At 43.1% G+C, this 72,089-nt stretch overlaps 1 protein-coding gene across 3 annotated transcripts; it reads right to left on the bottom strand.

Annotated features, from left to right (window-relative positions):
• Nucleotides 1-34,659: 34,659 nt before the first annotated feature.
• vwc2 (von Willebrand factor C domain containing 2) lies at nucleotides 34,660-65,772 on the bottom strand. Of its 3 annotated transcripts, none has more exons than XM_078931871.1 (5): nucleotides 65,391-65,772; nucleotides 52,940-53,673; nucleotides 51,617-51,746; nucleotides 35,370-35,495; nucleotides 34,660-34,992 (listed from the first exon to the last, which is right to left on the bottom strand). In XM_078931871.1, exons 2-5 carry the CDS (start codon nucleotides 53,591-53,593, stop codon nucleotides 34,859-34,861), a joined length of 1,044 nt encoding a protein of 347 aa, XP_078787997.1. In that variant the 5' UTR covers nucleotides 53,594-53,673; nucleotides 65,391-65,772; the 3' UTR covers nucleotides 34,660-34,858. The 3 variants fall into 3 exon arrangements, with proteins under 3 accessions (XP_078787997.1, XP_078787998.1, XP_020565481.1); XM_078931872.1 differs by lacking the exon at nucleotides 65,391-65,772 and adding an exon at nucleotides 54,888-65,279; XM_020709822.3 differs by having other exon boundaries at nucleotides 34,660-35,495; nucleotides 65,391-65,755.
• Nucleotides 65,773-72,089: the final 6,317 nt, after the last annotated feature.

Raw genomic sequence — 72,089 nt, 5'->3', positions numbered from 1 at the left:
TTTTATGCTGGTTATAATGTTGGAAAAGAAAACCCATTATTTCTCATTTCAAGGTTTATTCTTCTTCTCGCCCTTCATGATGGACACAATGTGAAGGTTTGAAATCACACAAAGACACACACAGCTAAGACAGCAAATGTTTAAGAGGACGATGCAGAACTTCACCACCCTGAGTTAGAAAACCGCTCATGTATATCAGGGAAATTATGATAATGGGGCATCTCATTATTCTCCAACTCGCTCTGAATCAGTCACTGACATCACATCATTACAGACGTGCTCATATAAACAGATTGAATGGCATAAATAGGAAGCCGACACCTCTAAAACTTTCCCATCTGCACAGTTTGATGCCTCTCTGTCTTTGCATGTCAGACAGGAAGCTCAGGGCTCCTGGAGCGATTGCCAGGGGTCACTGTTGATCACCAAGTGAGACGAAGGCACTGCTCGACTTACAACCCCTGGTTTCAAAGACGTCTGTAAAAAGAGCCAATCACAAATACTTTTTCAGAACAATAAATGGCAGGTTATTTGAAATAGATAAAACTTGAATGACTAATCCCTAAATTCACAGCAAATAAAACAACATAATTGGCTTAAATATCTAAAAATGAGGATGAGCACTTCATCTGAGATGATCAACAACATCAGGGATGTCTGACTGTTGGACCAGACAGTTAATCTATCCAAGTGCTTGTCTTTTTTTCTGTTTTGAGGAAAAAATATAGGAGGCCAGCCTAATCAGCAGAGGAAACAGATCTGGGGGGGTGTCATTCACCAGGAAAATGGATCTGGGTTGTGAAAAACCACCGTTACCACGAGCTGCTCTGGATTCAGCCATCTGGAGATGCCTGCTCCAAAAGTCGGTAAAGTTCGCTAAACTGGGGGCCAACTAGGAAACAGGTTTACGCCTCCCTAACAGACAGGCAACACTCCCAGAAAGAAGCATTGTTTGAACTTTTGCTTCCAACATATTCAAGGTTTTCGCTTAAATAAAAGCTTTGTGACTCATTGTGATTACATTAGGTAAATAACATTTTCAGTCAGTTTTTCACCCTACATTTTTTCTTATTTTTTAATATAATTTCCAAATTTAGGCGTGTTTTTACGAGTTGACCTCAACTTAAATTTTACCAACTCATGGTAAATAAATGTTTCGCTTCCTTCTCAGTTCTGACAGTTTCATGCTCATAAATGTTCCTGCTAACTGTACGAGTGATTAAAAGTGGAATAGCCTGGAATCGACTCATGCATGCTGTACACAGACTTAGGTCAGTCAGTAGATGCCAGGCAGCACACAGAGTTAGTCACTGCTGCTCTTCTACATCTATAGTTCTCCAGCAGTATGAAGAACCTTTTAGGTTTTTTCAAGTGCAACCAGCTCCACCCAAACCCTACATCACTAAGTGCAAAGCGTGGAAGGAGTAGAATGACAAAAGACCAGAACTGAAGTCTACTGCTTCTGCGATGGATCACAGTTCTCCATCCTGATCTTTGATGGACAGGTGAAGACACATGAGATTATGGTCATGACCCAATTTGAAACTGGAAGTCCATCATTCTCTGATACATCTTTGACAATGAGCCTTATTTCTGTCTGAGAAGGATATTTAAAGATTGTTTTTGTTGATTTTAGAAATGTACAATGCCACTTTGATTAAACATATGAATAATAATTACTTGTTTTTTGCTCATTTGAGAGTAAGTGCAGTAAATTTCACAGAATTTAGCTTTGACAAGCCACCGAGTAACTAAATGACTAAATGTCACCTCCTGGTGGTTATTAAACCACTACACAACTGTGCAGCACAACAACTGAAATAATTGAAATTCATCAGGAACTCTTAATGATCTAAAGGCCTCTCTGTGTGCTTATGTGAAAATGAGGTCAACAAAAAAACTTCCCAAACGTTAAATGTGCTTTTTCATTCAGATGCAGGTCCAGAGTCCTCTGTTCTGTTTGACCAGGCAAGAAGTTACAAGAAGTTTTATGCCTTCAACCCCCGACGGGCCAATCCAACCCCTGCTCACAGTCTTAAAAGTACAAAGTTAACAGAGATTTTGGAAAAGATTTGGACCAATAGTTTGAACAGGAGGACCAATGTGTATCTCTGGGAAATGTTCCTGCCCATGCAGCGTGGGCTTTTCTGCTACAAATGAAGATTTATGACACCAATTAACGCTCAGTTACTGGCCTTCAGGAACTCAAAGGGGAAATTTAAATTCCAAATGAAACAAAAGATCAGATCATCAGCTGAACTCTCAGAAATGACATAAATCTAAAAAAACAGGTGAAAGAGGGGAAGTAAAGTAAATCAATTTTTTTAGCTGCTTTAAATGGTTGTCAAATAAGCAGAACATGGTCAATGATATTTACTTAACCCTTTTCTACCTTGATTAAAGCCAAAAGCACTTTACATGGGGGGGGGGGGGGGGGTTCTGCCATGGTAGTAAACCCTACAGGTAACTTCCTTATGCACCCTGTAATACAAGCATGATTGTAAATCAGGCACCTCAAGAGGAAGTTACTGACTCCAAAATGTTTCTTTTTTGTAATTTGATGTAGTTTTCTATTTTTGACAAATTATTGACTAACAAGCCGAATTTCAGGACTTGCGGCAGAATGCTATACAATTTTTTTTTATACTGTATTTATCCCACGAAGGAAAATTCATCTCCACATTTGACCCAACCCCTGGGGGAGCAGTGAGCTGCAGACGAGCTGTGCCAGTGTTAGGGGTCTTGTCCAGGGACCCCCACTGGGTGATGTTAATTGCTTGCCATATGATACGGTAATTTCCCCCAGTACCATTGTTCACTCCTCTCTGGGAATCAAACTCTGGTTTCCTGCATTGCAGCCTGTCACCTTACCAACCGAGCTACCCAACCGCAAATAAATGTACTTAACACTACAAGATGACAATTTTCTGATCAATGCAGCACAAAACCAAACATTTGCTTTGATTGTGGTAAAGCTGGATGTCTCATGAAGGGGTTTTCATTAAAACCCATGTTAGGCTGAGTTTGCTTTGACCTCTCTATGAAGAATCAGTGGCGTTCAGATAGTGATGAACTGCTGTCCACAGAATCCACTCAACAGGATGAGACCCTTAAAAAAAGGAAAACACAAAACAAAAATGTATACTTGTATAGCACCACAGTCACAGCCCTGATCCCCAACACATCCACGCCCTGACGCCGGCCCTGCTGTCAAACACCGGCGCCAACCTACAACCACCAGGAGCAATGTGGGATTTTTGCCCAAGGACACTTCAACACATGGGCAGGCAGGGAGGGATTCAACCTGAAATCTTCCGATGTTGACTACTCTACCTCTGCACCACTTGATGAGAAATCTCATGTAACCCTTGGTCTATCCTAGGCACTTTAACATTGGGAGTGGGGTCATCTAGACCCACTAGACAGTGCTCTGAACCTTTTTTCTTCAATGATTTGTGATCTTCACTGGTGTCCATGGATTACATGAAATCTTTCCACCTTTATCCACCTTTGTCATGGTAGGGAGAACACCTCAATGGAGGGGGGGGGGGGGGTCATCTAAGATAGCACAAGGGTTAAGCTTAAGAAAAAGAAAAAAAAGGCAAGACCATGGAAAATTACAAAGCAGCCAACAATCTGTGTTGTTTTTTTTATAATTTACATTTTATTATTTATGAATTCTCCTAATTTCTGTATAATTGTCTCTAAAAATGATGGTGAAGAATACTTATAATTCAAAGCTAATGTTTAAGAAATTTAATATTTTGGGGGGATTCTGGTGGTAAATTATATATAAAAGCCAATTAAGATGTAAACAGTCAGAGTGATAATCAAGAGCAGACTACATCCTTTAACTCGACATGGAATTAGCTGTGTGCAGACCAAAGACCCAGAAGAGTTTCAGTTATGGCCAAATCCAAGAGACAAGAGTCTTTGATATGAGAACCAGTCCAAGCAGTGAGACAAGTAACATGGAGGACTGGGAAGCTTTTCAAAGAGTGTCTGTGAGGACAAGATTCTGGTTTGTTTGTGGAAATGAACTCCTTTTTTTCTGCTCTACTATACAAATGTATTCTTCAAACAATGTGATTTCCTGGATTCTTTGTTTTCCTTCTGTCTCTCACAGTTGAGGCTTTTCCCGTCCTTCATGTGGAATTTAAAAATCTTCTATTTTCAAACACATTTTAGTTGTCGGCGTTTCCTGATGCAGAGCCGCTCGGTTCTAGCTCAGCCGCTCGTGCTGCAGCCATCATGACTCTGATGGGAGCAGCAAATGACTGATGAAACTCATTAGAAACTGAACCTCAGACCTCAGAGTATTGTGCCTCAGCTCCATCATAGATTTGAAGAGATTTAATTACTATAATTGATTCTTTTTGCCTTTGCTTTTGTGTTTTATATTCATGATGTGTCGTCACTCTGGTGCTCTGAACTGGTAAAAACATTCGCCTTTCTTCTGAATGTAGACCTTTGTAAATGGACAAATGTCAGACAAACCTTCCGTGGGTTTCATTCCGATACAGATAGACAAAAGAAAATGTTGCTAATTTATTTTTTGTTTATCTAAAAAGCAAAATTTTCTGACAAATGTGTAAATCATAAAAGGTTAGTTTTCTTCTTCTAGATAAATCATTTAGCATAAAAGGCACAGAAATCAATACAGTAAAGTTGATGTCTGCGTCTCAGGGCTGCACCCGGGATCCTCCTGCAGTTCTGGGCCTTGTCCTCCTTGGCCTCTTTGGCGCCCACACAAATGTCAGAGGAGTTTTGAGGTCTCTATGGGGAACCCAGTGGTTTCCACTGAGATGAGGGCTCATGACAGTTGAGGTTGTCCTTTAAGCTCCAGCAAAGGGAAACACGCCCGGCTGCAGAGTGGCGCCCCCAACAACCTGCACGTCCTCTGTCAGTTTCTTCTCTGCAGTCGGCCCGGAGCAGACTGGACTTCCTCCTCTGAGTGAGCTTAACGTTGCCCCGTTGTGGAGCTCGTTGTCTGAAGACCTTTTGCTTACCTGATGAAGTTATTCAGGCTGCAGTGGCATTTCCACAGTTCAGTGAGTATTTACAAATGTTTTTTTTTTTACCTGAGCTGCTTTGTTTGGCAGTGACTACATATCCAGAAGAGCAGGTCAAAAGGAAGTTTTACAGAGCACAAATGCTTCTCACTTAATCCTGCTGAAAGCTGTTTCAGGATTCGTACAAAAACATTTATAAATTCACTGCCATTGTACTAAATGGCCGCTAGATGGCAATATTGTCAGATTCTGACTGAACTGGCCTCTGCGTGTGCTGCTTATAAAAAAGCAGCTTAATTTGAAGAATTCTAATGATAATTTGCCAGTTTTGCAACAGGAAGCGTTAATAACGGGTTGAATTCAACTGCAGCCAAAACAGCGGTTGTGACAGGTAGAATGGATGCTTCCAATGTAACATGTGTTCTCAAAGTTGAAAGAAAACTCAGAAAATGTATGCAAATTGCGTAAAGGCAAAGGGTTTTTTACAAAAGGACGAATCTTGAAGCCTGAAAAAAAACTGTCTTATACTCAGTGGAACAAATAACAAAAACAGAAATACTGTTTGCCTCTGAATTTTATAGTCATCTAAAATGTTTAGATATTCATTAGTATGCGTCATAAATGTTCACGTGAGTTCGCAACAGCCACATTTAAACAGAGAAAGGATGCTGAAAGGTGGCACTTTTCTTGTAAGGACATTTGTGTTTATGTGTCAAAGGCAATGATGGTGATGCATGCTGATAGATGATCTCCACTCTGGCTGTCATTAGCTAATGTAAACACCCAAAAGCTGTTGAAAAGGATGAGTAAAAATAGCCTAATTAGAGTTATTCTGATAGCTGAGCTGTGAACATGCCCAACTCCCACACAATGTTACCCCACAGAAGAGGAGTACAAATGAGACAGATGAGTTCTGATGGAGACTTCATTAGAATTCATTCAGATAAAAAACCCAGTCAGTTTGATCAGGGAAATCTCTCATGGGAAGAGAAACGGTCCTAAAGTTTTTAATTCTAATGAAAAGCCCTCTATGGGCACCAGACCGGATCGTTTATTACATTTAGTGTCACTTTGCTGTTCCTGTACCCAAAGCGTGCTCATTGAATCGATGCATCACAGCTAAAGGTGTCTTTTCTTAGAGGTTTTGGACATTTTTTTCTAAGAAATCTGCATTTTTTTGGAGCCATAAGTACCAGAACAGCCCTTGTTACTGTGTCTTGTACTATTAGTCAACTGTCTGCCATTCTCTAGACTCTGTTCGGTTTTAGATGCTGCTTGGCCCAGGGTAATAGTGCAGCAATCACTAATTGCTAGCGTTCTCTGAGAAAAACAATGGCTTTGGAGTCTGAGGTTTGATGCGGCTGCAAAGGAGCATGAAAATCAAAGCATTTGTCTTCTGTCTTTTCTGTCTGGAGACTCTGTGAGCTGAGGCTTCCCTGAGCTGACCATCATTTTTATTAACCAGACAGCAGGGGCAAGGGTAACTGCAGGTATCCCTTCAGAAAAGAGCCTTTCAGTGTTTCTGTGTGATGATGATGGTCTCACCTGCAGTTGAAGGTAGACAGTCAGTAAAGAATTCCTATGGCTGACGCTAAATGAGCTCAAAAGTGCAGAATATTGTATAAAAGTGGCTTTTAATTTTTAGGTTTGAAATCATCAAAAAACAATGGTGGCTCAACAGATTTCTAAATCATAGTTATTTCCATCTCAGTGTTTCTTCCAGAGAATGCCTGTTGATTATTTGTTTCCTGTATGTGAAATTTTAACATCATTTCTATGACGTGAATGCCTGATACTTAAATGTTATGACATTAATCCGAAAGATGGATATTAATAAAATGTTATTAACTTTATCATTTGAGATGTTTTGGATGAAAAGTTAATGACTTTTATTCATAGAAACAGGTGAGACATGGACCCCCTTAATGTAAAGGGAGAGGGATCTTCAAAAAGCATCCTCTGATGGGATCACACGTTTACTTCAAATGTTCGACTTTATTTATGGCACAAAGTCTGTTATAGGTCATAGGTCATTTTCACTCCACTGTAAAAATCAGGGAGTTGGTCACTGCTCATTGGTCCTGTGCATAGACAGAGGGCACACTGCATGGACTTATCCTCTATTCTTTGCAGCACCTTCAACCATTTGGAAAAATCCGGGCCAAACTCAGATGAAGCTAGCATGAAGGAGTGGGTTAGCCGTGTCCTAGAAGAATGGCTCCAGGGTTTATGGTGGAGCTGCTTCCCTGGCCCTCAGTTGCTGAAGCTCTTGGCTTGTCACACTCACTTAGCTCAATGAAGTCATGAATATGCCTGTGTACATTTTTCATGAGGACAGAGTGAAAAATCAGCTCCTTATAATGCTTTTAATATGGAAGTCTTCACACGTCCTTCCCCTGTAAAGTACCCTGTGGACTGTCATGATGCTGCATGACGTTTAACGGCAACATTCTTCTGGGGGGAGTCAGCATAATGCAAACTCACTCTCTTAGACTCCTGTAGATCAACCTTAAGGTAACAGTACCTGCATTTTGTCATAGGAGAAGGAAGTGGCAAAGAAACGATGGCACAAAAGTCAGTGACTTAAGCAGATGACTCAGACACTTATTACTGAGTTCACTTACCTGGAAGCCTCAGAAATGGACCAATTTACTCTGAAATGGAAACATCATGTGAGAAGACGAATGCAAATGAAAACAGTGAATAATCATCAAATAAATCCACCGCATATCATTTGTGCCTCCTAAGGTTATGAGGATGAGGTTGGACTGTTCAACACAGAAAAGAAATATTGAAGCGAGTAAAAAAAGCTCCAAGTATTTGAAATCTGTAAAAACCATCCAAACCCGTGTAACACCTACCAGGAAATGGTTATGAATGACTGACTTCTCTGTTTCACAGGATCATTGTTCAGAAGTTAGAATGGAACAGCAATTAGTAAAAAGAAGATAAGAATGTTAAAGAGAGGCCATTTAAGACATTGATTGATTGATTGATTGATTGGTTGGTTGGATGATTGATTGATTGGGTTTCTTCAAAGCCATTTCAGCAGTAAAAAAAAATGAAAAAGACAATAAAAATGAAAAAGACACATATATATCAAATATGGCGGAGCCAACCAAGGGACCCTGAACAGGTGCCAAGTCTGTTGCACGGCCTCACACACATGCAAACCTGGAGGACAATTTAGAGATGCAAGTTAACCTATGAAGCATGTTTTTAGACTGTGGGAGGAAACTGGAGAAAAATCAGATATTGATATCTCTTCGTCACCGACCAAATTTGGAAGGACAGTGGGAGATTCTTTTTTTTTTTCTTTGTCCTGTCAGAACGGTTCTGGGAGGATCAAATTTTCTGGAGGTTGTCCTGGACGTGACGAGCGCACTCAAGGATGCGGTAGTCGCACGACACCTGGAAGCGGTGAGAAAGACCCTTATTGTTTATTTGTACATCTTTTTAAGTCATGGTACCATGTGAAGATTAGGACTTTATTATTATTTTTTGATTGATTGTTTTGAATGGGCTTATACTAATATTTATGTCTACATCAGATCAGGAGCGGACTGTAAAAGATTGACTCTGGGACATTTCTAGTTGGTTTTTGGAGAAAACTGGAATTTTCCGGGGAAATTGAGTTGCTTTGTATGTTGTTTTCTTCTTTGTTTGCTGGCCAAAAGTCTATCATAGAGAATTTTCATTTCCACCAGTTTGTCCTCTTCTCTGCCTTTGTCCTTTCTTTCTTCGTCTTTTTCATCGCAAGAGTCATCCTACACACCACCATCCTATGCTGTCTAGAAACACTCCGACTATCACTACTTTGTAGTCTCTGATCTCCTTCAGATTACACTGTCTACACCAGATGTGGTCTATCTGTGCTTCTATCTCCACTCATCCTATGTTCCTGTCTCTTCTCAAAGAACGTATTCACTAGAGCCATTTCCATATTTTTTGCTAAATTAACCACCAACTGTCCTTCTATGGTCCTCTCCTGGATACCAAACCTGACCATCACCTCCTCATCACCACATTTTTCCTACCAACATGCTTTCCTCCTCTCCTTCTTCAAATATGCATCAAGGCGTTAAACATAATAATTGTCAAATAGAGTTTAAAATAAGTGCTTTGAAGGGAGTGGGAAGAAGCAACTTTGTAAAATACGATCCCCAATTTTATTTTACTTGACTATTTTTTTTACATAGTTTCCATAACCGGATTCTTAACATCTGTTAAAAGTTGTTCTCACTTTTTGTGGTCCAAGTGCAGAGTATTTATCAAGTAACAGAGATAAAGTGCTTATTGATTATCATCAGTAGATATTACACCCTGGGTCTTGTCTGGTGTGGTAGATCTACCGCTTGGGTCTTGTCTGGTGTGGTAGATCTACCGCTTGGGTCTTGTCTGGTGTGGTAGATCTACACCTTGTGTCTTCTCTGGTGAGGTAGATCTACATCCTGGGTCTTGTCCAGTGAGGTAGATCTTTACCTTGGGTCTTGTCTGGTGTGGTGGATCTACACCCTGGGTCTTGTCTGGTGTGGTAGATCTACACCTTGGGTCTTGTCTGGTGTGGTAGATCTACACCTTGGGTCTTGTCTGGTGAGATAGATCTACACCTTGGGTCTTGTCTGGTGAGATAGATCTACACCTTGGGTCTTGTCTGGTGTGGTGGATCTACACCCTGTGTCTTGTCTGGTGAGGTAGATCTACACCTTGGGTCTTGTCCAGTGAAGTACATCTTTACCTTGGGTCTTGTCTGGTGTGGTAGATCTAAACCTTGGGTCTTGTCTGGTGAGATAGATCTACACCTTGGGTCTTGTCCGGTGAGATAGATCTACACCTTGGGTCTTGTCTGGTGTGGTAGATCTACACCTTGTGTCTTGTCTGGTGTGGTGGATCTACACCCTGTGTCTTGTCTGGTGAGGTAGATCTATACCTTGGGTCTTGTCTGGTGTGGTAGATCTACACCCTGGGTCTTGTCTGGTGTGGTAGATCTACACTTTGTGTCTTGTCTGGTGTGGTAGATCTACACCCTGGGTTTTGTCTGGTGTGGTAGATTTACCGCTTGTGTCTTGTCTGGTGTGGTAGATCTACACCCTGGGTCTTGTCTGGTGAGATAGATCTACACCTTGGGTCTTGTCTGGTGAGATAGATCTACACCTTGGGTCTTGTCTGGTGAGATAGATCTACACCTTGGGTCTTGTCTGGTAAGATAGATCTACACCTTGGGTCTTGTCTGGTGTGGTGGATCTACACCTTGGGTCTTGTCTGGTGAGATAGATCTACACCTTGGGTCTTGTCTGGTGAGATAGATCTACACCTTGGGTCTTGTCTGGTGTGGTAGATCTACACCTTGTGTCTTGTCTGGTGAGAGGTGAGATAGATCTACACCTTGGGTCTTGTCTGGTGAGATAGATCTACACCTTGGGTCTTGTCTGGTGTGGTAGATCTACACCTTGTGTCTTGTCTGGTGTGGTGGATCTACACCCTGTGTCTTGTCTGGTGAGGTAGATCTACACCTTGGGTCTTGTCTGGTGAGGTAGATCTATACCTTGGGTCTTGTCTGGTGTGGTGGATCTACACCTTGGGTCTTGTCTGGTGTGGTAGATTTATACCTTGGGTCTTGTCTGGTGTGGTGGATCTATACCTGGGGTCTTGTCTGGTGTGGTAGATCTACACCCTGGGTTTTGTCTGGTGTGGTAGATTTACCACTTGTGTCTTGTCTGGTGTGGTAGATCTACACCCTGCGTCTTGTCTGGTGTGGTAGATCTACCGCTTGGGTCTTGTCTGGTGTGGTAGATCTACACCTTGTGTCTTGGCTGGTGTGGTAGATCTACACCTTGTGTCTTGTCTGGTGAGGTAGATCTACACCTTGGGTCTTGTCTGGTGTGGTAGATATACACCTTGTGTCTTGTCTGGTGTGGTGGATCTATATCCTGGGTCTTGTCTGGTGTGGTAGATCTACACTTTGGGTCTTGTCTGGTGTGGTAGATCTACACCTTGGGTCTTGTCTGGTGAGATAGATCTACACCTTGGGTCTTGTCTGGTGTGATAGATCTACACCTTGGGTCTTGTCTGGTGTGGTAGATCTACACCTTGTGTCTTGTCTGGTGTGGTAGATCTACACCTTGTGTCTTGTCTGGTGTGGTAGATCTACACCTTGTGTCTTGTCTGGTGTGGTGGATCTATATCCTGGGTCTTGTCTGGTGTGGTAGATCTACACCTTGGGTCTTGTCTGGTGTGATAGATCTACACCTTGGGTCTTGTCTGGTGAGAGGTGAGATAGATCTACACCTTGGGTCTTGTCTGGTGTGGTAGATCTACACCTTGGGTCTTGTCTGGTGAGGTAGATCTATACCTTGGGTCTTGTCTGGTGTGGTGGATCTACACCTTGGGTCTTGTCTGGTGTGGTGGATCTATACCTGGGGTCTTGTCTGGTGTGGTAGATCTACACCCTGGGTTTTGTCTGGTGTGGTAGATTTACCACTTGTGTCTTGTCTGGTGAGGTAGATCTACACCTTGGGTCTTGTCTGGTGTGGTAGATCTACACCTTGTGTCTTGTCTGGTGTGGTGGATCTACACCCTGTGTCTTGTCCAGTGAGGTAGATCTTTACCTTGGGTCTTGTCTGGTGTGGTAGATCTACACCTTGTGTCTTGTCTGGTGAGGTAGATCTACACCTTGTGTCTTGTCTGGTGAGGTGGATCTACACCTTGTGTCTTGTCTGGTGTGGTTGTCTGGTGTGGTAGATCTACACCTTGTGTCTTGTCTGGTGAGGTAGATCTACACCTTGGGTCTTGTCCAGTGAGGTAGATCTTTACCTTGGGTCTTGTCTGGTGTGGTAGATCTACACCTTGTGTCTTGTCTGGTGAGGTAGATCTACACCTTGTGTCTTGTCTGGTGAGGTGGATCTACACCTTGTGTCTTGTCTGGTGTGGTGGATCTATATCCTGGATCTTGTCTGGTGTGGTAGATCTACACTTTGGGTCTTGTCTGGTGTGGTAGATTTACACCTTGGGTCTTGTCTGGTGAGATAGATCTATACCTTGGGTCTTGTCTGGTGTGGTGGATCTACACCTTGGGTCTTGTCTGGTGTGGTAGATTTATACCTTGGGTCTTGTCTGGTGTGGTGGATCTATACCTGGGGTCTTGTCTGGTGTGGTAGATCTACACCCTGGGTTTTGTCTGGTGTGGTAGATTTACCACTTGTGTCTTGTCTGGTGTGGTGGATCTACATCCTGGTTCCTGTCTGGTGTGGTAGATCTACACCTTGGGTTTTGTCTGGTGTGGTAGATCTACACCTTGGGTTTTGTCTGGTGTGGTAGATTTACCACTTGTGTCTTGTCTGGCGTGGTAGATCTACACCCTGTGTCTTGTCTGGTGAGGTAGATCTATACCTTGGGTCTTGTCTGGTGTGGTAGATCTACACCCTGGGTCTAGTCTGGTGTGGTAGATCTACACCTTGTGTCTTGTCTGGTGAGGTAGATCTACACCTTGGGTCTTGTCCAGTGAGGTAGATCTTTACCTTGGGTCTTGTCTGGTGTGGTGGATCTACACCTTGGGTCTTGTCTGGTGAGATAGATCTACACCTTGGGTCTTGTCTGGTGAGATAGATCTACACCTTGGGTCTTGTCTGGTGTGGTAGATCTACACCTTGTGTCTTGTCTGGTGTGGTGGATATACACCTTGTGTCTTGTCTGGTGAGGTAGATCTACACCTTGGGTCTTGTCTGGTGTGGTAGATCTACACCTTGTGTCTTGTCTGGTGTGGTGGATCTATATCCTGGGTCTTGTCTGGTGTGGTAGATCTACACTTTGGGTCTTGTCTGGTGTGGTAGATCTACACCTTGGGTCTTGTCTGGTGAGATAGATCTACACCTTGGGTCTTGTCTGGTGTGGTGGATCTACACCTTGGGTCTTGTCTGGTGTGGTAGATTTATACCTTGGGTCTTGTCTGGTGTGGTGGATCTATACCTGGTGTCTTGTCTGGTGTGGTAGATCTACACCCTGAGTTTTGTCTGGTGTGGTAGATTTACCACTTGTGTCTTGTCTGGTGTGGTAGATCTACACCCTGGGTCTTGTCTGGTGTGGTAGATCTACCGCTTGGGTCTTGTCTGGTGTGGTAGATCTACACCTTGTGTCTTGTCTGGTGTGGTAGATCTACACCTTGTATCTTGTCTGGTGAGGTAGATCTACACCTTGGGTCTTGTCTGGTGAGGTAGATCTATACCTTGGGTCTTGTCTGGTGTGGTGGATCTACACCTTGGGTCTTGTCTGGTGTGGTGGATCTATACCTGGGGTCTTGTCTGGTGTGGTAGATCTACACCCTGGGTTTTGTCTGGTGTGGTAGATTTACCACTTGTGTCTTGTCTGGTGTGGTAGATATACACCCTGGGTCTTGTCTGGTGTGGTAGATCTACCGCTTGGGTCTTGTCTGGTGTGGTAGATCTACCGCTTGCGTCTTGTCTGGTGTGGTAGATCTACCGCTTGCGTCTTGTCTGTTGTGGTAGATCTACCGCTTGGGTCTTGTCTGGTGTGGTAGATCTACACCTTGTGTCTTGTCTGGTGAGGTAGATCTACACCCTGGGTCTTGTCCAGTGAGGTAGATCTTTACCTTGGGTCTTGTCTGGTGTGGTGGATCTACACCCTGGGTCTTGTCTGGTGTGGTAGATCTACACCTTGTGTCTTGTCTGGTGTGGTAGATCTACACCTTGGGTCTTGTCTGGTGTGGTGGATCTACACCTTGGGTCTTGTCTGGTGTGGTAGATTTATACCTTGGGTCTTGTCTGGTGTGGTGGATCTATACCTGGGGTCTTGTCTGGTGTGGTAGATCTACACCCTGGGTTTTGTCTGGTGTGGTAGATTTACCACTTGTGTCTTGTCTGGTGTGGTAGATCTACACCCTGGGTCTTGTCTGGTGTGGTAGATCTACCGCTTGGGTCTTGTCTGGTGTGGTAGATCTACACCTTGTGTCTTGTCTGGTGTGGTAGATCTACACCTTGTATCTTGTCTGGTGAGGTAGATCTACACCTTGGGTCTTGTCTGGTGAGGTAGATCTATACCTTGGGTCTTGTCTGGTGTGGTGGATCTACACCTTGGGTCTTGTCTGGTGTGGTGGATCTATACCTGGGGTCTTGTCTGGTGTGGTAGATCTACACCCTGGGTTTTGTCTGGTGTGGTAGATTTACCACTTGTGTCTTGTCTGGTGTGGTAGATCTACCGCTTGCGTCTTGTCTGGTGTGGTAGATCAACCGCTTAGGTCTTGTCTGGTGTGGTAGATCTACACCTTGTGTCTTGTCTGGTGAGGTAGATCTACACCCTGGGTATTGTCTGGTGAGATAGAGCTACACCTTGGGTCTTGTCTGGTGTGGTAGATCTAAACCTTGTGTCTTGTCTGGTTTGGTAGATCTACACCTTGTCTCTTGTCTGGTGAGGTAGATCTACACCTTGGGTCTTGTCTGGTGTGGTAGATCTACACCTTGTGTCTTGTCTGGTGTGGTGGATCTACATCATGGGTCTTGTCTGGTGTGGTAGATCTACCGCTTGGGTCTTGTCTGGTGTGGTAGATCTACACCTTGGGTCTTGTCTGGTGAGATAGATCTACACCTTGGGTCTTGTCTGGTGAGATAGATCTACACCTTGGGTCTTGTCTGGTGTGGTAGATCTACACCTTGGGTCTTGTCTGGTGTGGTAGATCTACACCTTGGGTCTTGTCTGGTGAGATAGATCTACACCTTGGGTCTTGTCTGGTGTGGTGGATCTACACCCTGTGTCTTGTCTGGTGTGGTAGATCTACACTTTGGGTCTTGTCTGGTGTGGTAGATCTACACCTTGGGTCTTGTCTGGTGTGGTAGATCTGAGCCTCTATTGCTCTGGTGCTCAGAGCTTGTTCCTGAGCTGCCAGGATTAGAGCTTCAGTGCTGTCCTGTAGGCCAGCCCTCTCTAGCCATTGGTAGGACTTCTTGATCTCAGCCACTTCAGTTATGGTCCGGTGGTACATCCCATTTAGGGGTTTGCCCTCTATTGTACGTAGAGTGAAGTAATAATCCAAAACACCTGTAAGTGACGCAGATTTCCGTTATTCAAGTTTCGTCAAAGTTTATATATATAACGTTGTCATTTGACACAATCCTATAAAAAATAGAAATGATAGACTATGTATTCTAAGCTTTAGTTTCCATCATAATGTAAAAACTAGAAAACAGCCCTTTAATAAATTTTATAAATCCAAAAGTGTGTCAAAACACTTTATTTTGAACATGTTTATGTGTATATCCAACTAAGCACTAAAAACCACAACTGTGACAGGAAAAGAATTGAAAGTAAATCAGACAAACAAAAGCTGAGCCAATAATTGAATTTTAGACCCAAGCAGTGTAGACTGCCTTTTTATTTTGAATGGGCTGGACATGAAAACCTTCACAGGCTTTAGTGATGCTTTTATGATGAATGCAGGCAGACTAGCACATTCTCAAGAAAGAGACCATGAGTATAAAACAGAGTCCTTTTATTCATCTCCCATAAATGTTAGATAGTGTTTCGCAAAATACAATCTCTAATTTAGAACAGTTTTGTTTTCTATTTTAAAGGAATATAGGATGGCACTCTAATTTCTGATTTGAATGTGTACCTAATGGCACAGATTTTCAATTATTCCAAGTGTTGCATTAGGCGATGCCACACTGAAAGTAATGGACTTCTTCTGTTGCTGAGAAAGATAGACTTGTCCCATAGGACCTCAGTTTCCATTATTAAATCTCCCACACAGACTATTTCCATTTGCTCTGACCAAGGTGAAATTACCTGCTCTTGACACTTAAAGCATGGCAGCTCTTTTCTGGACCTATTACTTCTCAACCAAAGACAGCTTTTTCAGTGCATATTGCTTGAACCACAAAACCCTAAATCTGTTTTATACTCAAAATATCCCAAGAGGTTGTAAAAAAGAGAAATAATGACTAAAGGGCTACATGTTTGCTTGGCCACTCCCATAAAAATCCAGAGCTGGGTGATAAATTACCATGCAAGTGACACCATCAAAAAGAACAAAACAGCTGCTAGACGGATGTAGTGTTACAAATATAAGCTCTTGGTATTCTACTCACCTGCTTGAATGACTACAGACCAGAAGCACTCACTCCAATCAGAGAGTGAAGGGTGAAGGGTGTTCACCTGAACAACAGACTGGACTGGTCCAACAACACGGATGCTCTGTACAGGAGGGGCCAGAGTCGCCTTCACCTGCTGAGGAGACTGAGGTCGTTCGGCGTGTGCAGACAGCTGCTGAGGACCTTTTATGACACTGTGGGGGCCTCAGTGGTCCTTTATGGAATTGTGTGCTGGGCGGGGGGGCAGTGCAGGCAGAGACAGGAGGAGGTTTAACAAACTGGTTAAGAAGGCCGGCTCTGTCCTGAGCTGCACACTTGAGTCCATGGAGGAGGTGGCGGACAGGAGGATGTTGGCTAAGCTAACATCCATCATGGATAACCCCTCCCACCCCCGGCACCAAACTGTAGAGGCGCTGACCAGCTCCTTCAGCACAAGACTGTTGCACCCTCAGTGTAAGAAGGAGCGCTACCGCAGGTCATTCCTCCCCACAGCCATCAGACTGTATAACACTGTGTTACAGTGACACTCCACGGTCCCAGCGTTTTTTCATTCACTCATTTATTTATTTACTTTTGTTGTAGTTGTTGTTTTTCAGTTTTCAATTGTTTTTGTTCCTGAACAGTTGTCTGTTTTTGGTGTGAACTTCATTACTCATTTCTGTATTTGAAAAAAAAAAAAAAATCTTTTTACAGTTGAACACATGTTTTGCAGACCACATGTTTTTTACACTTTTGCAGCTGTATTTATTTAATATTTAATATTTATTTATTTATTTATTTACTTAATAAGAATCTCGTTTTTGATAATAATTTTCATAATAATTTTAATAATTTAATATGAATGTCATTTGCGATGTCCTTTTTTGATGTTATATTATATAGATTATTTCTGAATGTCGTTTTTGCTGCCACAGATAAATGAAATTTCCCCATTGTGGGATTAATAAAGTCATCTATCTATCTATCCATCCATCTATCCATCTATCCATCTATCCATCCATCCATCCATCCATCCATCTAATCATTATGAAGTGCTTTGAGAGAGTGATGCTGACCCACATCCAGAGCAGCATCCCAGACACACTAGACCCCCTGCAGTACGCATACCGGCCCAACAGGTCCACCTCGGACGCCATTGCTGCAGCACTGCACACCTCCCTCTCACACCTGGAGAATAAAGACTCCTACATTAATGCTCTTTATCGACTACAGTTCTGCATTCAACACGGTTGTTCCCCACAAGCTCACCCACAAACTGTTCTCCCTTGGAATTCCCCACTATCATCTGTGACTGGCTCCTGGACTGTCTGTCTGGCAGGCCTCAGTCTGACAGAATAGGGAACAGGACTTCAGCCAGCATCATTTCAAACGTTGGCACACCACAGGGCTGTGTTCTCAGCCCCATCCTCTACACCCTGTTCACCCATGACTGTGTGGCCTCTCATAAGGACAACATCATCCTAAAGTTCGCTGATGACACCGCCCTGATAGGACGCATCACTGGAGGGGACGAAGCAGCCTACAGGAGGGAGGGGGCCAGTCTGGTGACCCTCAACACAGAAAAGACAAAGGAGATGATAGTGGACATGAGGAAGGAGAGGTGGAACCCCCATCAGCCGCTGCTTATCCGGGGTCTGGAAGGGGAGAGGGTGAGCAGCTTCAAATATCTGGGGGTCCACCTCAGCCAGGACCTCACCTGGACACTCAACATCTCACAGCTGGTGAAGAAAGCTAATCACTTCCTGAGGAGGCTGAGGAAGTTCTGCATGTCGCCGAAAATCCTCAGCAATTTCTACAGCTGCATGGTTGAGTCCATCCTGACCAGCTGCATCACAGTGTGGGACGGCAGCTCTACCGCCATAGAACGCAAACGCCTGCAGAGAGTAGTGAAGACTGCGTCAAAGATCACCAGGACCCCACCCACCGCAACAAGGTCTGTTCACTCTCCTCCCCACAGGACAGAAGTACAGGAGTGTTTAGTGCAGGACCACCAGACTCAGGAAGTCTTTCTTTCCCTCTGCCATCAGACTCCTTAACAGCTGACAGGAGTCTGGAACAACAAACTGCACCTTTGCACATCCTCATTGTTCGCTATTGTTTATTATCACTGTTGCACATTTAGAATTTGCACGACATCTTGTGTTTTTATGTGTATGTTTGTGTGAACTTTCAGTTTCGCGTATACTTTTTGGTATTCGGAGCAGACAGCAAAGTAATAATTTCATTGTGCAGGGAAACCCGTTTCTTACTGTGCATATGACAATAAACCCTTTGAATCTTGAATCTTAGATGAGACAAAGGCTGTCTTCCTCCTGATAGCTTAACCCACAGCAAAGCTATGTCTACTCTGACAGAAACTTATGCAGATGTGTGTGGCTCGGCAGGGCTCTGCTAAATTCAACTTACCTTGGAGAGTGTTCAGCACGCAGGTCACATTAAGGCAAGCTGTTTGCTGTGGATAAAATTGTAGAGCTGTCCTCAAAGATGCTCTAAAGCATCATATTTCACCCGGCTGGCCTCTGACTGCCTTTGATTGCAGGTTCAGATTGATCCTGCAGTTGTGCACATGCCTGTAGATAAAGAGGTTGGTCTGCTGGCTGATAGATTCCAAGACACAAACAAATGTGTTATTTGATTTTCATATACATACGATCTGAATGAGCGGGAAACACATCTGTCAACATCTTTACAGATGCTGAATTAGAAGAAAATTCAACCCTACAATTGTGAGGGTTATTACTTTGCAGCCAGTGAGACATAGAAGGAAATGTGAAAATCTTACTAATGGCAAAGGAGCAGAGTTGGTGACATAATACCAAATCTATAAAAGACAATTTCAGGCATTAGACTCTGGAGAGTCAGAGGCTCTATCATAAGGTGGATCACTCACATTGATCAGTGTCGTAATCATCATCATCAGCTACATGTGGCGCCGCGGATGAGTCGCAAAATGATCAAGAGATCCAAAGCTGAACTTAACGGGTCTAAAGAAATGTGCTCATTTGAGAAGATGTAAATAGAACCCTCAAAGCACTTTAGCAACATTTAGCAGCTGCAGACTGAAATGAGTTTCAATTGTTGTTTGTTTCTCAGCGACAATGCACATGATAAGCATCACTGCAATGATCCAGAATGAGCAAAGCAGATATTTTTTATCTGTTTTCCCCGGACCGATGCTAACATTTGTTTACCTAAAAAGTATCAAAGATCTACTAATTAACCGATAACAACCCCATTTTTATGCCGAAACTCTTGATACACATTGAAATCACAATCCATCCAATTTTCAAACCTTCCTATTCCTGTCCAAAGTCACAGGAATGCTGGAAAACAGAGGTACAGAATGGAGTGGTACATCCTGGACCAGTCCATTAGAGGGCCAGATAACAAGAGATGACAAAGCAGCTACAAGGAACCTGTGTTTTTTTTCATATTAAAATAATCGTGGTTAAAAGCTCAGTTTTTCCACAGAAAGGGGAAAAAAACCTGAAAATGTGTTTTAATCACCAGAAGTGTCACTGGCGTCAACTGAATAACACACAGTCGTTGAAATACCATAACTCATCGTCCGTTTATGAGATCTACCCACATGCTACACATCACTAACACAAAGTAATGCATATCAGCACAAAGCTGCTTTTCTCCGCTTCAGAATCCGTTGGAATTCCGTTAATTGGATAAACAGTTGGAGAATTAAAGAACCCAAAAGAATGTAAACACTGGAACCAAAGCTCCGGGTGTTAAAGGGTTAAACATTCTTTTTTCCAGCTCCTCCAGTTTGAAGATGAATGTTTAACAAGAAACAAAATCCTACATAATTGTACTCTTCCACAGATGTCCACAAAGGGAGGTCATTTAAGGATCACAGAGCAATAGCTGCAGCAGCAATATTGTATATCACTGGCATGAAAAAAGGCAAATACTTCTTTAGCTTTGTCACAGTCTTGTGCATAATTCTGTCCTCTGCCACGACTTCATCTCACAAAGCCTTCAATGGATCTGATTAGGCTGCAGACATGCAGAGACCCACACATGAGCTTGTGTTTATGCATGACAAATTGCAAAAGTAAACCTTTGCTTTGAAAACTCTGATTGAATTTGACATTGAGGAGGTTCGATCTAAAGCTTCAATAAAACTGCATTTTCTCTGAGATTCAAGGTGGAACAAGTGTAAAAGACAGTCATAGCACACCCTGACATATTACATTCTGCTTTCACTTTGAGACTGCATCAGGAAAACACACCGATATATTCACAAGAAAGTAAAAGCAGTCGAGTTGTCAGGACGGAGGTTCCACAAATCTCTGTCACTTTGTTTAAAAGGAGCCTTGGAGGCCCTGACAACATTTTCTTTTGTGCTTCATGGATTATTTTAAATATTTTGGGACAAAGAAACCTCCCAAATGGATCAAAAATGAAACTTGTGTTAAAAAGGGGCAGCTAAATTTAAATAACACCTTACAACACAGAGACAATTTGGTTTACAGGAAGAAGAGATTCAGCAGCATAAAGAACAATCCAAGGAAAGGAAAATAAAATCAAATGAAAAAGTTACAAATGAAAACTAAAATAAAAGTACATCTATGTGGATGTTGTTGACTTGAATGCCATTTAGCACGTGACAGTGTGGTTGTGCTGTGATATTAAGTCTGACAGAAATTTGTCTTAAAGGCTGTTTGTGTTTTAACCCTTGTGCTATCTTAGATTACCCCCCCTTCCATTGAGGTGTTCTCCCTACCATGACAAAGGTGGATAAAGGTGGAAAGATTTCATGTAATCCATGGAAGATCACAAATCATTGAAGAAAAAAGGTTCAGAGCACTGTCTAGTGGGTCTAGATGACCCCACTCCCAATGGTAAAGTGCCTAGGATAGAACAAGGGCTACAAGCGTGTTCATCTGCATCATCAGCTCTTTAAAAATATTTTCTCACCAAAAGTAAGATGAGGATTTGGTAAATAAACATTAAGCCGGATCCAAACAGTTTTTCGTCAGACCAGATTTACGTCTTAAATACTGTTTGTTATCAGTTATGTCCTTTGGTGTAAAAATTAATTTAGGTTTTTCAGTCCTCGTCTGAATCTGAGATTTGCTTTAACTAACAGGGACAGGTGTCAGACTAAGAACTGTTGGATGGTAAACTAAGGCAATAAATTAATCGTTTAACCCGTTTCCATTGAACTCAAAAGCATAACCTTTACGGAGATAAATTATTTAGCAGGGTATCAGAGAAAAAAAAACTTGTGACATTTGTGCACCGAAGCGTTGCTGTTTAGACCAGCTGCAAGCAGTCTTTTGGGATTTTCTCCAACATGATCTCACACACTCTCCAGGCTTAATGCAAAAAGAGAATGTCAATATTTGGAACTACTTTCATCAAAATAAAAAAAACATTAACATCTAGGACAAACCTAATTTTTCAACTGAATATCACGAAAAAATGACAACAAAAATAAAGATTATGTACATGTACCATAGGCCATTCACAGTTAGAAAAACACTTTTTCATTAAAAAAAAAAGCTTTACGTTTTTGATTTATTCACCATTTTTAAATCTTTGAGTGGTCTGGGCCCGCCTTACCTCGCTGAGCTTCTCTCTCCCTACATCCCGGCATCTCAGCTCAGCTGATCGGATGATGCCTGAGGTATTGCGGTCTAAACGGAGGAGTAAGGGGAACAAGCCTTTTCTATCTGTGCTGTGAAGCTCTGGAACGCTCAGCTGCTAAATCAGACAAGCGTCTTCACCTTTTTAGAAGTCAACTCAAGCCTCGTTTTTATAGCCAAGCATTTGATTACATAGGAAATTTTGCTGTTATTTTATATTTAAGTTTTATTGGGTTTGATGTATTTTACCTTCAGGTTTATACGTATTTTTTTGTTTTTATTCACTTTTTATTAAATTTGGTTTTAGCCATTTTTTTTCTTTTTTTTTACTTGTCCTGTCCAACAGCTGGGCAGGCAGATGAGAGCTGAAGGCCTCTTGTGTTGGACATATTTTACTTTAACAATAGGGGTTATTAATCGTCTGACAAACCAGAATAAACCTCTTTTGGAATCGAGGCCAAAACTTTATTAATAGTAATTATTTTTGAAATTCTTTTGTGTTGGACCGGACAGAAAAGGAAAGGAGGGAAGAAGAGAGAGGGATGTTAGAGGGGGGGGGTGATGATAGGAGGGGGGAGGGGGGTAAAACCATGAAGCAGCATAAAGCAACAAGCTACTGGATGTTTGTCATTACGGTAAGGTACAGATAGAATACAAATCTCAAAGGGGCGGGGCCTGTCCACACACACACTCAAATGTTATCAATTTGTGAGTGCAAAGGTGAGCTAACACCTGTGCTCAGGTGAATGTTTATGTTCTTCTTAAATGGATGATGGAATGTGGAAACAAGGAGGGGAAGCAACCAGCCACCCCCACACCTAGACCCCCGCCGCAGCAGCCGCGGCAGCCAGAAGCCCCCAACGGCACGCAGCAGCAGGCGGAGAACAACCGCCCCCCGGGTGCCCACGCCCGCCAACCAGGCCAGGGCCAGCAGGGCCGCCACGAGGCCCCCAGGGCCAGAGAGCAGGGAGGCATGGGGGGAAAGAGAGCGCCGCCCCAGCCCAACCAGGAGAGCAGCCCCCCCGCAGCGCCAGGAGGGCCCAACGCCGGGCCCCCCCGAGAGGGGTGCCCACAGCCCCAGACGAGCACCCCATCACCACCCAGGGGGTCCGGGCATCCCCCCGCCCCAACCCCAGGTACGAGCCAGGACCCCCCAAGGGAGACCCGCTCCGCGCTCCAGTCAGCCACCCATCAGGGCCACAGATGGTCCAGAAAGGTGCAAGACGGGGGCCAGCCCCCCCCGCCATTTCTACCATGTCTAGCATTAATGTACAGCACATTGTTCCAGTTTCAATTGTGTTAAGGTGCTTTACAAAGAAAGATGATAAGGATGATTAATGGCTTGCCACATTTTCCTGTTATTTTTTATTTTTTTTTTTTTTTTTAACTTGTCCTGTCCAACAGCTAGGCAGGCAGATGAGAGCTGAGGGCCTCTTGTGTTGGACATATTTTACTTTAACAAGAGGGGTTATTAATCTTCAGACAAACCAAAGGTGTGACTGAATAAACCCCTTTTGTAATTGAGGCCAAACTTTATTCATTTCAGTCAGACAACTCTTGCAGTAAGAAATATTTATTTGACATTTTTCCACATTCTTTAAGTTGGCATTCACATATTTTCGTTTGGCATAAGGCTCCGTTCAATTCCATAAAACTTCCATAAAATTCCATAAAATTTCCATAAAACTTTCGGGTAACAAAACCCCCCTTTACGGAGCCCACAGGTGGAAGCCGGGGAGGAGGGTGGGGCGAAGAATGAGCGCTGAAAGTAAGAAAGAATGAACAACTGCGCACCTGGCTTAAATAGGACGCTGAGCAGGTGAGTTAATTAACTGAACCGCCCTAGGGTATTTACCTGAAAAACACTGCTGCGAGTATCTGCCCGAAATACGATAAATCGTCATTTCAGTCAGACAACTCTTGCAGTAAGAAATATTTATTTGACATTTTTCCACATTCTTTAAGTTGGCATTCACATATTTTCGTTTGGCATAAGGCTCCGTTCAATTCCATAAAACTTCCATAAAATTCCATATAATTTCCATAAAACTTTCGGGTAACAAAACCCCCAACACTAAAATCATCCAGAAGAAGAGAAAATGTGAATGTATAATCAGTGTGTAATAAAATGGGGTGTGTTTTCGGCAACATTCCATTTTCATTTCATTTCCCAGTATGACTGCTATGTGTGACCCGGCACCATTGACCGTTTGGGCCGCCCCCGTTCGAGTACAGCGCCACGAAGGGAACATGCTATCTAGTGGATCTGCTATGTGTGACCCGGCACCATTGACCGTTGGGCCGCCCCGTTCGAGTACAGCGCCACGAAGGGGACATGCTATCTAGTGGATCTGCTATGTGTGACCCGGCACCATTGACCGTTGGGCCGCCCCGGTCGAGTACAGCGCCACGAAGGGGACATGCTATCTAGTGGATCTGCTATGTGTGACCCGGCACCATTGACCGTAGGGTCGCTCCCGTTCGTGGAAACCACTAGAGGAACATACTATCTGAAAGAGAGAGGGAAAGAAATAAAAGGGGAGCCAACATAAAATTACTTATACCTGATCTTAGAACGTAAGCTCACTTCCGCAAAACGCTGTGCAGAACTATAATTTAAACCGCCAAACAACCCGTATGATACACTAACTTAACATCCAATCCAAAGCTTCCGGTGGCGTATGACATGCTTAACAGCTTTTATTCAAACTTCTATTAAACTAAGAACAAGTTTGATGGCCATAAACTCTTCCATTTTCGCAACTATATATACACGCGCTTAAGTAACATCCATTATTTCGAAGCTCCCAACGACAGTACCACGAACGAGCTTAATAGCCATAATTTTCTCCATTTGGCATGCCAATTATAAGCGCTCAAGGAACAGCCATATAATTGAGGTTCCATCCCAATATTAAGAACGAGTTCAACGCCCATATTTACTATGCTTCATTGGCATACTACAAACAAATGAGCTTAAGAACCAGATTCGAGCTCCGCGCATACTATGATACAACTTAGAGCAACCTAAATTTTGAGGCTTCCACCTGGCTATAATTTTCTTTTAACATCTATAATCAAAGAATTTACATTCATTCTGCGGTTGACATTGATTAATTAATTCAGTCAGAAGTGTCATTGGAATGCAGAGGAGCTCCAACGCCCCGTCACTTTCAGTGCAGCAATAGGTACGTCGAGCAGTCATCGTTGCAGCGCCAGATCAAGGAATGCATGGGTGACATCATTTCCTGGAAACGGAGAAGCTGATCGGGGCGTAGGGGTTCGAAGGCTCAGGATGCGATGCATAGATAAAAACAAAGCAGTATTAGTCCTGACAAGAATATATAAATAACCCAGAAACTGATCAGTTTCAAAATGATTGAGATAAATTAAATAACAGTGCTTTTAAAAAACAAATCTGAGAAAGTGAAATTTAGTAGATAGTTAAGGTAAAGACCCATTGCGGATTTATCGCACCCTAGAAACCACCATAATTACAAATTCCAACAATGAAATGATAGTGAAATATATGACCTGCACGAAATCTTAACACCAATTTTTTATATACTCCAATGATGAGAAAAGTAACCTTTGACAGTTTCAGAGGGACGCACCTTCAGGAGGCCATCGAGGAGTAGGAGTAGTAGATGGGAAGAGTAGCCAAGGAGATTTGTAGATGAGGAAGGTCAACATCCCACGTAGCAAAGGATTACAGCTCGGCTGGATTTGATGCCTTGTATTTGATATTAGTGGTTCTCAAATTTTTTAATTAGCCAAGGGCGACTGGATACTGCAAAAGAGAACTTGAGAGCCATGAGGGATCATAGGTTTTGATAGTATTTTTGCTAGACTGAACCTTAAGCATTTAGAGGCGGAGTATAACAAGCCTCTAAATGGGGATGCATCTAGCAGAGTGTCATCTGCTTAAGCAAGGCAGATAGAAGACTGACTTGTGGACACAAGATTTAACTCTTGAACTAAGCTTGAGAGCGCAAGTGATATATTTCCTACGGTCAGGGTAGAAGTTGCTCAAGGTGTTATTTAAACATTAACCAAGTCAACCGATGACACAATACTATCATTCAATATTGAAACAGCCTTAATATAATCTCCAAGGATGAAATAACCGGACGACCCCTTAAAAACCATCAGAGCTGTAGATTCTGGCGGCCGGACAAACACAAACCACTCTTCTTAAATCCTTTTTCCCCCAAACCAGAAGGCGCAGACTCAGGAGAACAAGTGGAGGGAGCCTGAAGACACAACATGTATCACAAAACCACTCCAGGCATAGAGAGGGAAAGATCAAACGCAAAACACGAAAATCCAGAACAGGAACACGAGGCCCAGGATCGAACTACCCAGAACAAGAACACAAGATGAATGGATGACCATAGGACCAAAGCTACATGTAACCCACATGTTTTCCTGGCACTGTCCCTTTAAAGCACACGCGATTTTGGGAACTCTCGCGAGACTTCCGAACGTGACGACACACTCAACTTCCGTGTTTCATTCAGTTATAAATAAGTGGCGGGGATGGTTGACAGGATGCATACATTCGGGAGTTTCAGCAATATCCTTGCTACACAACGCCCTGCATCAGACAGCCATCTAACTCGTCTTCCAACTTTCGTTTTTTTCTCACGCTGCAACTGGTGAGTGACAGTTTTTTTTTGTATGTGTGCGAGTCAGCAGGCGCGGGCGCCAGCTGATCTCACAGCTGATCCCGGTTTGAGATCATGTAAACAAAACAAATTGTTTGGAAAACTATATGAACTGTTTATTTTAAAATCAATTGTGAGTACTCTAAACAAACCGAACTAATAATCATGCGCATGTTAATTATTATGAATTGATGATTATGAATTATGTTGTAGTGATTGCATTGTTTCTGATCAGAGGATCAGATCAGAAAATCACAGGAAAAATGCATATTTGGAAAGCTTTTGTCATGAACTTATTTTTAAAGCATAATTCCATGTTTTAAATAAGTATTTGGTCCTGTTCATACAGGCCAGGTTTTTTTTCCATCGGGAGGAATCCTCTTCCCATCTGCTGATGGCAAGTTAACAGAGCCCACCTGGACCAAAAGCCAACTGTCCCTACTAACGCGGTAGGATACAATCACATGAACCCTCATCAATAACTTTACCGGCATTGCTCAAGCACCAATCATTGGAGCTAACTCAGCTGACTCCAAAGACTATTTCTGAATCACCCAAAAAGGGTGAACTTGTTGGACACTGGACAAAAAGAAAAAAATATATATATATATGGTTATTTCGCATTGTACATATTGTCTGTCAATTATTTTGTTGCTTGTTCACTGTAAATATATCAACTTCAAATCAGCTGAAGGAGTCCTGTGTGATTTTGAATCTCCACATTTCCTCCCTGAGACGAATCTGCCCAGTCTAATGTATCCTTAATCAAAAGTGTTACATACAGCAATGTCAGGTGGCCCAATCATTGACGAATCATATCCAACCAAAATTTGAACAAACGACATGCTGCACAAAAGCTAGAGATGACATAATGGGGAGAGACAAGCATCAATGAACCACCCAAATCTATAGAAGAAAAATAAATCCGGACGGGTGGAGAACCATACATTATAGATAACGTGGAAACCCAATTTTGAAAATAAAGTTTTTCCACAGAGATTCAAAAGACCAGGGATACAGAGGAAAGTTGGCCACCAAGAAATCATCAATAACATGCAAAATGAAGGGCACCCATCGCCTACAAATATCCAGTACAGGGCGATAAAGTCGATTTTATGAGGACTGCCACGACAACGGAAAGGTAAACCGACAAACACCTCGAGCGCCAACTGAAGGCCAAGAGACGCCACTGAGAGGCATAGAGGCAGAACAGTGAGACCATCAGTGACAGTCATCCTCAGCCTTATATCGCGTTCGGAGGAAATTCGTGGAGACAGCATGGGGAGCTGAAGAAAATATATACCAATCCTGAAGGCGCATGGGGAACCAGGCCACTGATGCCCAGAAGATTAACTGTGAGGCGCTAGCAGGTCCAGATCAAGTCACGTCAACCTGAACACTTCCTAGGGGCCACCCTCAGTGGCGGCTTTGAAAACGATGCCCCGGAAGAATCCATCACATAGCCCCCACAAACCTCCAACCAAACTAGAGAGAGAATAACAAATTAACTGTCCAGCCGAGAAAACAAGGCCGCGACGAGACTGACACACTCACTAATGCGGCCGACGCAAGTCCCTGAAGCCAGGGCATGACCCACTGGGGTACACAGAGCGGGGAAAAACAGGCGGAGCAGAACCAGATGCAGAATGTGCGGGGGCAATGAACGAGGATCGCTGAGTGAATAAAATGAGCCATAGACGCTGCATAAGAGAGACCAATCATAGGGGAAAATGTCCACAGAGCAGGGACGGGTCCAAGAAACACTGATTCACATTCTGACTAACCAGCAGCTACAACAACGAAGAAAACAAACAGAAGAACCGCCATAATAATAAAGCCAGCATCAAATTAAAGATAATCAAGATTTACACCCAGCTCCCAAAGAACAAAACAGCAACAGGAAACAATGCTAGAAGCCACGAAAATTCAGCCAGCATGAGAAACCTGTCCAAACGAGGACTGCCAGCCTTCACAACCACAGAAAGGACCCCACAACCCTGAAAAAAAAAACAAAACAACAACAACCGGACGACGCAGAACTACGCAGCAGAAAAGGAATCAGAAGTGCATCATGAAGGACCCGGAGACAAAACTACAATTCCCAGGGTCCTTAGGGGCGTGACGTCACCGAAGTAAACAGGAAGTGAGACGCAGCCATAGAAAACTACACGGGAAAAGTACCGCATGAAGCTCACCGTGGATAATTGGGGTGACCACGGCAGACCAGAAGACCCGGACTACTCCTGATCGGGGGGCACGGGCATCCCGAACATCGCGGAAAGCCCACCCCCTGCAGATGCACGCGACCGCGGCGAAACGAACGCGCTGTGCGCCGTCAGCCGCCCGCGGATCGGAGGAGAAATTAAGGAGAGCAGACGCGGCGAAACGAAAACCCCACATCAGAAAGATGGGGATCATCCATCCGAAGGACGGGGGAACACAGTAAGACGCCGAAAGAGCAGGAGACCCGCGGGCTCGGAGACCGGCGAAGAATGAGCGCTGAAAGTAAGAAAGAATGAACAACTGCCACCTGGCTTAAATAGGACGCTGAGCAGGTGAGTTAATTAACTGAACCGCCCTAGGGTATTTACCTGAAAAACACTACTGCGAGTATCTGCCCGAAATACGATAAATCGTCATTTCAACCATGTTTGAAAATCTTTGGTGTTGGACTGGACGGAAAATGAAAGAGGGGAAGAAGAGAGAGGGATGTTAGAGAGGGGGGGGGGTGATCGTGAGAGGGGGGGGGGGGGGTAAGACCATGAAGCAGCATAGAGCAGACAGGTTTACTGGTTGTTTATCATTACGGTACGGTTCAAATGTAGTACAAAAGGGCGGGGCCTGTTCACACACACTCAAATATTATCAACACACCTGCTAGCTGGAAGAAATGTCCACATGTCAACATGTACACAAAACAGATAGTGTTCACGAACGCATACCTATGCCTTTAAACCAACTAGTGTGAAATCTTTCATTCATTCAATCGTGCAAACTATAAGTGCAAAGGTGAGCTAACACCTGTGCTCAGGTGAGTGTTTATGTTCTTCTAAAATGGATGGTGGAATGTGAAAAGAAGGAGGAGGAGCGCCCAGCCACCCCCACAACCAGACCCCCGCTGCAGCAGCAGCGGCAGCCGGAATTCCCCCAACGCCACACGGGAACAGGCAGGGAACAACCGCCCCCCGGGCGACCAAGACCGCCACCCAGGCCAGGGCCAGCAGGACCGCCGTGAGGCCCCCAGAGCCAGAGAGCAGGGAGGCGCGGAGGGAAAGAGAGCGCCGCCCCAGCCCAGCCAGGAAAGCAGCCCCCCCGCCGCGCCGGAAGAGCCCAACGCAGGGCCCCACCGGAGAAGGACACCCACAGCCCCAGACGAGCACCCCACAACCACCCAGGAGTTCCGGGCATCCCCCCGCCCCAACCCCAGGTACGAGCCAGGACCCCCCTAGGGAGACCCGCTCCGCACTCCAGGCAGCCACCCACCCGGCCCACGGTTGGTCCAGGGAGGAGCAAGGCAGGGGCCCGCCGCCCCCGCCCAGGAGGGGGGAACCCCGGGGAAAAAAGGGTGGCCCACAAGGGGTGTTATAAATATGGCCCGACCAGGCTCGGCCATGTTGGAAGTTTGGCGGGGCCCAGCGCTCAGGGGCAAGGACCAGGACCCACCCCCCAGGGACACGAACACCCCCGGCTCAGGTGTAATATGAACCCCCCCACCGTGCGGAGAGAGCACCGCCGGGCCCAGGGATCCGGCACCCAAGGGACACGGCCACCATCGCCAAGGGGCCCGCACCCCCCACCAGGGAAGGGGTAGGGGACAGATGGACCCAGGTCCCCCCCTTCCTTGCAAAATGTGTGTGCGTGTATGTGTGTTTGAGAGGGTGTGTGTGTGCATGTGTGTGTGTTTATGTTGGAATGTATATATTGAAGGGGGAGGGGTGTGTGTACTAAGGAGGGTGCAGTTAAAATTGGCGAGTAGGGCACTAGGGGGACATCTCCTGATTACTCACAGTGATGTCCCCTCACCCTCCCCACCAAGGGGCCCTAAATGTCTAAGGTGCGGTTAAAATTGGCGGGTAGGGTGCCAGGAGGACATCTGCTGCTTGCTTGCAGTGATGTCCAAGCACCCCCCTTACCAAGGACCCTTCATGTCTAAGGTGCAAATAAAACCGAAAGAGGGGGGGCCCACTCCATACGGCAACCATAGGAGGGGGGCCACTGCCAAGTAACCCCCCCCCAGGGCGCATCGCAGGCTAGACCCCCCACCCCCTCACCCTAATATGAGGTTAAATGAGGAAGGGGGTAAGTTGGGGACAGCTGGTAAACTGTCCCCCGGTGGTCAAACAGCTGTCCCCCAGCCCCCCCCCCCCCAGCAAAGAGGCCAGGGCCACCCAGCCCAGGGGCCCCACCCCCGGAGGCGCCGACACCCCAGGCCCGGCACCACCCACCCCACACAGAGAGAGAGGAGCCAGAGAGCGCCGTCCCCCCCGGAGCAAGCCCAGGCCCCCACCCCCAGACGCCGGCCCTAGAGGAGCTCTGGTCAGGCCTTGACCGAGGACCGGGACCGGGACCGAGGAGGCCAACCGGCCGAGGCAACCACTGATTGCCTCAGCGGAGACCCCGACCCGTTAGCCCCCCCGACCCGTACCAATAATGCCCCCCCCCCCTGAACGCCCCCCCACAGGACAGGGCCGACAAGCCCCCCACCCCACCCCACCCCAGACCCCGCAGCCGAAGCGGATGACACCCAGAGCGACCGGGGGCCCCGAGAGGGTTGTCCCGTCCCAGAGCCAGGGAAGGGCCGATCCCAGCCCCATGTGCAGATGGGCCATCTGCCCCCCCCCCCCCCCCCCCCGAGCAGGGCCCCCCGCCAACCCCCCCCAGCGCAGGCAAAGGGACCACCCCCCCAAGCCAAGCCAGACCACCACCCCACCCCCCCACCACGCACCCCCACACCCAAGCCCAGAGGACCACGCAGCGCCCCAGCCCGCTCCACCCAGGCACCGGACCCGACCAACGGAGCCCCCACCGCCCCCGCCAGGCACCGGAGGCCCCGGTGTTTCATGTTTTTACACACATTAGAAAACTGAGCATGAGAGGTTAAATAAAAAAGTATTAGCGTCAATCTTTGGATTGAAAGTACAGTAGCAGGTAAATTCTCCAGTTCTACCAATGCATAATGGAGGGAAACATCTCGCCAGAGATGAGGTTGTGGAAGCTGGGAACAGTTTCTGAATGGTGAAAATAGAAATCAACTGTTTCTTACCACAGCTCTTTTGGGTGGCCACACCCAGAAGGCCAGCACTGAATTTTGGAAGGAAGAAAAAGAAAAGTATATAACCCTTATTGAAACCGGCATTGAAAAAAGATTGCAGGTGGCCAGAACACCAACACAGAACCAAGAGATAAACCAGTGACTAGGGTCTGGACTGGATCTTAGTCATAATTAGTTGTAATTCTTATCAGCTGCAAAGTCTTTGTTTCTAATCAACGAATGATCCACTGATCTAAGAGCATTTTTAGATGATCATTGTACCTTTGAAAATGATAATACAGTATCTAGACAAATGAAAATTAGCGCAAGTGGAGAAACAGCAGACCCCCCCGAGGGTGTGGGCCCACGGGGAAGTGATCCAACGTCATCACTTCAGGGTGGACCCCACTGAGACCCGAGGAAAAAGCACCGGACAACGGGTGCTTACTTGTGAGCCTCAAGCCAGGCATTGATTCAGAGTGAGGTTTTCTTCTCATAAGGGGGAAAAGTTTTGTGATTTTCTTAGTTTATACAAGGCGAGTAATTCTACCAACACTACTTCTTTTAGTTTCTGATGACAGCAGAAGGATTCCAATGTTGCAATAATTGCATACTCTTAGGATTTCTCAGTGCTACAAACGAAAGGCAGAGGGGGCGTTTTCTTAACCAAAGCGGAAAATAAATGCATATAAAGTAGTTTGATGTCAAATATGACGCTGCTTTCAGCTAGGCTCGTTTGTCATCCAGATTACAGCAAACAACCCGAAAAAGCTGTGCTGTGTGCTTCGAGATTTAAAAGCAACTCAATATTCACATTTCACTGATACCCAAACAAAGACAGTTTTTAAGTATTATAGTAATATTCTCAATTCCAGCATCAATTTCCAAAAAGCTGGGACAGTAGTTACAGCCGGATTGCATCATATATTGCTTAAAAACGTTGTGTATGTTGGGAACAGAGACCAGATAATTTGGTTTTAAAACTGAAATAATTTGGGAAAAAGCATTAGAGCTTAGAACATTAGAACATTAGCATTAGAACTGTTTAGCAAACTGTGGCATTCAATTTAGTATTTGAGATCAAATCATCTTTCATAATTCCACATATTTTTCTTCAGATGACAACAGCTAAACTACAATTCTTGCAGCTTTCTAAAAACAGATTAAGTAAATCATCTTTTACAAAGGAAAAGACCTTTTCTGATCGGCTTCTTTAACAGCTCATCTCATCTGGATCTCTTCATGCCTTCATATAAGCTTTGTTCAAATTTCAAACACTTTTTCCATCCTCTGTGAATGTGATTCCTTTAAAAAAACAGAGATGTTTTATCAAATAAATCTCTGCCATCGCCTTGTGAAATGTTGCTTCTTTGGCTTCTCGAATTAGTTAAAATGAAGTCCTTCTCTAAAAGCCCTAAGAGAAGTCACTGAAACATCTTCATCATTTCCCAATTCAGAGGATGCTTTAATTGTAACTGACTGAATTGGCTGATTGCTTCAGATGAATTATGTATTTCATCATCTTTCCAGCATGAACACATCTCTTCTCAGTGCAGCGGTGTGCATTGTCCAGAACAGGGCAGCAGCCTAATTGCGCAGTTCCAGCACTGAGGGAGACCCGGGTTTCTGTAACAGATGTGTCCAATTAACGTCTCATCTTTGATGGAGTTTACATGCATGTCTCTCTGGGACTTCAAGCCTTGTTTTAATCATAGCTTCCCTCTTTCCTGTTATGCACACATGCAGTTTTGAAGAACTGCTGTAATATGAACTGATTTACAGCTGAGTAATGATCAAGGCACATTACCATTCTAACCAGGGCAAACTAGGTAGTCTGCTCAGAAAATGAGGCATAAAGGGACACAAACCTCTGTAACTCAACAGAAACAAGAATTTGCAGCGATTCCCTTAAATGAAAGTCAAACGTATGTTTACAGCAAACAGAGCTGCCGACCTTTCTGTGTGATCTCAAGTCCTTCTTCTCATGTGAGAGTGATCTCTGGCTGTGAGAACCTCACCATAGCAGGAAAAGAGGAGTTAAGGCAAGCAGGAGTCTTAATAGATGTGTGCTGTGGCTCCCCCCCGATCTGACAGAAGCCTGTCACGTAGCATGTGTGCGCATTTAGGCTTATTTACCTCCATCCTGCTGGCTGTCTGACGAGCACGTCTCACTGCTGGAGATGCAACATCGCTGTCTGGCAACCTCTTGATCAAAGAGTTGTGAAGCGTGGCAGGCACAATTCATGTGTGTGTGTAGGGGGGGGGGGGGGGGGGGGGGGACAGAACGTTGGCCCGCTAATGCAAATGATAACCGGAGAAAGCAGAAACAACAACCTTGCATCCGTTTATCGCAGCTAGCCTACGGATCTTCATAACCTCAACTTAAATTATTCATGCTTGTTTGGGTCTCCTGGTCGATGGGCCACACAGCACTGCATGCATTAGAACTCATGCTCTGACTGAAAATAAAGACTTGAAAAGTTATGAGCAGCCCTGGTGACCCTTTTGTGTCCAAATTCTTTATCCCTTGTGCTATCTTAGATGACCCCCCCCCCCCCCCTTCCATTGACGTGTTCTCCCTACCATGACAAAGGTGGATAAAGGTGGAAAGATTTCATGTAATCCATGGACACCAGTGAAGATCACAAATCATTGAAGAAAAAAGGTTCAGAGCACTGTCTAGTGGGTCTAGATGACCCACCTCCCAATGTTAAAGTGCCTAGGATAGAACAAGGGTTACTCTAATAAGCAGTGGTATTCCAGACAGAAATCCTGACCGTTTCAACATTTCTAACTTTTTTGGTGCAGATTAAAACTAAAAATTGCAACAGATAGCAGCTCATGACATTAAAAATATGAACTTGTAAAATATCATTAATATATATGTGAGTATACTAATAAATATTTACAAATTTAATCTGAAATTTCAAAAAGGATAAATATGTTTGCAGATTGAATTTGATCCGATTCATCACAATTGCAGGTAACCTACGACACTTTCAGAGAATCGTCTAAGAACAAAATATGTGAAAGTGGGAAAATGTTTATTAAGTCTGTAAATGCAAAACACCAGCAACATGAAGACATTGAGCTAGAAAAAGGTTTGGTTTGGACATTTACAGAGCACAGATTGGATTTGTTTTATAACTTCAACACACTGTATTGAAAGAAATACAAAAAAGCACAATAAAGAAGAGGAAAAAACAGAGACATTTTCAGGAAACAGTCAAGTTTTCTCAAAGTTCCAACTGTCCTTGTTTTCCACTGATTCACAGCTGATGTGTCCATCCCAGAGATATACTTTGGTGCTGAGTGGAGGAGCAGATTTGTCCCCGCTTGGAGACCTGGAGGCTTTCACTGCTAAAAACAGGAGTGTGTGTGTCAGAGATCCTTACATTCTGTTGCTTTGTTTGACCTATGGTCTAGAACAATACATGGTAAAATACATATGCTATAAAAAAATATGTTCTCACTAGCTCAGCATACCCCTAACCTTTTCAAATATTCTTAAATAATTGAATACAAATTTAAATAGATATTCTGTGAAGATTAGAAACGTTCAAAAAGATTTTTTTGTTTTCTAACACAGAAGTGACCACAGTTCAAAAAGCTTGAGTGCTCCTGTCCCATCCTGACGCCCCGTGGATGGGGCAAATGCTGACATTGAACATGTGTGGGTGCTGGTCTTGCTCCCCCTGGCTGTGCTGTGTTCTAGCTTGGCTGGCAGTCATTCTTACTGCAGGTAGCCTGACGTTCAATCTGCCACGTCCCCTCCTCGTAGGTGCAGTAACAGATCGTGCACTCGTCAATCTTCACCTCTCTGCCGGCGGGTATCACTTCTGTGTCTGCGTAGCAGTTTGGTCCTGCAGGTGGCGGATCAGAACATCACTTTAAGACAGACAAAAGCTTTGCAATACACTGAAACATGACATTTTTTGGGTGTCCCTGTGAACTTCCTCTTCTTTCCTCTTTGTTGTCAATGAAAAGTCATGAAAGGGCCTGAAAATGCTAAGTGCCTTTGATTTGGTATATTATAAAGGGGTTTAATAAAATCAACAAAATTATGAGGAGGACCAACTTTGCATGAGGCAACAGTTTTTAAAATGTCTTAAAGGTCTTACGCTTTTTTATCTGTCAGATCTTTTAGTCAAATATGAACCCTTGTGGATTCATAGATCCTCTGGCACTGTTCTTCTAACCATTCCAGCTGTAAAAACCAAACCCCACGGAGAGGCATCTTTTCAGTACTCTGGCCATCGTCAGTGAAACAGCCTGCCAGAGGACCTGAGGGCCGCAGAAAGCATAGCTGCTTTTAAGAAAAGGCACAAGATGCATATTTTTAACCTGGCTTTTAGCTAATTTTACTACTTTTATTATTTTATTTATTTATTTTATTGTGTATTTATCTATTTTATCTTATTTTATTAATTTACGCTAGATTTTTAATAATTGTTTTTAATATTCCTTATTTTCAAGGTTTTATTGTCTATTGCTTTTATTAGTATGTTTACTTTGTCATTCTCATTTTAATTTGTATTTCCCGCCTGTGGCGAGGCTGGTCCCCGCCTGTGATGCTGCATTTCGCTGCTATGCAGCTATTCTCAGAAAGGGTGGTCCCAAATACTAGCGATGCCAACAACCAACATTTCGTGCTCAGCCTATGTCCTACTGTCTATCCCTGTTACGGCTGTGGCCGTATTTGATTTTGTTTTGTTTGTTTGTTTTTGTGTTTTGTGTAGTATTTCTGTATCAGAGTGGGACTTGTGTTTTTTGTGGATCTTTGTCTGTTTTTGTCTGATTATTTTCAGGTGTGGTGGAAAGGGTGTGGCCTCCCATTGGACCAGCTGGTGGAGGCAGCCTTTAAAGCCACCATTTGGACATCCAGTCAGGGGGAGGGGAGCCTTGCTGCAACAGTCTCCACTGCAGCTTGGCACTCTTCTCCATTTTTGTTTATGTCTTCTCCACTTGTTTTAGTTTGTGTTGCACTTCGTAGTTCTTTGTAGTTTTGTCTGTGCCCACTCTGTTTAGTCCTTTGGTTTATGATTTTGTTTAAGGGGTGAACCGCCATTTTGTTTAGTACATGTTTTCTCCTGGTTTTGTTAGGTTAGGGAGGTTAGCGTTCTGTCTTTGATTTCCCTTTTCTTTCTTTGCAGGTAAGATTACATGTTTCAGTTAGTTGGGGTTTTGTTTGTTATTTTGGCCTGGGTTCACCCTGAAGCCTTTTAGCTTCACTTTTAGTTCTTGTTGGTTGTTTATTTGTAAATAAATTTGACATATTTGTATGGAGACATTTGATTGGTGTTTTGTTACAGTTAAATTATTAGCCAAAACTTTACTTTTTTTATGTTATGCTGCCTCTGTGCCCCTAGACACAATGGGGGCGTAACAATCCCCATCAGTAAGGGGGTGGGAGGTGGGAAAGGGGTGGGGTGTTGTGTCTAGGCCTGGGGAGGGGGCTCTATTTTAATATTTGTTTATATATTGTTTATTTATTTATTTTTTTTTAAATATAAAGCACCTTGTGTTATATTTTTATAGAAAAAGTACAGTATATATAAAGTTTGATTTGCTTTGTTTTGCTTTGATTTGATTTGATTTGATTTCATTTGAGGCTGTTTTTGGTCCTGCAGTCATTTTGAAAGAAAAAATAATTTCATTTTAGTTTTTTATCGTGCAGCAGCAGATACTGTAAGGTGCCTGGAAATGTGGGATAAGGACAGACCAAGCAATTCGATGTCATCTTTTGTGCTGTTCACAAAATGCCAGTTATACATTTCAGACAGTCACAGAATTCATATCAGTTTACAACTCAGACCTGGGGGGTCCAGTGGTAGTGTATTTGGTGAACTTGAGTGGGAGTAACTGATGTGGACAGGTCCCCAAAATATTGTTTCACCACTTCAGTACAAAGCCAGATTTCTACATTGCATCATTTTATCATTCTTCTTATCATGGTGTGTCTGTGTGTGTGTGTGTGTGGGGGGGGGGGGGGGGGTGGCATTGTGTGGGTTTTAAAAAAAATATACGTATTGTCCTTCTAATTTTCCAATGTTATTATGTTTCTATGTAAAACACTTTGGGTAGAATGGGTTGTTTAAATGCTATAGAAATAAAGTATAAATTGATTTGATTCAATTTGTAGTTCTCTTTCTTGGCATGAAACTTTCCTGCTGCTCACAAATGTTCACTTCTGCTCTTAGTCAGCTTTATTCCTCTGTAGTTCCAACAGCTCTGCATATCTCCCTCATTCCTTTGCACCTGGTCTCCTGGACACACAGCATGTCTACCGTCCTCCTCTTCATTATGTCCACCAACTCTTTCCTGTCATTTCCATGTCACATTCAAAGTCTCATCTGTCAGTCAGAACTTTCTTCTTCTATCCCTTCTTACCAACGTGCCTTCCTCCTAACCCTTTTTGCCTCAATCGTTTTCTAAAAATTACAAAAAAGCCCAGATCCACTGTGTTCTCTTTGCTTCTGAGTATTGAGGTTCACCATCTTCTTAGGTCAATCCACCTGTATGTTAGGACAGACTGCTCTGAGGACATAAATGTCCAAAATCTAAACAGGTAAGAAAGATGTGTGACACTTCAGTGTTGCCAAATAAATAATATAATATTTTATGAATACATGTGATGGCATTAATCCTCCAAAATGGTATATGGTATAGTGCTTTCCCTTCCTTCGAGACCCAAGGCGCTTTACAGTCACAAAATCGTATAAATAGTAGATTAGACATTTCTCGACATGTACCCAAAAAGTTTCTTGATTGATGCAAGAACACACAAACCCTTAAAGATTGAGGATTGGTACTAGATTTTCCTAGACTATATTTTCTCCCCTATTCCTGCCATCAACATTACTTCATGTGTGCTTTTGCTGCTTTGCCAACAACACAGCAAACTTACAAAAATGGAACAGGAGTTCAAAGTTTGAGGTAAAACTACTAAAAGAAGAAAAGCGCACTGGTGAGAATGAAAACAAGCCCCTGAAGAACAGCAGCTTTATCTCTGGCTGGGAAGTTAAAGAAGTTTGACCCCATATTTAAAAGGCACTTCTGGTACTGCTGCACCATTCATCAGTTTCAGAGAACTAAAAACTTTAAGCAGTTGTATGTGAACAGAGTAATCAGTTTGTGTAAAGGCCCGTACACACCGAGACGTATATCGGCGCACGTTTTTTGCCAGCGTTTTTCAACACGGTTTTTGTGTTCACACCCAGGCGATTTTCGCTGACGATGAGCCGAGCGAAAATGCAATTTCATTCCCTGACATTAGATGGCGCTTAATGGAAAACAGAAATACTCCTGTACACAAGGTGGCGCTGCGCAACTTTACGCTTCTTAAAGTCGCTTTTCAGTCAGAAGAAGAGAGCAAGTATTTACACGCTTGTCAGAATCAAACAAAGAAAACATGAATATTTCCAGCACCAGTAGCTCCAGTTCCAGCGATGAAGAAATTATTGTTCTGTTGAATGATGAAGGACGCCGGAGAAGACGTTGATTTTGGGTACATCCCATAGTTACGAGAAGAGAAGAACATGGGGAGTTTTATCGACTGGTACAAGAGCTGAAAATGTATCATGAGCATTTTTGGGGATATTTTAGAATGTCCGTCATTATTTCTTCGCGGCAGTGTAGATGCAACTTGGCGTCTATCTTCTTCGCTGGTATGGGTGCTCAGCAAGGCAGTTTTGTGTTTGAGCGCCCCCAAGTTGTGTTTTACTGTTACTTCAGAAGCTCCAGACACGTGTGCATGTGCACGTGTTTTTTAAAAAGTGACGCTTTTACGAGTGGCGTTTTTTCGCGTCGGTGTGCACACTCACATTGGTGCCCTTTGTTTAGTCACGAGGCGTTAAACGCCGGCAAATATCGCGCACGAAATTCGTCCCGGTGTGAACGGGCCTTAATTGAAAAGGTATTTATAGCTGAATTTTTTATGATTGCTTGACTCAAAATAGGTGAACTTTAAAATGACGGTAAATTTTTTCTCATGTTATGGTCTTCAAACACTGGTGTCCACATGCAGGTCTGTTATTAAATGGATAAAACTTTCACTCATGCTACTTTTGAATTGAGGGCTGATCAGTTTTGTTTTTCTGAGAATTACTACCGGTGAGGAAATTCAGCTCGATTTGATATTTTGAAACATGTAAGAGAATACAAACACTGGTGACATGAAAATCCGTTTTTTGTTCTAATGAAGACGAGCCAAGCTGAAAGTAGGACAGGACTTCAGTTATTGTTTTACGTCCAGATGCCACATCGGTTGCTATGGCCACATCACCACATGGATCTCAGAGAAGTTAGTTGTCCATGCATGACATCCCAGTAAGCATGAACACAGTTAAAGACGGGAGGAAGCACAAGAGACCAAACATACTGCCCTTCATTTCCTTTCTCTCGGTGGAAAATGGGCTCTCACATCTGGGCTTTCATTGATTCTTTCCCAAAATAGTGTCCTGGTTGGGGGAAAATATGAGGCACAAAACTGGATAGAGAAAGTGAAGCTCTGTGAGCTGACATCCGTGCAGCTTTTTAGAGTTACTTTGAAATTGGCTGGTCTGACCACATCTAACATTTGAGTTTCCACTTAGATCACAAATAAAATTGAAAATTGAATCACTGCATTCCTCATAATTTCTTGCATTTGTTATTAGCCATTGAATATTAAATGCCCTGTGTCTGCACAAGAGATTTTTGGATACATGCCCTTCAGATTGCTAAGCGGCCATTCATGCTTTATGCAGACAAGCGTCTTTACCCTGAAACTCTGAGCTCCCAGCAGGAAGCAGATCCATCCTGGGATTATAGTGATTACACTGAATACTTAAGAACCAGCTATCCCTTCCTGGGACTCAGACCTCTTTTCACAGTGTTTTCTTTCAGTCTTAGTGTTAGTTTAAGTGTACTGTGTGCAAATGCTAAGTATTGAATCACATATTAGTTCACAATTTTTGGATCGGCTCCACAACACGGAAACTCTTGTCCTGCTGTCCAAGTGTGAACTGTTGAACTATACCGAAAAAATGAAGGGCTCTTCCACAATGTACTGATAAAACACACAGGACTGCTTCTTTGCATTTTGCAAGAAATACCCGCTTTCTGTTAGTTGTTCAGCTTGGTAAGTTACTAAAGGACAAGATCATTTAAAACACAACCAGGTTGCTTTTGTGTTTCTTGTTCAATTCCTGCAAATCCAATGCATGAATGTCCTCCTTGTATCAGTCCCCATGTGTAATGGGGAGATTTGGTCCAGTGAATGTAGCTTTGTCCTCCACCAGTGGGTAAAAAGCGCTAAACCGTTCATTATCGCTCAAGCTGCAAAATTTAAACACTGGGAATTGCTTCCACAACAACAGGTATAGCATAACAATTGCTATTTCCCTTAGACTAACAAGGTCTTGAGCCACTCTGTTGTATAATTAAGATGCAGATAAATGGGGAGTCTTTCAGCTGCAGTCAAAGCATTTCATTGGATGGCAGCACCCAGAAGGAGAGCGGTGACACATCAATCAATGTGAAGAGTTTGCCGAGGGGGGCCAAAATGTCAACCCTTACACATTCATAAGTCTTCAGATGAGCACGCGCACAGCCTATCTGAATAACAACTCATCCTCTGCACAGGCTGCTGTCACTCCTGATTAATCATCATTAGCAGCATTTGGAACAAAAAGACCCCAATAAAACATGCACATGTTCAATACACGGCAGGTGAGAAAATAACAAGAACCTGGTCATTTGCAGCAGAAAACTTCCTCCAGCAGTTAAAACAGTCATCCAGTCAGTAGTATCAGTCATTTGTGTTAATGGATTAGGAGTCTCAGTGTTTACTCCTTACTGTCACCCTATAATTCAGGTTTCATCTCACACCTAGCTCTTTTGTCGGAGCTCAATTAATCTAACAAATCCCATCTCTACATCGTGCTCTGTTGTTCTGCTGCAGGAGAAGAGCTTCATGAGCACTTCGCTGCAACAGCCGAGGATGGAAATACAAATGGATTGTGCGTGTGCATGAACAGTTAGATCCCAACTGTCACTGCAGCATGTTGGAGGTTGACATGCAAGCGTGTGAGAGCAACAGCCATTAGCACCTGTGGAGTTCAGCTCTGTAACACTGATAATGGACATGGAAAAAAAGGACACATCCTGATCACGGCTGGCCTTAAATTTCAAACTCCCTACAGTATAGGGTAATGGACAGAGAAAATAGCAAAAATTGCTCATCCTAATGCACTTATGCCGTACTTTGCATTATAAATGCTGAATGAAAATGACAGAGCTGTCTAAGGACAGGAAATAGGAAAGCTTAGCCAGATTTAACAACAAAATTAATAATTTCTCTCAGGGATGCTCAGTGAGATGGGTCCTGACTTCTGAATATGAGCCGTCACCAATGCTGCACATGGAAAGTCTCACAGAATGTTTGTTTGTGTATGTTATTAGCTACTGTGCTACAAGCTGAAGTCCACACATAACCAACGTCCTTCACAGGGACAGAGCCACAAACCTTAGTCATCCATCACAGCTCAGGTGACACACAGCACTGAAAGACCTTCCTTTCCTCACTTCTCTAAACTAGAGATGCAGAGCTCAGACAGAAAACCCGTTGGTTGCTGGGAGAAGGAAAAGATGTTTAAAGTCATATTAAAGCCGAACATTATGCTGAGCAAATTGAGAAAATGACTTCTAACAAGCAGACTAAAGGCTGAAAACAGCTCTGCAGCAACATAATGGTTAAGACATAATGTGAATATTATTATCATGATTACAACCTCTCTTTTTGTAATCAAAACTCTGACACAGAGTTACAGAAAATTTCCTTTAGATCAAACATTTCGGGACTAAAAAAAATATATTAATGTCTTTATTAGCAGCAGACCTTATTTTAACAGACAAAATAATGCATATGTATTAAGAGAGTAAAACTGGATGTCAAATCCGCCTTAAAAGGTGACTTGTTCTGTGTTCATAAATCATCTGACAAAAATTTAGATTAGAATCTGGAATCTTTTGCTGCAGAAATATTTTTATTCTACCTCAAAAAGTTTGAATGAGTCACATCTGCATCAGGTAAAAAGTCATGTCGAGAAGTCATCCTTTGAGGGTAATTTTATGTACATTAATCCTTTTTTCGAGCCAGGGATGCAGCATCCTTGATGTCAAGACAAAAACTCACATTTAATTTTATCAAAGAACATTCATGTTTTTTAGTTTGTTGTTTGTCATAACATACAAAAGGAGAATATTATCAAATGGATACATTTGCGGCATTAATGCAGCGTTTCGTCATCTTCAGGGTTTAAGACTAACTTGAATTTCTAGTGATACTAAAATAAAAGTTTCTGTGTATAAACAAGCAGATATGAAAGTCTTGTGTTTGTGCAGCCATTCCATTCTGTGCATTCTGTGTGCTATTATATCATCATGGCGCACATAATGCCAGTATTTTTGGAGCGAGGAAGTCGACTCTGCTTGCAGGAAGCAACCTCCCAGCTGCGTGCACACATGCACATTCAGACAGACCCAGCATGTGGGAAAGGCAGTGACACAGAGAGGCTCCATTCTCTTTAGTGATGAGCGCTATATCAAAGTTGAACCAAATAGTCATGACTTTTCAAACTGTGAATCAGCACTTGACAATCAAAACTCTTAAGAGCCAGTCTTCAAGTACAGGAGCATCCTTCCTGACTGTTACGGCAGTTTTGTTCAGAATTCTCTGATTTCTTGCTGTTTTAGAATCTGATTGATAATATTGTTTTATAGTTTGACAAAATTTCCATCAAGAAAACACTTGGCCCGATGCTAAGTCAATTGAACTACTAATTTAGCATGATCATTGCCAATGATAGGAAGGGTGAGAAATAAAGTTTTATTGATGCACATATTGACTGATACGACCCAGAAGTCCCCATCTGAGCTGATAAAATGTGGCCAAACATCTCTTAATGTGGGAAACATGCTTAATGTTGGTCCATCAAACCGATTTCTCTTCAGTTCAGGTGTTCTAATATATTCCTTTAAAAATAAAACCTGCCACTTCTTGAAAGGCCTCCATGAATCATGCCTCCCGTGATTTAAATGAGCTTCTAATGCTCTTGGCAACCAGGGTATCATGTATCCTGCAGCTCCATTTGAAGTGATTCTGGCTCCGGTTCAGACTATTTATCACCCCCCCCCTCTCCCAGATTAGTGTTGACCCTAATGTCTGAGTCTTGAAGAGCACCATTTGTTTCCTCATGCGTTGCCAAGGTGATACCCAGGCTAGAGAGTATAGGAGAAGCTGAGCTGAGCTGCAGCAGAGCTGCCAAAGGGACCAACTCCTTTAGCATCGACTTCACTAAAGGCAGACAGTACGGAAAAGAACCCGCAACCTTCCCACACTCATGAGCATTGCTTGTAAAGGTGGTGATGGTGGGGTGGTGCTGGGGGTGAGGGGTCAGACAACCCCTATATCAGTATATGTCAGGGCGGCTGTGATGCAACCCACCTCTGATCATATGACCACAGGTTCCCGTTTTGCCCACCCATGTATCAATGTGTCCTTGGGCAAGGCACTGAAAATGGTATTTTCCAACATTAATTATTTGATGGTGTAAGTTGCTTTGATTTGATTAGATTAACAACTGGGTGCAGACAGATGGATCTGGTTGGATCGTAGGAATAGAAATCAATTCATCGACTACCTTGACACCCCTAATAAATAGACACCATTGCCACCTTTACACAATAGTTTAGGATTAAACTGAGAGCAAATTACATGTTAAGTTTTTAACTTCACTAAAAATGTACAGTTGATACAAACACACCCAAAGAAGCCCTGCTTGTTAGCTTACTGAGGTTGCAATAAAGGGGCGCATCTATGGGATCAGACCTGCTACACTGCTAACCAACTGCCAAGGTGGTTGTAAAGCAACAGCAACTGGAGCCAAGTTTGGTTCATCAGGTAACCATTTAGGGTTTGTCACAAAAGTGGAGCCAATCTGTGAGTGTGCAACATGTCTTCCCAATATTTGACCCCTCGTCTGGGGGAGTTGTGACCTGCTATAGCAGTTGCCCTAGGGAACCCCCACAAAGCTGTAAGTGCTGAACAGGGAGGGACCATTTTTGAGTTTTTGATATGTGGATTTGAACCTATGACCTATGAGTCTAAGGGCAGACAATACCGCTAGGCCAGTGTTTTTCAGCCAGTGTGCTGCGGTACGCTGGTGTGTGGGGGGAGATGATCAGGTGTGCATTGGGGAATTGTTTGTTTCATTGACAGAATCAGCTCTGAGTTCATCCAAACAGGACCAGGTTTCCCTTTGTGTGTTTGATTTTTTTTAAGAACACTTTAATGTTATTGACTGTATTGGAGTATTTACAGACCACAGAGTTAATTTTTTCTGAACATCCTTTGTTGGTGTTGTGCCTTGTCTTTTTTGTCAAGGAAAAAGTGCCACGGCTTCAAAAGATTGGAAAACTCCACCCAGCCGGCCAGTGAATTAGTAACTCAGTTCATTCCAAAGTAAAAAAAAAGGCAATGTTTTCCTCGTATTTGTTGCTCGGTTATGGTATATGAACAAAAACTGTCCTGGGTAGCGTTGTTTTATGATTGACTTTGAAGTTGTGCACATAAAGAGACGGGATCTTTCAATGACAGCCTTCAAATCCTGCCAGTTTGTCCTTTTCCTTTTTAGGGAACCAGTGGGTTTTGTGACTCTGATGTCACCAAGGTAAGATAAGGATCAGGGACCAAAAATTGTTTTAAAATTGGCACAACAGAAACCAATGAGGTACGTGACCACATACTTTCATTATCCACTGTAGCTGTAATTGAACCCAACTCTGCTATAGCACACCCTTCTGATTTGAAATTTTACACGCCTTTTATGCAATTGAGGCACATTCAAAGCCTGGTAAGGTCACAAACAGCCTGTCACTGCAGCATCTTAGAGCTGCAACAAGAGTCCGTCCTTACAAACGATACCGGTCTCTCATTCTGATGATGGGGGGGGGGGTCGCAGAGACAGCACAAAATACTACAGGTCAGTTGGGCTGTAGTGTCACAGGAAGAAGAGTGATTCAAAGTTAGTCATCCTTGGAGCCTCAAGCTTTTATCTGGCCACTCTCTTAACCCTTGTGCTATCCTAGGCACATAAACATTGGGAGTTGGGTCATCTAGACCCACTAGACCGAGCTCTGAACCTTTTTTCTTCAATGATATGTGATCTTCACTGGTGTCCATGGATTACATGAAATCTTTCCACCTTTATCCACCTTTGTCATGGTAGGGAGAACACCTCAATGGAAGGGGGGGTGTCATAGGATAGCACAAGGGTTAACACCTTCGTCTGGTTCTGTCTTAAGATGGTTTTCTTTCTTCCTCGCTTATGCAGATTTAATGTTTTGGGGGGAAAAAAGAAGCTTTTGTGTGAATGACATCAAGGTTAAGGAACAATGTTTTTTCTACTAAACATACTTGCTCTAGCACAGCCATCTCCTGTCCACAAACATCTCACATCACCTCTATACTGACAGCATCCAGCTGTTCTGTTCGTGTAATTATTCTGAGTTAAACTGTCTTGTTAATCAAAGGTTTTGACCTGCATCAGTCAGTGGTTAAAGGCTAATTCCCTTCAGATGAAATACTATGACAACAATCATGAGAAGACCTGTCTGATCAGGCATCACATCCCTTGGCCCATCTGTGCAGTCAGGCCTTTGAATATATTGGGTTTCTCATGTTTGACTCAGTCACCAGCTTAACATACAAACCAGCTAAGGAACATCTCCAAGTTGAGGTCTCTGATATCAAACGCAGAGCTTGGAGTGATTATTTATGCATTCGTTTTAACACGCCTGGATTCTTGTAACGGTCTGTTTACTTGCTTAGGCCAAAAGGAGCTTTACCGTCTCCAGGCTGTTCAGAACTCTGCTGCATCTCTGTGAACCCACACCAGCAAAAGGGCACACATCACTGCAGTTTTAGCTCCTGGTTCGTTTCAGTATTCATTTTAAAATGTTGTTCTTCTTTTCAAAACCCCACACAGTCAGGCTCCTCATTATATCTCTGAGCTTCTTAGATGATCAGGTCAGGTTTTATTGGTTGTCCTTCATCAACATTTTTACCCCGAGGGAATCAAGCACTCAAAGTGACAGCTCCCAAAGTCTGGAACTGCGCTCCACAGCTGAAGACCTTTTTATTTCAGCAGATTGCAGCTAAATGTGAGTTTTCAAGTTGGTGTGATTTTGTAATGAATTCTTTTTTATCTTGTTTTTGACATGGTTTGATTGTCATTGCGTTAAATACTTTGTCTTTCTGGGAAAACTGCTATATAAATTAACTTTACCAACTTAAAACAACTCTTTACCTTTTTTCCAGCAGGCACAAAGTAAAAGCACTAAAAATGTGCTTTTGCTGGAGAAGAATCAACTTCTCTTCTCGAATCATGATTGGTAAATGAAATGCCACGGCTGGTTGTGCAAGATGGTGGAAAACTTTAGAGGGCAGGAAACTGTTTCATTGCAATGTGTTCCAGTGCTTGAGGATAATGGATGAAAGAAAAAAACGAGACCTTGCTGCCATTCACAGCTGGTCTTTGATATTCATGAACAACTGTCTGGGATGGATGTCAGCAACGCCTCTTACTTTCATCTTCCTCCCCAGACTCTTCCCCAGGTGTCGCCCTTCGTCGAGGCAACACATCTCAAGCCGTGCGCTGACACAAGCATTGATTTTTCTTTTTGGAAAAGGCCAAGATAATGCCCATGTGTAATTGATGAATTCATCAAACACAAAAATATTTCACAGCAATTTTATCAGAAGGCAGGAATGTGTGAACTCGACACCGAACATTTGCTTGACACATTTATCCCGATCTCTGTGAATCTTGTGTCCACTTAATGATTTCATTTTCCTTACTTTTGGTGTCTAACACATGCAGATTAGCTCAAACTTCTTATTAAAGGGCTGAGCTTTGATGTAATACTTTGAAGGCAAGTAAGTTCCTTGGAGGTCCAAACATCTGCCAATACCAAACAACATCTGTAGATCAGAAAGCAACAGAACCTGAGGAGGAACTTTCCGGTACTTCTTCAAAGGTTTTTCCTCACTACAGCCTCATTGTCTGAGCCCCACCACTAAGGTCACAGAATCTTCAATTTGTGGCAAAAAAATAATCTTTGTCTTGAAAGAAGATCATTAAAAAACCTTGTTCACTTGGTTTAGTTTTGACCTCAAATTTTGTATCTTTGAGTGTGTACAGTGGTGGACAAAATTGTTGGTATCCCTCAGTTAAGGAAATAAAGTCCATAATGTTCACTGAAATGACTTGAAATGTTCAAAAGTAACAATAAATTAAAATTCAATGAAAATTAAATAATCAAAATCAGCCATTACTTTTGAATTGTTGATTAACAGAATTATTAAAAAAATAAAAATGAAATAGGGCTGGACAAAAATGATGGTACTTCCATTGAAGACTGAGAACTAATTTTTCCAGGGGGTCATGATGAACTCAGGTTTGTCCTTTGATTGACATCACAAGGAGAGAATTGTCCCAGGACATTAGAAACACAATTATAGACAAACACGGTAAAGGTAAAGGCTATAAAACCATCTCTAAGCATCTTGAAGTTCCTGTGACCACAGTGGCACATATTATTCAGACGTTTAAGACCCACGGGACAGTAGACAACCTCCCTGGACGATGGAAGAGGAACATTGATGACAAATTGAGGAGACGGATAGTTGGAACTGTATCCAAAGAGCCCAGAACAACCTCCAAAGACATTAAAGGTGAACTCTTAGATCAAGGTACATCAGTGTCAGATCGCACCATTCATGGTTGTTTGAGCCAGAGTGGACTTCATGGGAGATGACCTAAAAAAGCCAGACTGGAATTTGCAAAAATGCATGTAGACAAGCCACAAAGCTTCTGGGAAAATGATGAGACCAAACTGGAGCTTTTTGGTAAGAAACATCAGCTCTATGTTGGTAGACTCTCCAACCAAAAGAACACTGTCCCTACTGTGAAACATGGAGGAGGCTCAGTTCTGTTTTGGGGCTGCTTTGCTGCATCTGGAACAGGGGGTCTGGAAGTTGTGAAGGTAACATGAAATCTCCAGATGATCAAGATATTCTGGGTAGAAATGTGCTGCCTAGAGTCAGAAAGCTTGGTCTCAGTCGCAGGTCATGGGTCTTCCAACAGGACAACCATCCAAAACACACAGCCAGAAACCCCCAAGAATGGCTGAGAGAAAAAGTGTTGGACCATTTTGAAGTGGATTCTATGAGTCCAGATCTGAATCCCATTGAACATCAGTGGAAGGAGCTGAAACATGCCATTTGGAGAAGACACCGTCAAACCTGAGACAACTGGAGCAGTTTGCTCATGAGGAGGGGGCCAAAATACCTGTGGACAGGTGCAGAAGGCTCATTGATTTTGACTATTTAATTTTCAATAAATTTTAATTTATTGTTACTTTTGAACGTTTCAAGTCATTTCAGTGAGCATTGTGGACTTTCTTTCTTTAACTGAGGGGTAACAACTATTTTGTCCACCACTGTAATTTTTGGACTTTCGTCAAGCCACTTTAGATTCATTCACCTACACACCGATGGCACCAGAACTGACAAGACCCTGCCCAGACCACCAGTGCCTTGCACAAGGACACTTTGACATATGGGGAAGCAAAGTGAGAACCAAACCTGGGACCATCACTCTTCCTCTGCACCATGACTGCCCCACGACTGTTGGCTAACAGGGTTGTGTAAAATGAAATACAGTTGTCTGACTTCATGGTCCTGACATTGTTTTTAGCTGTTTGCCTGTCATTTGGTTTTGAGCACCATTGGACATAAGGAAGGACATGTAGGCTAGTTTGGTGCACACCAAAGTTAATGTCCTTAGATCTCACGTGTCAAAATCAAGGCCCGGGGGCCAAATGTGGCCCTCCATGATATTTTATGTGGCCCGCGAGAGCATAAAAGTTTTTATTTTCTTAGAATAAAAAGTAAAAATTGGTGTGTATTTATTCATATCTAGGGGGAATTGGACTTGAAATATTGGATTTGTCAACTATACATTAGGACTTAAACACCGTCCATATGACCTAACCTGACAGAATCTAATTTAAAAGGATTTATGCTAGAGTAGCAGGCAAACATATGTTTCTATGCAGCTGTAATTGTCACTTTAAAAAGTTATAATAGATAAATAATGAATTATTTAACATTAAGCAGTAGTTACATTTATTTTTCATTACATTTAGTTACATGTAAAGTTAAATCTGGCGCTTTGAGGACAGACACTATGCTGATGTGGCCCTCGGTGAAAATGAGTTTGACACCCCTGCCTTAGATGGTTTGCATTGTTTAGTTAGGGTAAAAGCTCATCTGACTTCTGCTGAAGATAAACTAACTGAGGGGCTAGTTTCTATTTGGAAATAAACCCTGATGCACTTCAGTGACAGTGAGAACCGGAAGAGATCTGCAGAGCAGGAGAGAACTGAAAATAAATTGGTAGTATAGGATAGAATTAGGGTTAGGTGGCTAGTCAATCAATCAATCAACCAGATGCCAAATAATCAAAGTCAGAAAAAAGCTACAGTTTAGATCCATCAAAATACAAATGACAGGTTGAATTTGCTTTGTGGGTAAATCTTGTGCAGTAAAGAACGGAATGCATTTTTCAATATTCACCAGCTGCTTTCCTTCCAGTCAGTTTCTCTCTGACTTCCTGACATGGATGGCTCTGTTAATACAGTAATCTGTGGTAATCACAGCACAAAACACAAAAGATATATCCTGCAATAAAAAAGTAAATCCTCTTCGGATTTGGTGGGACTCTGAAAAACAGAGGCAGGCAGGAGGAAGAAAGGAAGGTAGAGAAAGAAAAAAAAAGAAAAAAAAGAAAAAGAAAGGTAGAGGAAGAAAAAGAAAAAGCAAGACCATCCTGTTTTCCTAAAGATTACAGCGAGCAGCTACTATATCATTCAATAAAAGACATTTTTTTACCTTTTAATTACAAGAACCAGACTTATAATTTGAAGTTGGATAGGCTTTGATGAATAGCTAGTCATGACCATTTATTACAAGCAAATGCTAAATTTGTCATATTTGGAGGGTAATTAAAATCCAATAAACAGATGGTAATAAAATGCTGAATGGGGCAATTAAAAGATATTTTCATGATTTGATCCATTTATTTATGTTGATATAATATCTAGTTAGAATAAAGATCTGAAAGTTAGTGTAGGCAAAACACAGACTTTCAACATTTCTATTGCAGTTTAAAGTAACATGAATAGCATATTATATATATATGCTATATATAATATGCTCCTCACACTTTCCATCATAAAACAGAATTAATGGTTCCTTAATCTCTGATTCAAAAATACATGTATGTGGGGCTGGAATTTTCTATTTTCATGCAAATTGTTTGCTCCTGTTCATCTCAGACAGCTGCTTTAAGATTCCAAGTCACAGATACATATCGCAAGTCATCATTCTTTTTGCTGAAGGAGGCAGTGCTGCTGACATTGCCATGTTGCGTTACACTCACACAAAGAAAACAAGGGGACATAATCTAGGACACGCTGTCGGGAACCATCGCAAAGAACTTCGCTTAATCGACTGTGAGATGCAGACTGCCTCCTGCACGGACAGGCCAAAGCTGTCCAGCCAACAGGAAACACGAAAGATCCAGAGGAGACTGCAGAGCCTGTCAGACTGAAGATGACACCTGAGCCTATTCTTTACAACTAAACAGCTCAAAGCTTGTTAACCCTATTTTCTAGCAGAATTCATTTAAATAAATCCAAGCTGATGTGGTAAGATACTGCAAACACTGCAGGCCAGCATCCCGCATGCTTCGCATCAGCAGAATCAGTGCTGCGCTACTTCATTTCCTCAGCTAAAGCGCTCTGTGGCAGAAAGATCTCAAACCCACAACCTCCATTAGGAGGCTTGTGTTGGAGGCAAGTTTTTAACACATCTGACCGTTTTTGCAGATGGGACAGCATTGATTGGGTTCATACTGGGGGTCCACACACTCAGTCTGAGGACAAGCTGACACAGAGCACAGCACCTCCCCACTGGGCTCGCACCGGCACTTCTCACACGGAGACACCTGGAAGAGAACAAGCAGTGTTGATTAACACCTACAGACAGTTAATACACAGAAACACCAGCAAATAACCAGCAGACTCTCCTCACTATCATTGTGTCATTGAAACACAAACATCACAGCCTGACCAAAGCAGAAGAATACAATGCAAAAGTCAGGATGCTCTGCTAAGGGGCTGATTCTGTGTCACAAAGACACATCTATGGGGAACCTTCAGCTCTCTCAATTTCACTGCCGATAAAAGCCTCATTTTCAAAAGGGCTTCCTCAAGGGACAGAGGAAGAAATCAATGAAAATGAGAATCTAAAGAAAGATGCTTTCAATTTTCTTGGTGCACAAACATAGTTTGAAGGCACTTGACCATCCAAGCATTCTTGTAAGTCCAAGAAAGGAGGAAGACAAAGGCTAGCACTGACAGGGCCCCTTTTGATTCACATTCAGCCACGACAATACTGGGTTCATTTTTCTGCTGCTTTTTCAGTCTCATCATACTGAGAACACAAAGGTTAATCCTGCAAGCATTGCAGAGGCTTGTGCGTGCACATGGTGGTTTTCTGTGAAAAATGGAGAAACGTGCCACTTCATTCACTATCCCAAAATGTAGCAATCAAGCACAAAAACCAGCCCGTCGTGTACTTTCAAAGCCCTCTACCAAACTCAAAAGCTGATGTATGCAGCTTGCAGGAGTGGAAGTCCTGCAGAATTCCCTCAGCTGAGACTCAACAAAGAGATGTTGGAAATGCTGCCAGTTAGAAGAACATATTTTATATTAGTCTCAACCATCTGGCCAGAGACTACATAGATAAAAAGCCTTATTGGGTCAGTAAAATGTATTAAGTCATAAGGAATGGAATACTAAGACAGCAGTGCAATCCCGTGTCCAACCTTTCACAGTAGAAGCAGGGGATAAAAGCATTCAAGGCTCTGTGTCTTTAGCATGTCTGTCTGTATGTGCATCAACAAAGCCAGAATGGAAAGGCTGCTGAAGCTGCATTCAACCTCTGGTAATATTCTGTGTGAGAGGAAAGACAAGTGCTGACCTTTGCCATTATAAATCTGCCTGGATGCACACTTGCATGCAGTAAGACTGGCTCTCTTGCTTATAATATCCTCCACAGGCGGAAAGGACTGTTCTGTCAGCACTTCTATCAAGTTCAAGCATGTCAAAAATGAGAGAATAGAGTTAAGTAGCCCACCTTAAATTCTTCCAGAGAGGCGTAGACTTTGCCCCGAAACTCACAGTAGTTCTTCTTCTCCCTGCACAGCGGGCAGCATTGGCTGGTGTCCACTTTAATGCAGCGAGGGTGAACCTTGGGACATTCTGGCTTAGTGCACAGAGGTCCCTCATCTGTGCAGAGGCAAGGGCACGTTGAAGGGCCCGGTGTGAACTGCTCGCCGATGGCAAACACATATCCGCTCTCATCCATGCAGCCTTTCCCCCTGTAGTCTGGGTAGGCATACTCATCAATGGCATCCAATGAAAGGGTAACATCACTGGTGGGGCCCTCGTCTATTTGGTTCAGGCTGTCCTGTTCGCTCCAGAGCTCTGGGGGTTTCCCCCCTTTAGATCCTCCCCTTGTTAGAGGGCTAAAGTTTGGCTTGGCATTGTTTAAAGCTGTCCTGTTTAGGCCCAGAACATTGATCTCCTCTAACTGCTGCAGTGCAGTGTTTTCTGGTGGCTCCTTGGGCGCCTGTTGCTCCCCATGTTTGTCTTCCCTGGCTTTTGTCAGAACCCTTTCAAGATGACCTCGACTCGCAGGTAAGGTGGCTATAGGGTTACAAAGACTGAAGCTCATCAGGAACCCAAGAACAAAAAGAACTTCTGCTGTCATGGCAACGGAGTGCAGCATCTCTCCCCACCACCAGTGAGGTGGGAAAAACACCTTGGCTCACATAACACACTTCACATCTCAGGTGTAATCCAGTCCATCTGGAAAGAGAAAATGAAACAGCGGTTATCTTGGTTTCTGCCAGATGTGGGCTTTGTTTTATTTAGCCTCTGGAATGAGTCAACTCAGAAACTGCGCTTCATCGTGTCAAGCAAAGCTCAACAGAAGGTGAGGCTTGAACTGGATCATCAGGAAAGGAACGGTCACAAGGCTGTTAGGAAAATCAATGAGGCTACGCACTGTAACACCTCCCTGCATCAATCAGTCACTGCAGTGATTGAAGGAAAGCGGCCTTGGAGGGGAGTCAAACGACACTAAACGCCTGTGCCCCCCCTATGAAGCAGGGATCAATGTGGGTTTTTCAATGCCTCACAGTTCACCGCACAAAGAGACATTGATCTGAAAACAAAACATGAAGCCGTTCTGGAGAACCAACTTCTACACTGCCATAAGAAGACTGCAGTGTCAATTTCAAATTCAAGTAATCGGCTTTAGCTTTGGGAATCGCACCAAAGCTCAAAGGCTGCATCTTTTCTGTGCACAAAAGCCAAAGTGGATCTAATTCTTCAAATTAACAGACGGCCTTTTTAACTCATCAAAACTGTTTTGCTTTTTTCTCCTGCCTAACTTTATTCTCATGCATGTAAATTGTTTGCCATGCAATTATTCTTTGCTTGTGGTCTGTTTTAAAACTCCCACTAAAGGTCCTGCAGTGGCTTGCAGTCATTTTAAAATGCACTATATGCTGTGGAAAAGCTTAGATTACTCCTTACTGAGTCACCTAACAATTAACTGTTTGGGAATCCTTCCCCTTATTGATTCATCTGTCAGTGAACCTTATTTCCAGGACCAGGATTGAAAACACTGAAAGATCATCAGAGTGGAAGCACCAGGAAGAGTGTAATTGTGGAAAGAGAAGAAGAACAAGCATTTCTTGTGTTTCAGTCAAAGGAAATCAAAGTCTCTCTGTGTGGGTAAGTCACATTCTGATATTTATGAAGTCAGGATTCAGAGGGAAAGAAGATGACGCTCGTGGCACATCTGAGATATTGGAATGTTTTTCTGTTTCAGGGACAACCTTTGCTGCAGCTGTGGAAGATGGAGGAAGCAGGACATGGAGCGGCGCAGCAGAGCCATTCCCACCCACATCCCATCTGACTTATTATCTGAATGAAACATCATTTTCTTTATCACATAATGCAACTTATACCAATAATCTCTATGCATCAGTTTACCAGATATTTTTCTTTTATACCTTAGATGGAAATAAGCAGAGATGTTGCTTTCTTTATGGATAATAACAGCAGAAGCTTGGAACGTCATTGGCAGATGACCTTTGAAGGATAGAATGGAGATAGAAACTGCTAGAAACTGAAAGAAATCAGACATTAGATTAAAACCAAACTTTCAGAAGTGTACTCTGTGGAATCTGATTTTGGCAGCTCTATGACGGCACCTGGTTATTAGATTTTAGTTTAAACAGACTCGTTCAGGGTTTTTGGTCAGTTTGACCTCTGCACGTTAACAGCTGTTAACTGTTACTCTAATGTTGCTGCTCTACTACATGTGCTTTCTCGCTGAGCTCTGACTAGTCGTCCAGCTGGATGTTAACCGACAGCAAAGTTGTGTTCAATGACAGGACAGATGACAGCTTTTCTCATTGCAAACAAATTCTTTCAAAAATCAACAACATATTTGAGGGTCTAATCTGACCTAAATTCACCTCCAGGAAACTTGAAGAAATTTGTAGTTCAGTCTCTGCTCACTGAGTGAAAGCTGCTGCTATCTTTATCCTTAATGCCAAACGTTTTCTTGTCTTTTCTTCGTATCAGGATTTGAAAAGCATTTGGGTCATGGCACCTATTTTACTGACACAAAGGCCGATTACTAATTGTGCAACAACTTTTAGTGTGATAGTGTGATTCTTCTGAGTTGTGCGGATGCTGAAGACAAAAGTTCATGAAATGGGACCATGGGAAGAGTCCCCCAACCGGATAAAAAAAAACTCCTTTAGTACCAGCTACAAACTGAAGAAAATGTTTAAATTAAGAGCAATTTAAACCCAGCTTCAGGCATGCGTCTCCTTCACAGACAGATCTGGTTCCTTACTGTCTTTTTTTTATCATGTGTGAATGTTTTTCTCCTCAAGTGAAATAGTTCCAAAAGCAGGAATGTCTTCAGACAGAAATGTTACTTCCACTTTACAGTTCTGATGTTTACCTGTGTTGACGTCTGTATCATCTCCCAGATTCATATTTGCTATGTTTTTTTTCATTTCCCCAAATCAGTACACGGCCTGACTGTGTGTGTCAGACCCCACAAAGAGGTGACAGAAAAATCTGATCTGGCATCGAACGTGCATGGATCCTCCACCACCTTCCTGGTTAAATCACATCAAATTAGAACAAACTGTAACTCGGCGTAGATTTATAAAGCTTTGTTTCTGCCCTCACCACATAAAACCTAGTGATTGTACAGTGGCAGGCAAGCTAAACTAGTTATAAATGAAAGTCAAGACGGTTTCAGAGAAAACAGATCAAATTCAATGTCTCTTATTGATGCAGTGGAAGAAATCACAAACACTCTGCACACAAAAATGCAGCTGGAATTGAATTGACTTAAAAAACTATTTGATTCTCAGTCAAGTGTATGGGATAAGAGGAGTGGCGTTAAGTTGGGTCAAGAACTATTTAACAAGAAGAAAACTATTAAGATTGATGAATAGACATCAGAGGCCAAGGAGATTCGTTGTGGTGTCCCACAAGGATCACTTCTGGGCCCGCTGCTATTCAATCTTGACATCAATAATACATTCGATGTTTGAAAACTTTTAAAACTCATTATTTGCTGCTGACACAAATATATTCTATTCTACAGACAATCAGAAACTTCACAATGCTGTGAATACACAATTAAATAAAATAACATGGAGAGGTTAAAATAAACTATCCTTGAACTTGAACAAAACAGAAGTCATGTTTTTTGATAATTATATTGACAAAGCTGTCATGGTGCCTCTGGCAGTCTACTGTCCCCCTCTCCTCTCTGCTCTGCTGATTGGAACCAGCTGTGGACACTCACCTCATCTACCTCCAGCCTTCATAAGGAGATCCTGCCCCAGCATTCATCGCCAGTTTGTTACTCCTAATGGTGCTTAAGTCTGGTCGCCAAGTTATGTCTAGTTGTCTCGTTACCTTGGTACTTACCTCGCTTTGTCGCTTCAATCTCAGGTTTCATCACCATGAGTGTCCACCTGGAATCCACATCTCTACGGGCTGCCGTCCGCCTCACTCCAGCGACGCTTACTCCTGCCACGCCACGACACCGGCCAAGAATAATGCCAGTCCCCAAATCCGTCACCAAGTCTCGTGTCCAGTTCCGACGCCATTGAAGTATCGGCAAGACTGCTTACTCCAATAACCATCATTCTATCCACGAACTCTTATACGTCATTACCTATCCCACCTGGAAAAATAAATCTGTTAACTATCTACTTCGTCTGAGTTTTTTTCCGGCTTCCAGCATCTGGGTCTGCCATGTCATACGTATCATGACAAAAGCAGAGCTGTCAGTTAAAATAAACAACGTATCAATCAAAAGCATTACAGAAAATCTAATTTTTAGGGGTTGTTACTGACAACAAACTAAGCAAACTAAAGTGTCAAGTATTTCAAAAATAAATAAATCCAAGTATTTATTAGAATAAAACTGTAGATATTTTACTGCTCTTTAATATTTCCATATTACACACTTATTATAAAAGTTCACCACATCCTCTGTTTTTACTTCCAAAACGAGCCGTCAGAATCGTACATAAAGCCGGTCCTCTTGTTTGTACAAACTTTAAGGATTCTGTGGTTTAGTTTGGTCATGTTCTTCTTTACCCTTTGTCAGTCACACTAGTTTTAGGATCCACAGCTGTCTTCATTTTAGTTAATTGCCCTCAGGCTATAAAAGTGTCATCTGTACTGTGCTGCTCTGACATCTTTTTGTTTAAGAGCCAGTGGGAAAACATTACCATGCAACATCCAAAAGCAGTTCTAAGAAAATGAAAGAGGCTGGACTCAATCTTCTTCCTTGAAACGTTTGACCGCTCATCCACGTGGCTTCGTCAATTTTCCGTTAAATCTAGTTGTTTAAATCCAGTTGAGTGGCAATAAGAGTTTCTTTTGTTTAATATTCTCCCAGCCTTTAATAATGTTTATGTTTAATGTCTTTTTTTCCTGATTAGAATTGGCTTTTTAAAATTCTGTATTGTTCCGTTTCACCATCTTTCGGATTAAAATCTGGCCAATCACAGCAAATCCAGTTTAGAGGATCAGATGGAAATAAGAGTTTATAGTTGTGCCTATAAGTTTACAACCTGGGAGAAGGTTGTAAACTTTCACCAACACGGGTCACATGGCTAAGAAGTTGTCCATTAACACTTTATTTTAAAATCTTACTTCATACTGTATAAAGGACCAAAACGCTTTTCGGACTTTGAGCCCCTGCCCCTCTATGATCGTGTGCAGGAGGATAAAGGTTTTTTCATTCACAGCTGGCTATAGTGATGGATAAAAATGAATAAGTTTAGTTGGAATACAGACAAAAAATGGACTGAAGCAGCATCTCATTGTTTCCAAGTTGACATTTAATTGTATGTGTTATTGATTAAAAGTCGGCTAAAATGTTCTGACACACCAGAGTTGTAAATGTGTGGATGTTCTTATCACAGGGCTGAGGTTTGTAAAAGTTTGCGTTTGAAAATTTTAAACATGTTTTCTGCTGTTTGACTCGTCATGTTTGAATTGAAGAGCAAAACTTTCACATCCTTAGACTGACAGCTGAAAACACCACAAATGCACTGTCCGTGTTATTTCTGGAGTCAGTTATTGTGTACAGTGTATTGTTTTCTATCAACGAATATGATTCTTTTTCCTATTTTTCGGATTTCAAGATTCCTTCTACTATAAATGTTAAAACTAAGATTATTTTAAGCACAGCTGTGTTTTGACTTTATAGGAACAACTGCGATTTTAGAGCTGCAGTAATACAAACTCTCGCAATTTAGCAATAAAAAGATTAGTTCCAAATGGAGAAAAAACAGACTATTACTTCAATGTTTTTCTTTTTTGTTGCTTTAACTAAACGGTTCTTGACAGATTTTTGGATTTTCCCCCAGACTTTTGCCGATTGATATTCATTTGGTGGTTATTTGGACTCTTGCAGCGTCCGTCGTCAAACTGATGGGAAAGTGTGGAAACTGGGATAAAAAGTGGCTTCAGCAAATGTTTAGCATAATTCACTGTTTGTATTTTATAGATAATTCTCTGCAAAAAGATGAAGAAAGTTGTTTTTCCAGTCAAAGTTAAGCTTTTCCTTTTTCCGGGAAGTGGGTGTTTAAGTGTGTGACAAACATAAATGAATGGTGACTCGTATTAACATGGGATGTTTCTGGTCGATGGTTGTAAACAGAAATATCTGAAAGAACGCAGGACTAATTGTGTGTGGGCACAGAGAATTACTAAAGTTCCAACTGGTGTTTATAAAGAAAGCTCAGATCCACGGCAGAAGTTTCTAACGCATTAGAAACTCATTACACACAATCTGAAGCATAACATTTGAATTTGTCATCGTCTAAACAACAAACCCTACGTTATTCAGCTGCTCTCAGACTTAAATCTTTATTGAACTTTTTTAATTTCCTTTTTCCTTTATCTTTTTTGTTTTTGCAAATTCTGAACACCAAACTGGAAGATAATGTGGAGGGACAAAGAAAAAGGTGACCTTTAGGCAGACTGCTGCTGCGTTGATGTGGAGGTGCTGAACTGGGTCTGCAGAGCTCTAAGAGGCATTCTGGAAGGGAACTGAAAACAGTTTCCAGAGATCTAAAGTAGGAGGAAATACTGTGCTTTCCTGGTCAGGGATGTGCGTGGGTTCACTTGAGCCGAGAAAAACTCTGCTCGGAAACTTAAACTCCGTCTTGAGCAGGTGAGCACAGAGAATGGCTCTCAACGGACTTACAATATTTGCGGGCTGGATCTGGGTGCAGAACAGCAGCTGGACGGGTCAATACGATGAGCGCTGAGCACGTTCTAATTCTACTTCACACAAACTCAGTCTCAGAATCGCATTAACCAATAAAAACAGGCCGGCAGGCATTGCCTTATGTCGCAGTGACTACTTACAATCCTTAATTCCTATCGGATTTATCAAGCTGCTCGTATTAACATCAACAACAAAGAGTTTTATAGTTTAAGCTTTGAATAAAAGATCGGTGCCGTCACCATGAAAGGAATGTTCTCTTAAATAGAACAAATAAAACTCCAAATGTGGACTTAAGAGGTGTTTTCCTTCAAAAGGTTACTCACCTGAACTCCTCTCTGCTCTGCTGTCTGACCTTCCTTCAAGTTAGAGACGTTACTTTTGTTTTCAGCTTCTATGCAGAGATTTGTCTAAATATGTATTTATGGTTTTCAAGCTGCATTTAGTCAAACTGAACAGACAAGCTCATTCACTCCAAACTTTTACTATGTTACTGGCTCTGTTGCCATGACAACAATCCTTCTATTGCCCACCATCACCCAGATTCCCAAACCACAGACATAAACCGGAGCCCCCTAGAGGAACCCACAAAGTGATCCCAGCAGACCTGCAGCCGCCCCCACAGGAAGTCCACCAGAGAGTCGAGAGGGGGGCCGATCGCTCCACCCAGGAGGAGGGCGCCAGAAAAAGAGTGATGAGCCAGAACAAGGCCCCAGGCTCAGGTCGCCCCCCCTAGTCATGTGGAGAGGGGAGGGAGAAAACATTTGTAGTCCGTTTTATAATCCTTAGTAGGATAGTGCCGTCCTGAACCATAACATTTATTTTTCTTTCTTTTTTTGCCAACATTAAAGTAAACTTTTCCTCATTATGAACATTTTTATTATAATAAACATTTTAAGAGGTTATTACTTTGATTTACCATCCGTAGACATGTCCTGACGGTAAAACGCTATAGCGGAAGTGTCGTTGTATTCGGTTGGGTAGCATTGACTGTATTTGAGAACTGGACGACTGAGTGGCCCCTCCCCCCTGGCGTTCCAAACAGGAAATACCTGCTGGCTCCAAGGAGCCGAATCCCAAAGGTTTTTAGAGAAATCAAGAGCTGTTACTCAGTCATTCTATTGGTCAGAGGAAACATTCTTGCTCTGATCCCTTTTTTTTAACATTTCTTGCTAATCCTATTTTTTTCTGTTATATTTTTTCTTTATCACGGGAGCCGGTTTAGCTGGTGCTGGTTTGCGGCGCCTTCCGTCCGTCACACCAGGGTTCGAATCCGGGCTGCTCCCTATTCCCTTCTCTGCTTCTGTGCCGGTCCCAAGCCCGGTTAAATTGAGAGGGTCGCATCAGGAAGGGCATCCGGCGTAAAACATTGCCAAGTTAACCATGCGACTCGTCCTCGAAAGAGAGGTTGTTTCGCTGTGGCGACCCCTGATGGGGAAAGAGAAAGAAGATATTTTTTCTTTATCGTGAGTTATTCAAGTTTTAAACTGACCAATCAGATGCCTCAGTAAAAGCATGTTGTTCCCGCTGGCCCCCCAACGCCCCCTTCCCCAAAAGACTAACCATCTTTTTAACTAAACATACTAATGACAAATATACTAGTGAGTCTAATTTAATCGTTTTTTAAATATGTGTATATCTGGGAAAAAACACAAGGCAGTTTCAGAGAAGATCAATATTTAAATGTGATGTTCTTTGGCTCAACTTATGGTCTTTGAAAAAATTCAGATGTGATTTCTGATCCAAATCCTTTTAAGAACTTCAAACTAAATACTCAAAATATCTGGTTTGGCTGTTTTGATTTTGAATAGAGAACATAATGACTTTCCTTTAAATACATGACATGGAAATAGGACATCTGTGCTGCTGCCACAGACCTGAAACCTCCAGAAGAAGAAAGGTTGAAAATAGAGAACTGAGATCTAATATTTTAGACACAACAAAGATTTTCAGATTTAAAAGACAGTAGGACATTAGAAAGGTTATGTGAAGACATGTCCAACTGTCTATGGAGAATGTTTGTCATCTTACTAATGACAGCAGGTGGCTTTGCTGTTGAACACGGATGGATGTTCTTTGTTACTGTGGCAACCGCTGCTTTAGTTTCAGCAGGTCTCTCGTCTGCCTCCCCTCTTCTCCTGCTGTGCCCCTTCCCTCCCTCCTTCCCGGCTCCATCATTGTCCTCACCTTTTTTTCTAAAAGCATCTTCAAAAGTACTTCAGTGAGATCTGGCCTTCATAAATGTTCCCATCCTCGTGGTCAAGGAGAACAGCTGTGGATTTTTCTGCGCTGGAGTTGGGAGAAGCAGAGCCAAACCCCATCTAGTTTGTCTTGTTCTATGTTTCCGTACTTTCATGATGTTTCTACGTCTGATGATCCTCTCACACTCCCTGTAGACTGTTGGTCATACAGCAAATATAAATGACAAAACCCCCTTCAGTCTAACAGAAGTCTGAATTGATAAACATTTCCTTCCTAAACCTTCCTTCATTTTATTGTGTCATCTGAATGCACCAGAAGGGACGACGTTTGAAATGAAGGTTTGGGCTAAAATTCTAGCCCACTTTCCAAAGATTAAATGTGACCGCTTAGAGTAAAGAGCATCTTTAGCTCGGCCAGGTAGAGTTGGTGACAAAACTAAGCATCTACGACTTTCATCTCCAAGCCTCAGCTGTGGTTCTTCACTTGCTCTTCATGGTTCCATGATCATTCTGCTGTCAAAGACACCTTAAAGATCCTCTGTCATGACAAAGATGGAAAGAGTTTCTTTCTTAAACTCTGGCTTCCTCTTAAGCTCTGACTGTCAAAACCTCAGTGGGCTTGTTGTGTTTGTAGAAATCTGCACATTTACATTTATTTTTATGTCCAATTGGGAACAAGAAGTCTGTCAAAAGGCCAGCAGAAACCAAGATGCTATTGCTGTTATTTCGATGACAGTGGAGTATCTGGACGGGTTCTAAGAACCACTTTGGGCATTTTGTGGAGGTTTTAAATTCACCTGAGTGATTTGTCGATAACTCTTCAAAGGGAAATTGACTCTTTAGACACTACCATCTTCAAAGGACAAAATTCTTCATCAGCTATCACGGTGCAATTCCAAATGACTGAAACAAATGCATCGCTACGTCCGAAAGGTTTTCACCCAAGACACACCTGCAAACATCCAAAGGGATTTTGAAAATGAAGAGCTAGCCTCCCTGAAGAAGTCTGAACATTCTGGAGTCTGGTGGGAATAACGGCGGCTGCCTCTGTTATTCCAGCCCTGAAAAGCAGTCACTGGGATTTCTATGGTTGATCTTTTTTCAGTGTTCTTTCTTTTTCCATACCATGTCTGCATTTCACTCTATTTACATTTACAGACCTGCATGCTGCAGTCAGAACAAAAAAAAACACTATTTTTAATTGATTTACTTGAATATTTAACAATATAAAAGTGTCATTCTGCTTCCAAGTGAAACATTTCAGTGTGTAGAAGGACAAAGCCAGAGTAACGTCTCTGGGGTATTAAATGGAGCTCAAACATTAATTATGTCAGGATGGAGGGTAATGTTCTATATTACTTTGCCTGCAAATGGCTTTCTGCCACGTAAGTTCTACTCCATCTGTGTGGACAGAGCCTGCATCACACAGAGTTTGCATCTGCAGTTTCATTCTTCCTTATTGGAGAATAAGGAGATGTTTGGTTGTAATTGTGTGTTTTGGAAGCTTCATTAAAGTTACCTGGTTTCAACCACAACCCTTCCCTGCAGACTGGTTCTTAATGATGCATCATTAGACGGTGACTGACCACAGCTCAAATGAAACAGTGCCATGCAGAACGGCAGATGTTTCCAGCATTCATTCACATTTCTGAAGGAAAGCTGTTATGTTACAAGTGACGCTTGTCAACTGTCATAAGAGTTAGCGCTGGTTATGTCTCACCCTGCATAGCAATACTCCTGCTTTGCTGTCCTCCATCAGCTCTCACATATTTGAATCATCTGACAGTTGTGAAGTTGCATTTTATTGTTCTATTCCCCACCATTAATATTACATATTGACTTTGAGGACTGAGCGTGTTTCCTCTGACATTTAAATGTCTCTGCTTGCAGCATCAGACTGAATGAACTCAGCATCAGCAGCCGCTCCGTCATTAGAGTGGCTGCAGCTCTAAATCCATCCGTCAAAGGCCAAAGTTCTCGTTCCAACATGCAGCCAGAATGACCACTTGAGTGCAGCAACAATGTCTAATCAAGCAGGGCTTCAACCTGGTTGCAGAGTCCCCCTTCAGGGATGCTTAGCATCCCGTTGATGTCTGACTCATGAATGTTGTCATTTTTATTCCACAGCACAGTGAATCTGGACAATCAGTCCTGACACCAGAATCTAAGCTTTGAGTTTAGCCTCGCCTTGACAAACACGCTCCTATTATTCATACAGATAGACCTGGCATGGCTTCAAATGCTTCTCCCTGCTTTCATCTTTGATATCACTCAGAAAGGTCTCTTCCAGGGAGGTTGATCGCTCTGACAATGACACAATAAATCTGCAAGCAGGGACTGATGCAGAGGAGCAGCACAAACGTGTCTCTTCATTTGAAAAATAAAGGTAAATAGAAAGCAGTGAGGGAAAATACTTCCTGTTTGAAGGTGATGGCACGCACAGAGAGAAGCTGAATCCATTTTTCAAACGGAAACTGAAGCGGATGTTGGTCTGACAGAATTGCTGTAGATGTCAGAGAGGAAAACTGTCTCCTCAGGGCTGGAATTAACTCAGACAGACAAACATGCCCTCACCAGAGAGCACAGTTCATTTACCGCGCATTACAGATTCTCCAACTTCCACTGTTCCAGCAAGCCAACATCTAAGACACACAGGGACTCCAAGCATTTACTCTGAGCTCCACTTCCATTTCTGACAACGCATCACAATCCCACCTTAAATGTTTAGACAGTGGTGGCTAGTGGGGCTGGACCTGAAGAGGACGGCTTTCAAGCAATCTCCTTTTTATTCTGACGGACAGAATGAAATGATGAAGGCCAACGAGGGCATGAAGAGGCACGAATGCAAGATCCAAGAGCATTAAGCCATCTGCCATTGAGTAAAGACTGCTGCAGGGATGTCTGATTGAATTTCATCTTCACACTGTAAATCTGGCAAGTGACCCAAATCAGATGAAAGTTTACAGCAACATGTTACGCATAAAAACACTGAGCACTTCTGAAAAACTGTCCTAAAATCTTAGGCTTGTTTGCAGAAGAACAGGCTGCACATTTGTTCCTGCACAATGTTTGTGTGAAGAGTGCAAACAGGCATGGCTGTTCCAGCATGCTTTAAGGAACAGGATGTGATGGATCGGCATTCGCTTCAACTCTCAATCAACACACACCAGAGAGAAAAAAGGAGAGACGTCCACAAATCTCCCTTCAGTCACTTTCTAATGAAGCCATTCATAAAGATAATTCCACCTGCCTGCTATGCTAAATGCATAATGTGCTGGTGTTTCTCTGAGACCTGCACTGACATCATTTAGGAAACATCTGCAAACATCTGGGATTCCACACAGTTTGCTGGTTCTCTGCCGCCTCCACAGGTGCACCGTCCTCCTCAGCTTTTTAATGCTTTACTCAGTTTTCTGCAGCTGAGACGTGACAAGAAGCTCCGAGGCTGCTAAGCTGGGTTTAAAGAGCAAAAGTTCATGAAAACGCAGAAAAATGACAGAATGAAGAAAAGCGTCATGCTTCCGACTCACCTGCGATCCTCGGCGTCTGTCCGGATCCGCGTGCGCGTGAGGCAGCCTTCGGACCGAGCGGTGACAGCAACAACTGCTGTGCGGAGAAGGGATGGAAGCCTTCGCGTTCACAGCCGCTCACATGCACAGCGTCCCGGGGCACGCGCAGGTCAGCGCGCGCTGCGCGTAACTTCAGTCTGCACCGCGGCTGGAGGACAGCGCCCCAGAGTCCGGCGGTGTGGCTGCAAAGATGCTGATGTCCCCGCCGCACACCGGCTCCACAGTCTCCCTGAGAGGTGGGGGCTGTTCGGAACCGCTCTCTGACTCCGGCGGCCACTAGATGGCGCTTCGCCGACAGGAACCACAGAGTCAATTAGTGAGCCAAACTGAAATTTCACTGACGTGATCACGTGATTCACACTCTGCTCTGATGAACCGCTTTACCCCAAGAAACAGAATCATTAATGAACATATGTGTTCATTCGTGAATATATTGTGTTTATACATACCTGCACTCCTTTACGTGAACTTAGATTAGAAATTAATGTGTCAGTGAATATTAAACGGCTTCAAAGTTGTTGCTCATTGGCTGTTTTTTATTTCTGTTTAGCAAATTCCTGTAACTTTTCTCTGGAGACCACAAATGTTGGTGTTTTAGCATTAAAGTCGGATCATCGTGGTTAAAGCGTTCCCATTGGTCTGTTCATTCTCACCATGGTGTTACTCTAAAAACGTGTCGTTTTCTAGGACAGTTTCTGCAGAGCGGCAGGAGTTCATCAGAAATTCACCTCTGAGTTGTGGGCGGGACTATTTGGGTGGAGTAAGCCCGCCCCCATTTCCCATCAGTCATCTGTCCACACTCTCTCCCACTAGCTTACAGCCCCTCAAAACCATAATTTTAGTGGTGCAACAGAAACGGCAGCAATATCATAGCTATCCAGCCATCTAGTTCAGATCCAGATTCCACCTCAGACCAGGAAAACAAAGTCGTCCATAATGCATCAGAGTGGGGCGGAGCAGAGAGGATGTGGCCCCGCCCATCATACCAAATTCCATCTTTTTCAAACTGTATTATTTTCTGCTCCTGATTTGGATAAAGGAATACTCAGAAATGCAATTTTAAGCTTCTTTTTCTTTCTTTATGTACTCCATCATCAGAAAAAGGCCACAATCACATGTTATAAAACACAAAAAAGACAATTTTCATCATAGTGGGTCTTTATAGTTGGTTAGTTATCTGGGGAGGGCAGAGGTCATGAAAGGTGCAAATAAATAAAATCTATTCTTATCTGGACTCTTAGAATAATAGATGGATGAAGTGTCTTAGAAAGCTTTCAGACATATGAAGCTATAACGTCAAGCAGACAGCTGCATAACCACAGAGCGGTTATCTGATGCTTTACAGAACCACTAATCGGATCCACTGCAGTTCATAATGAAGCCCAGTGGGACATGTCAATCGCTGCTTTCACACGGATCACAAACATATTTCAAAGGGACCGCTCCAATAAGGTCCATGCATTCTAAAAGATTATCTTTGGACACAGCACCAAAACGTTTCAACCATTTTTCACACAAAATGTAGTCAAGCACAGACAGGTTTGCCAGACTGCTGCAGGAATTTGGCACCACTGCTTACAAATTGTGACAAAGTTTCAGAAGAGAAATGGGTTTGTACCCCAACACCTATGTTTGTGCAGAAATGCATGGTGGCGGTCCGCTCCACACCCGCGCTGTGGAAGGGAAATCATTAATACAGCATTAGAGGGTGGCTGTGAACTGCTAACTGCCGTGGGCACACATCAGCATCACGCAGCACTGTTCTCTGCAGCCACACCTTCCCTGAGGTTGAAATGTCATCCTTCACTGTCATTACATTTCTCCCCCATTAACTATTGATTCTCTCCACCTCAGCAGTTGGAGCTCAGCTGTGGAAATGGCCCGCATGCCTCAGTTCCGGTACTTTACAGAGCAGGCAGAACAAAAGTGCCCAGCTCGGTGTTTTTGTGCTGGAAATGGGCAGAAGTCGGCTTCAGAGAGGGGCGGGGCCAAAGCAGGACAGCAGGAAAGGCAAAGCTGCGCCCCACCTGCCCATTAGCTGCATGCATGAGCGAACTACAACAGGGTTGAGTAGATGCTTTTCCTTTTTTTTTTATTCCCATGGGAAGTTTGCTAAAGCACGAATATTGAATATTCATCAAACTGCAGGTTTGCTTCTGTTGTTTGCAGAGAGTGCAGTTAGGAAGACCTGTTTGGGCTCTGCGCCCTCAACAAATTCATTTATGCATTTGTGTTAGCCTGCTGTGGGAGAATTGTCTGGCCAAAGCATGCAGCAGAAGAGCTGATGTTGTCTCCTGAGCATCTCTGTGATTTTTAGCTGTGTGTTTGTGAAATTCATCTGAAGAGGACAGAAGGGTTTTGGACTGATAAGTCTGGCTGTGGTTTTCCTTCCGATCAGACTGAAACATCGACATTCTCTTCTTTGAGGAAACAAAAGTGTCTTCAGACTTGACTTTCATTCAAACGTGTTTTTTCTTATTTTACCAGCTGCTCACTTTTTCTTTGAACAGGTCATGACATGAAGAAAACAGAGTATCAGAGAAATTGTCATGGTGCCTCTGTCAGCTTCTCCCCCTCTCCTCTCTGCTTGGCCACTGATTCATCACAGCTGCGTCCACTCTACTCATCAACCGACCAGACCTTCATAAGGAGCTCCAGGATCATCACTCATCGCCAGTTCGTTAACCCTGATGGTGCCAGTCTAGTCTTACCTCAGTGTTCATGCCAAGTATCTTAGTCATTATCTCACGTGTCTCTATCCTGTGTCTAGGACTCTCATGCCCACGAGTGGACGCCCCGAATCAGCTACAACCGAGCAGAACTTCACCCGAAGCTACCAACCTCTCCACAGAGCTTCATCCAAACGCCAAGCCTCTAGCCCGAGCCACAGCCGAACCTCCAGCCACGTCAAGAGCCGCAGCCGAAGCTTCCCTCTCATCGCGTGCCTCCGCCGAACCGCAAGTCACGCTTCGGAAACCTCGATGGCTCTCCTACCACGCCGCCCAACTGCCACAACTAAACCACTTATCTCTGGAAAGAAATAAATTCCATTGCTTACCTTCATCTTCCTCCTGTCCTCCTTCCGGGTTCCAGCATCTGGGTCTGCCTAGTGTAGTTCGGCATGACAGAAATAACCTCCTCATGACCCAACACGTCACGCATGATGTGAAAAAAGCCGGATACGTCATCGGCTGCAGAGCAGTCAGAACCGTCGCCTCACTGTTGAGTTTGCACCTTCTTGATCCATAATGCTTTGTCGTCAGGGTTGACCATATGGTTCTCCGTTTCTGCCTGTCGTGCCACAGACTTGGTAGCTGAGATGGACCCCATCAAGCCCCCGAACCACTCCCAATGAAGATGAAGGATGAATAAAAAAGCTTTATGAGAACTTGATCATCTGAAGGTCGATCAGTTGGATTTACTTCAGACTCAGAACCTGAACACCTTGCGGGCCTTAGCTTCATTTATTTCCCACAAAAATCTGTACGGCTGGTTAATTGTGGAGGCTTCCAAATAAAAGTACAAAGACTGTAAAGTCAAAGCCTGGTCCGAGTCCAAACATGTTGGTACTGTTCCTTAAAGGATGTGGATCTGTGGAATCAAAGAGGCGTGTTGGTACAGACACGATGGAATCGATTGTTGACTGCTCCATTTTCTTCTCTGTGAGATTCTCTGGTCCTAAATCTCATTCAGCTCATTAAAGTTTCACATTTTACATCCTGACTGCACAGCAGCACCTGAGAGCGCCTCACTCAGTCCAAGTTTGAATGGAAGGAGAGAGGATCCCTGAAGTAATAATAATTCTTCAACTCCAGCTAATTAACAGCAACCAGTTCCTTGTAATGCATGGAGTCGGAGCTCCGGGTTCTGTCCAACAGTGCAGGGACCATAAGTTCAGCTCGTACCTAACAAAGGTAAGGGGAGGGCGGAGACGCATCAGGGATGTTTTCAGCCTGTTGATTAGGCTTTTTAGAAACAGTGCAGAGTTTATCGCAGCAAGGAGGCAGTGGATGACGCGTCACAGTCAAGGATCCATGTGACTTAATGCCATGTTTGAGATTTCCTGGAGATCAGCTGCTTGTTTCTCAGGCTGAGCAGGTTTGGCTTCACCTGCAGCTCCTGTTCCTGTCAGTCCTGTCAGTCACATGACCTTTTGAATGAAAGCGTTCATTTTGATGAATTATCATATTGTCTTGTTGGGTTGTTTGTTAGCCTGCAGTGTTTTGGTTTATTTATACAATTATTTATCCGTTACATCAAACTTCCGATTCTCCTTCGTTTAGAAAACCGTTTCATGGCAGGAAGACGGATTTTTCCTTTAAGACTATAAACAGTCAACCGTATGTAGTTTCTGTCTTATTTGGCTGAACATTTCTCCATTTGGTTGGATATCTCACATGTTCAGTCTTTATGTGTGTATATTTTAGTTTAGTTTCACTTCGACGCTCAAAAAAGCCGGTCAGGAAAGATGTTCTGCCTGCCTTTTGAAAGAACTTTAGGTTTTCTGGGGCACAAATCGTTTCAAAAAATGAAAGTTTCATCATTCTCACTGAATTAAGGACAATTTACAACATGATGCAGTTAACAAACATATTCTCAAGGGAGACTGTCTGTGATTACCAAGGAAAATAAGACAAAGATCTTATCAGAACACAGGACAGTTGTTTTCCTGCAATGAATTCACCCCCAGAGACCACTGCCGTCTTAGTAACCATCAATATATCAGGATGTAATCCATTAAGCTAAACTTTCACATGGTCTTTTGTTAATAAGAGGCTTTTTGCATTTATAGGCAGAAAGACCAAGTTTTACTGGAGCAAAAGTCAATCAAAGGACAAATTATTTAGACCTACATCTTCCAGGATTTCCAGGAGTGTATGTTTTCAAAAATTCAGAAAGTACGGGATAAATATTGTGAGAGATGTAACCGATGTTCCCGATAAATCCCGATCCTGCCTCTGGCTCATCTCTGGCTCGTCTCTGCTCTGTACCTGACCGTTTACCTCGTCTCTGCTCCTGCTCCTACACCTGGCTGTGGTTCCTGTCTCCGGCTCGACTCGCGCCTTTGACTGTCCCCCCAACCACGGCTGGATGAAGCTCGTCTGCTGGACTTTTATATATGTAGTTGTAGATTTAGATAAGTTAATTCTTCTCTAAGAGTTCTGGTAAATCGCCTGTCCGTCCTGGGGGAGGATCCCTCCTTCATGTGGGCACCCCTGAGGTTTCTTCGTTTTTTCCGGAATCCGTTTTTTTTGGGAGTTTTTCCTTACCGCGAAGGGGGGTCTAAGGGCAGGGATGCCAGTATAGCTTAGTCAGTTTGTTAGTTCATTTTAGTATTTTCCTATTGAACTCTTTGTATTCATGATCCTTCTGATTTCATGTTTTACTTCGAAGCCTATCGAGACGACTGTTGTTGTGATTTTGGGCTATACAAATAAAATTGAATTGAATTGAATAAATGATTTTCCATTTAAAAGCAACACAACACCTTGAAAAAAAACGTATAACATGGCACTAAAACATGAAAACGACCACAGAGGAGGTGGGTGTGAAAATGAAAAAATACAGTTTTTGGCATCAAACAGGACAAGGTCTCTGTTTGATATTTGGTTGGAGTCTGAGAGACAGGCAGGTTCAAAGCTAAAAGGTCAGAGCCTCAGGCTGGGAACACTGCACCTGACTAGGTGGATTAAACGTCTGCCGGTCTGGTGGTGTCAGAAGTCAGAACTCTGTCTCCCCCTCTGGTCACCAGTGGGAGCCGTCCCCAGAGTTTCTGCTAAACTGCAACTCCCAGCAACCCCAGCGCTCACTTCCTGGATGCTGCACACCTGACTGTCATTCATTCATCAACTACAGCATACTTAAGCACTGCAATGAGTGAAGAGCAGTGTGAAGTTTTGTTTGTGCCACTCTGCCGGCATTACTGAGTGTTATATCTGGACCGGATCTTCTGTCTTCTGACCCCGCTTCCTTGCCCGGACCCTCACCTGGATCCTGACTACGCTGTCTCTCCTCTGATGATCTCATGCCCGTTATTGACTCCTGCCACCCTGATTTAGCTTTGTGGACCTTCAGCAGAGTTATTAACCCTCCTTCATTTGGAACCAGCCATCTGCCTGTTCTTGTGACAGAATCCTTTGCCAACCATGGATCCAGCAGCAGGAGTTCCTGGCCCAATGAACCCGACAGGGTTTGTTATCACAGTCACCAGCTCCAAGGTCTGAACTCCGCGACCGAAGCCATCATGTCAACCCGCCTGCCAGCAACACATCCGCCGCGACTCCTCCGGTAACAACGGCCGACTGCAGTAACTAGAGCAACTCTCGTTCACGCACCGGGCCAGAATGGCGCTTCTGGACAAATTTAACGGGGACCCGGAGCAATGCGTGGGGTTCCTTATGCGGTGTGATCTGTTCCTGCGCCAACAATGAATTATTATCCCAAGATGGCAAACTGTTGCAACTGATGCAGAATAAAGATTTGATGTTTTTTTTTGTTTTTGTTTTTTTAAATACTGATTTACCTTTTTTACATTTATTCATTGAGTTTTGTCTAAATTGTAGTAAATTTATTGACTGCACTGTAATGTTCACGTTTAGCAACATTGTTGTAAAAGCAGATAAAGTTTTATGTCAGAAAAAATTGCTTGATACAGAAAAA

The sequence above is a fragment of the Oryzias latipes genome, chromosome 15, assembly GCF_053564925.1.
Source record: "Oryzias latipes strain Hd-rR chromosome 15, Olatipes_Hd-rR_3.1".
Lineage (NCBI taxonomy): Eukaryota > Metazoa > Chordata > Actinopteri > Beloniformes > Adrianichthyidae > Oryzias > Oryzias latipes.
The sequence above is the reverse complement of the archived record's forward strand: the minus strand, read 5'-3'. Positions and strand labels throughout refer to the sequence as shown.

Coding starts and splice junctions, on each gene's coding strand:
- vwc2 (XM_078931871.1), bottom strand. CDS start 53,593: ATGCTGCACTCCGTTGCCATGACAGCAGAAGTTCTTTTTGTTCTTGGG. Junction 51,747..52,939: donor CCTCTCTGGAAGAATTTAAG/GTGGGCTACTTA, acceptor GTTCTCTTCCAG/GTGTCTCCGTGTGAGAAGTG. Junction 35,496..51,616: donor CTGTCCCATCTGCAAAAACG/GTCAGATGTGTT, acceptor CGCCACCTGCAG/GACCAAACTGCTACGCAGAC.